General features: G+C 37.4%; 1 protein-coding gene and 2 long non-coding RNA genes across 6 annotated transcripts; all 3 read right to left on the reverse strand.

The window, feature by feature from the left end:
* Positions 1-18,845: 18,845 nt before the first annotated feature.
* LOC131630663 (secreted RxLR effector protein 161-like) lies at positions 18,846-19,301 on the reverse strand. The gene has a single exon (XM_058901423.1). It carries the CDS (start codon positions 19,299-19,301, stop codon positions 18,846-18,848), a length of 456 nt encoding a protein of 151 aa, XP_058757406.1.
* A 12,201-nt stretch (positions 19,302-31,502) lies between these two features.
* On the reverse strand, positions 31,503-35,298 carry LOC131630671 (uncharacterized). 4 transcript variants are annotated; one of them, XR_009292387.1, is made up of 5 exons: positions 34,735-35,298; positions 33,655-33,810; positions 33,015-33,089; positions 32,080-32,364; positions 31,503-31,979 (listed from the first exon to the last, which is right to left on the reverse strand). It is a non-coding gene; the product is annotated as an uncharacterized LOC131630671 (long non-coding RNA). The 4 variants fall into 4 exon arrangements; XR_009292388.1 differs by having other exon boundaries at positions 31,504-31,979; positions 32,080-32,319; XR_009292386.1 differs by lacking the exon at positions 32,080-32,364 and having other exon boundaries at positions 31,548-31,979; positions 34,735-35,290.
* Positions 35,299-38,631: 3,333 nt separating this feature from the next.
* Positions 38,632-39,225, reverse strand: LOC131630685 (uncharacterized). Its single transcript, XR_009292404.1, has 2 exons — positions 39,073-39,225; positions 38,632-38,972 (listed from the first exon to the last, which is right to left on the reverse strand). It is a non-coding gene; the product is annotated as an uncharacterized LOC131630685 (long non-coding RNA).
* Between the last annotated feature and the right edge of the window lie 32,864 nt (positions 39,226-72,089).

Genomic DNA, 72,089 nt, shown 5'->3' on the forward strand with positions numbered 1-72,089 from the left:
AGTTACTCCCCCTATCTGAGATAGTCTGAGCTTCCCTAATGGAATAAGCTTAAAATGATGAATGGAAAATATAAGACTCATCTTCATATCTTCAACAGCCGCAACCTCTATTCAACAATCCTGCTAAACACACTCACTATAGCAAATTTGTTCCTTACACTAAATACTTACACCGGAAGTAGAATGTCATAACATTGTGTCTGACATTTGTACTACTAGTATTCTCTACAAGTTTCATCTCTCTTTTTCTCAACAGACCCTTGCCTAAGAACTTATCTCCTTCAAAAACGATCAACATATGACCTCTTGATACTAGAAGCACACACAGAGAGATTGCCATAATCTCAACAAACAAAACTGCCACTCCTTGAATTTTGTTGAGCATAACCCTACCATGTTTGAATCAGATCATGGTCTGCTTAAGACACTTCGAAATCCTTGATAAGGTGTTTTTCAATCTCACACATTGATTAACATACTCCTTGAACAGAAGAGATTCTTCTTTATCCTTAGCTGTGTTGATCTGATCATAGAACTTTTGTCTTCATAGTCATCTTCACTAAGTGAAGTCTTTATCATGAAAGTAATTATGTATTTCCAGAACACATTACTAACATCCAGATCAGAACCTGCCCATTCTAATCCACATTGTCATACCTCAAAATTTGCCCTCACATAATTATGAATATCATTTTATTTCAATTAAGTGACATGACACATCTGGTAGGAATTTAAGGGCAAAAGGTAAAAGAGCAAGGTCTCGGGTTCGAATCCCTCGTCTGACATTTTTCTTTATTTGTTAGTAACTTTATTTCTGTTTTAAATTATTTTCAAAAAAATCATAAAATTGCATTTTTCCTCTATTTTAAATTAATTTTCGTATTTTATTAATTATGCGTTTTAAAATATTATTTTTTTACTTTTTCTATTTTTATTCATAGAAATTATCAAAAAAATCATAAAATAAAATAAAAAAGATTTGAAAATTTTCTTTCCCTTTTTTCTTTTTAGGTAGAAACACTTATTTTTAGAAAAGAATCATTGTAATCAGTCAAAATAATTTTGAATCTTAAATGAAATAATATTTGATTTTTAGGCCTTAATTATTTTTGATTGATTAAATGATTTCATTCTATTTTTAGTTAACCTAGTTTTATGTGTATAAATACTAACATTTTCTACACTATTAGGGACCAACAATTAACCCTTATTTTTTTCCTAACTCTCCCTCCGGTACAGTAACTAACTAGCTAACGATACACAACCCTTCAAACCTTGATTTTCTTGCCCCGAACAGTGATCACACAAACAATTCCTCCACCGTCAATTTTATGCTAACACTAATAAATCAATCCCAAAAACCAACAACCCAGCTAGCAGGTTTCATGGAGGAAGCTTCTATGGCCATGAGTCTTCGGTTCGTAAGAAGAAGGAGGACAATGGCGCTGAGTTTTTGTTTTTTAATTTTTTTTACTCGTGTTATTTTTATATATTGAATAATGGAAAGGCGTTATTATCACCATACACATGTAGCACAGATGGTAAAAGGGGCGCGTCTATGTTGGGAGCTAGGACGCACCGGTTCGATCCCTGGCTCCAATATATATTTTTCATAATTCTCTTGTTTCAGATCACATGCGCTACAGATGGGAAGGACTACCATGCACACTCACCTTCCAGTCCTTGGATCAATCAAGCAAGAGATCCAACGCGCCCCAGTGTGAATCCCTACCATGGACATCCAGAGAGCAACCACACCAGATTACAAGCTAAGATCTCTAATTTCCTTTATTATTATTTATTTTCCTTTGTTTCTTTTTATTTACTTAATAATTTTCCTTTCAACTAAAATTCTCCTAATCTTTTTTATTTATTTATAAAGAAAAAACATTTACAACTTTTATTTCATAAGTCATTAATTACTATTTTAATAGTAATTTTATTTGGTTTAAATAAATTAAGAGATTAAATTAATTTATTCATTTAATCATTTAATAAAATATAAAACGTTTTTCAATTGATATTAGGGTTAGACTTTTAATCGAAACTTTATTAATTAGGTAGAATACCAATAATTAATTAAATTGATTTTATTCTATTAACCATGGCTAACTTGTGCCCTAATCAGGGTTTACGAGAATTTGCCCTACGCTAAAAATATTCTCTTTGTGCATTTCTTTTCAGGATTTTTATCAAATACCTTCCGACTATGCGCCACTCAAGCCATAAGATGGTCAGAGTCAATGCTCGAGGCAAACCTTTGCCCGTTTACCTTCATCAACAATCAAAGGGTTAACCCTGAGATCTCTCCCGACTACTAACCCTATCAGATCAAAAGCAAAGCTAAGTGCTTTTTATTTATCTATTTAAATTCTTTATCCTTTTGTTTTTTAGGGTTAACTGTGTTTGCCTTCGAACCGATAACGCACTCACTCCTCTGTTTCTTCTTTCTTGTCCAATTTTTAGGGTTTGTTAAATTGCCAAAGCTACGAACATTGGTAACCCTAAACCCTGTCTTCAATTATTACTTGTGTTAAACCTTTTTGCTTTTAATTATATCCCGCTGGTTTCAATTCCCCTCTCCTCCGCTGGTTGCAATTTCCCTTCCCCATTATTACTGTTAATATTTATTGCGTGGTTAGTAATCCTAGGGAGTGCAAGTCTTAATTAATTAGAATCACCTAATTACAAGATAATTTTCTGAATTTAATCACGTGATTGTTGCACCCACGCACACTTTTGGGTAACCTCTCTGTTGCCTTGTTGCTTGTTGCCTTGTATTTTGTGCAGAATAGCCAGTCCCTCGAATACGAGGATACCTCAGCCATGTTGCCTCGATTAAAGGTCATGGTCCCTAATGATGCTGCCTTCGATACACTAAAATGATCTCGACCCTCGGAAGTTGCCTACGAAAAGGCTGAGGTATCTTCTGGTTGCCTACGAATAAGGCTTATTCTGATCCTTACCTTAGACTACCTGCCCTTCTATGGCATGGGACAGTCTTATGGCAAGGATAGACCCTTTCCCCTGAAAGGCTAAAAGAGACCTATCATCTGAGTTTAAGGTAATTGCCCCTAATTGCCTTGCCATGCTCTATTTTCTATATTCTTTCTCAAAATTCTTCAAAAACTGGCTACGCTCATTTTACGAGCTAAAGTCCATTTTTTTCCTCTTTCATCTACATTTTCTGAAAACGAGCAAGCAAAGCAATTAAGAGCCCATGGAAAACCATGGATGCAAAGGGTGCTTTTTAAACCTTCCCTTTGCATAAATTACCCCCCGAACTCAAAGTCTTTTTAAAAGGTATTTTCCTGTTCTTTTAGCCTTTCCGATATTTGGATAAAATAAAAGTCGGTGGCGACTCTTGCTTAACCGCGACATTTCGATCGATAAAAAGTCAGTTCACCGTATTACAGAACTGGCGACTCTGCTGGGGATTTTTCGATAAAAGAGGGGTTACCTTAAAAGTTTAGGATCACTTAATTGTATTCTATTGTTTGCTTTGCTTGCTTTATTTTTCAGGGTTGTTTTGGGAAAATTGAAGGACGAATCCTATTCCCGGATTCAAGAACACTTAAGATTAGGAGTGACATAGTCATGGCGACCTCTTTCACATATGTGGGAGATGAGTCAATATGAAGTTCACGCTTGAGTTAGGACTCCATAGCATATGCACACCTTTCTCAAATGAGGGGGGTCTATGTATGTGTCTGTGGGTGCGCCGGAGCTCAAGGACCTTTAGTTACCCTTAACCCATCCTGGCCTTTAGGAACGTAGTGGGGGGACTACTCTTGACAAATGTTAAGAACTAGTCGCTACCCGATGCTACAATTCAGATAGGTTCTTTCTCAAAGTATCATTGCATGGTGCGAATGCATCATGTCCGAGGGTGCTTTAGAAGGGCTGACAATTCTGGATAACTTGTAGAACCCATTGCTGAAATCTCCTTATCCATAGAAACACCCTTGGGAAGGACACCTGATCAGACTCCATGCAAGCCTTAAGCCAAAAATTGTGTGACTTGTGTGACTTGCGTGACTTGTGTGACTTATTGTGTTCACTACTAACCTTCATTTCCTTGCAGGTTTTTGTTAAAAGGACTTGTTCGCCCTTACTCTCTCACACTATGCCTAATGAACTACATTCGCATAACATCATGACATCATGACATCATAACCATAACATGATTTAACTAACCCTTTCAAGGATCTTAGGAATTTAGGGCGCACAATTTCAGGTGCTCTTATCAAGGACTGAATTCCTATCTAGGGGCAAGAGGATTTACTTTCCTCTGGTCACGTACCTTCCAATTCAAAGACACCGCACATATCAAGGGGCAAAAGGATTTATTTTCCTTTGGCCTTATACACACCAATTCAAAGGCTCAGTACCTATCAAGGGGCAAGAGGATTTATTTTCCTCTAGCCATGTACCTTCAAATTCAGAGATATCCTGAATCAGAGGCGATGACCCACTGGATATGGTGAGCTTGATTCTCAAAGAAAGACATTCAAAGACAAAAGTCAGAATTATTCAAACAAAGACGCGACCAAACCATTTTCTAATGTTGCTAACTAAATTCCTAAAGACCCTTGAAAAGATCGCATTTGCATTCATAACATCACATAAAACTAATTTTTCCTTTCAGGTCGACCAACTGGTCAGACAAATACCATCAACAAGTCAATCCTAATCAGATGAACATTTTGGAAGCTTGACCCCCAGACTTCTGAAACATTCCAATCAGATATACATTCCAGAAGCTCGAACCCCGGATATTCTGAAAATTCCAAACAGATGCACATTCTGGAAGCTTGACCCCCAGACTTCTGAAACATTCCAATCAGAAGAACATTCTGGAAGCTTGACCCCCAGACTTCTGAAACATTCCAATCAGATATACATTCTGGAAGCTCGAACCCCGGATATTCTGAAAGTTCCAATCAGATGAACATTCTGGAAGCTTGACCCCTAGACTTCTGAAACATTCCAATCAGATGTACATTCCGGTAACTCGAACCCCGGACATTCTGAAACATCCTTATCAGATACACATCCCGGAAGATCGAACCACGGATACTCTGAATCTCTACACCAGTTCCACAACAACGACGCAAGCCAGATGCACCTAAGTGTCAATTCACCAAAATTAACATGACACTGACTCCAGCATTACAACATCTGTTGAAAATCGAATTGATTACTCTGAGGGACCCTCCTAAGAATCCCAACACCTCTTCTCCCTGTTATAAACTCAATGCGAGGTGCGCGTACCATTCCAACAGTACACAAACAATTGCTGGACATTGAAGAGTATGATTCAAGACATGATCGCTGCCGGAGAAATTGAATTCAACCATCCGAGAACTCCTGTGGTGATCACCGCTCCTATTCCTAATCACGACAAGACTGATTAATGTCTAAGTGGATGAACTTTTAATCATTAGATTTACCTCCATGCGCAAATTTTATTCTGTTTGTTTAAACATTCGAATCATGATAGACATTATCTGTTTTAATAATTATCATCAGTGCATTGCATATGTTTGTCTTGAATATATTATTTCATTATCACTCATTTTAAATTGCGTATTTACTTTGCATATGTTTCGTGTTTATTCAACTCCTGCTAAGCTGTAAGCCTTTTGAGGGAGGATGACGAAAACGATACCGCCACCTCACACAATATGCTTTTGAATGGACTATGCTGACGATGTCCAGGCATTGTTTCAATTCCTAAATAGTGGAGATATAAGGATGTTAATCCCTCGCCAACCCCTTTGAGCCTAAGAAGTAGAAGTTTCTTTCTTGTACTAATTAAAACCCTTGATCATAACCTGGGGCAGGGTAGTTCTCAGTTAATCTGGCTGTGCATTCTATTTTAAGAGAATCATTCAGTACACCTTCCAACAAAGGTTTCAAATCATCAACGTTCATCCGCACACATCAAAGAAGTGCTGGAGATGTCAATCAAAAGCCAATGATGGTTCATCAATCCTTAAGCGAGGCAGTCAATATCTTTCACAAAAAAAAAATGAAAAATGAATGAAAAAAACATATATACAAAGAAAAGCCTGCTAAGTCAAAAAATCAAAAGATGACTTAGGCAAAAATCAAGGCATCCCGCTGACTGTAAGCTCAAAATAGACAGTTCAGGCAAAAGTTAGGGATATCAAAAAGATGGAAAAAAAGGAAGTCAATAAATTCTTGAACAACTCGAAAGTTGTGACTACCAAAAGGAAGAAGTGACTGCCATCTCAAAAAGTTCTCTCTGCTTGTGAACCATCATCATTATCAAAGGTGCAAATCCAAAAGTCTCTTAGAGCCTGAATGCACAAAGTTGAATCAATTGAGCTTAGGATTGAAGATCATCACGAAGAGGGGTGGGTACAGTCAAATTTTGAGCCGTTATCCTTTGTTTCTTAAACCGTGAACCAAGCCACGTTACAACCCTTGAAAGTCCTAACTGAAGCATGGTTAGTTCGAAAGCATACTGTCACCAAAAAGGTATCCTGACTCCTTAAGGTTTACCACAAATTCCGAGTTGATATCACGTTTTTACAAACATCACACTGTTACAAATATCATGTTTTTACAAATATCATGCTTTTTACATCTTTTGTTTAAATGCTTTCAAAAATCGAGACAAACATATGCATTGCATCTCATGAATACATTATTAAACATATTCTGCTACATAATTTCAAATGTTAGCATCAGAAAGAACTTGCACAGGGTACAACTAATGACTGAAAGTTATCCCGACAGACAAGATTACTCCAAGAAGCAATGTCTCCTATGCATACAAGGGGCATGGCACGCTTTGCCCAATCAATCTGGGGCAATCAAGTCAAGATTCCGAGAATCTCTCATGGATGCTCGAACAATCAGGGGCAAGCATCCAAGAATATCTAAAGCTACTCCCCAATCAACGTGAGACATTGTCATGAGTCTATGATTACTAGGGGCATGTCGCCCAAAGTGCACATCTCATAAAGTCCTCGCGAGGAGAATCTTTCCAAAGTTCCCACTAACTGGGGCAAATCTATGCAAGTCCAAGTTCAACATCTTGATCAATACTCAGTGGCGTGTCCTGAATCAAGTAGTAAGTTACTATGATACTGGGGGCAACTTTCAAGACACCCACATCTCCCCACAGAGCCAGGTTCATAAGATCATATCCCCACAAAGTAATCCTCAAAAAAGACATCTTCAAACATACTCGTCCAACAAAAGATATAGCTCCTCAACAGAGTCCACCTCTTCAACATTGTCGGTTCCCCAACATGTTGCTCTTCTCCAACATGGTTTATCTCCTCAACCAGGGTACATCAAGTCACTGATCATCCCCAAGCAAAAATCATAAATCCCCAGCTAAGCCTCTCTAAGAAGAGATCAAAACATCAAGCTCTCAATGACATCAAACAATTCTAGTCACACAAGTCATAAACATACATCATAAACATACATCATAAACATACATCATAAGTCATAAACACATTCATACATCACATACACATTCCTCATTTATTTTGAAGTATATAACTCATGCATCATGGCATTGCATGAAAAAACTAACAATGTTTAACAGGTACATTACAAGGATTCGAATCTTATTCAAAGCAACGCCTGACGCATGGCATTCCAGACATCTAAGGATGCAATTGAGAATAGTCTGACGCACGATTTATTCTCCGACCTAACGCACGGTTTTCCAGACATCTGAGGATGCAATCAAGATTAGTCTAACGCACGACTCATCTTCAGCCTAACGCACGGTTTTCCAGACATCTGAGGATGCAATCAAGATTAGTCTAATGCACGACTCATCTTCAGCCTAACGCACGGTTTTCCAGACATCTGAGGATGCAATCAAGATTAGTCTAACGCACGACTCATCTTCAGCCTAACGCACGGTTTTCCAGACATCTGAGGATGCAATCAAGATTAGTCTAACGCACGATTTATCTTCAGCCTAACGCACGGTTTTCCAGACAACTGCGGATGCAAACTAGAAACAGTCTAACGAATGACAGTCTCAACATCTGGATGGCATCTTTAAGCCCATCTCCGACAAAAGTCCCTACTTCAGCTAGGGCAAATTTTCTTGGTACTCTAGTGTTCAATCACCTTCCACCTTAAGATACCGACTGGCATACAAACCACTCTACATCTTCAGGTTTAAGATAATTAAACAGGGGCAGCTGTCATACCTCAAAATTTGCCCTCACATAATTATGAATATCATTTTATTTCAATTAAGTGACATGACACATCTGGTAGGAATTTAAGGGCAAAAGGTAAAAGAGCAAGGTCTCGGGTTCGAATCCCTCGTCTGACATTTTTCTTTATTTGTTACTAACTTTATTTCTGTTTTAAATTATTTTCAAAAAAATCATAAAATTGCATTTTTCCTCTATTTTAAATTAATTTTCGTATTTTATTAATTATGCGTTTTAAAATATTATTTTTTTACTTTTTCTATTTTTATTCATAGAAATTATCAAAAAAAATCATAAAATAAAATAAAAAAGATTTGAAAATTTTCTTTCCCTTTTTTCTTTTTAGGTAGAAACACTTATTTTTAGAAAAGAATCATTGTAATCAGTCAAAATAATTTTGAATCTTAAATGAAATAATATTTGATTTTTAGGCCTTAATTATTTTTGATTGATTAAATGATTTCATTCTATTTTTAGTTAACCTAGTTTTATGTGTATAAATACTAACATTTTCTACACTATTAGGAACCAACAATTAACCCTTATTTTTTTCCTAACTCTCCCTCCGGTACAGTAACTAACTAGCTAACGATACACAACCCTTCAAACCTTGATTTTCTTGCCCCGAACAGTGATCACACAAACAATTCCTCCACCGTCAATTTTATGCTAACACTAATAAATCAATCCCAAAAACCAACAACCCAGCTAGCAGGTTTCATGGAGGAAGCTTCTATGGCCATGAGTCTTCGGTTCGTACGAAGAAGGAGGACAATGGCGCTGAGTTTTTGTTTTTTAATTTTTTTTACTCGTGTTATTTTTATATATTTAATAATGGAAAGGCGTTATTATCACCATACACATGTAGCACAGATGGTAAAAGGGGCGCGTCTATGTTGGGAGCTAGGACGCACCGGTTCGATCCCTGGCTCCAATATATATTTTTCATAATTCTCTTGTTTCAGATCACATGCGCTACAGATGGGAAGCACTACCATGCACATTCACCTTCCAGTCCTTGGATCAATCAAGCAAGAGATCCAACGCGCCCCAGTGTGAATCCCTGCCATGGACATCCAGAGAGCAACCGCACCAGATTATAAGCTAAGATCTCTAATTTCCTTTATTATTATTTATTTTCCTTTGTTTCTTTTTATTTACTTAATAATTTTCCTTTCAACTAAAATTCTCCTAATCTTTTTTATTTATTTATAAAGAAAAAACATTTACAACTTTTATTTCATGAGTCATTAATTAGTATTTTAATAGTAATTTTATTTGGTTTAAATAAATTAAGATATTAAATTAATTTATTCATTTAATCATTTAATAAAATATAAAACGTTTTTCAATTGATATTAGGGTTAGACTTTTAATCGAAACTTTATTAATTAGGTAGAATACCAATAATTAATTAAATTGATTTTATTCTATTAACCATGGCTAACTTGTGACCTATTCAGGGTTTACGAGAATTTGCCCTACGCTAAAAATATTCTCTTTGTGCATTTCTTTTCAGGATTGTTATCAAATACCTTCCGACTACGCGCCACTCAAGCCATAAGATGGTCAGAGTCAATGCTCGAGGCAAACCTTTGCCCGTTTACCTTCATCAACAATCAAAGGGTTAACCCTGAGATCTCTCCCGACTACTAACCCTATCAGATCAAAAGCAAAGCTAAGTGCTTTTTATTTATCTATTTAAATTCTTTATCCTTTTGTTTTTTAGGATTAACTGTGTTTGCCTTCGAACCGATAACGCACTCACTCCTCTGTTTCTTCTTTCTTGTCCAATTTTCAGGGTTTGTTAAATTGCCAAAGCTACGAACATTGGTAACCCTAAACCCTGTCTTCAATTATTACTTGTGTTAAACCTTTTTGCTTTTAATTATATCCCGCTGGTTTCAATTCCCCTCTCCTCCGCTGGTTGCAATTTCCCTTCCCCATTATTACTGTTAATATTTATTGCGTGGTTAGTAATCCTAGGGAGTGCAAGTCTTAATTAATTAGAATCACCTAATTGCAAGATAATTTTCTGAATTTAATCACGTGATTGTTGCACCCACGCACACTTTTGGGTAACCTCTCTGTTGCCTTGTTGCTTGTTGCCTTGTATTTTGTGCAGAATAGCCAGTCCCTCGAATACGAGGATACCTCAGCCATGTTGCCTCGATTAAAGGTCATGGTCCCTAATGATGCTGCCTTCGATACACTAAAATGATCTCGACCCTTGGAAGTTGCCTACGAAAAGGCTGAGGTATCTTCTGGTTGCCTACGAATAAGGCTTATTCTGATCCTTACCTTAGACTACCTGCCCTTCTATGGCATGGGACAGTCTTATGGCAAAGGATGCTTCGACGACCCTTCAACCTCCAAATGAAAGGCTTCCTGCCCTCTTATGGCAAGGATAGACCCTTTCCCCTGAAAGGCTAAAAGAGACCTATCATCTGAGTTTAAGGTAATTGCCCCTAATTGCCTTGCCATGCTCTATTTTCTATATTCTTTCTCAAAATTCTTCAAAAACTGGCTACGCTCATTTTACGAGCTAAAGTCCATTTTTTTCCTCTTTCATCTACATTTTCTGAAAACGAGCAAGCAAAGCAATTAAGAGCCCATGGAAAACCATGGATGCAAAGGGTGCTTTTTAAACCTTCCCTTTGCATAAATTACCCCCGAACTCAAAGTCTTTTTAAAAGGTATTTTCCTGTTCTTTTAGCCTTTCCGATATTTGGATAAAATAAAAGTCGGTGGCGACTCTTGCTTAACCGCGACATTTCGATCGATAAAAAGTCAGTTCACCGTATTACACACATTATGCCTGAACTGTCACTTTAGACAATAATGTTGCTTTTTCAAACTTCTAATGTATATTCCCAGTCCTTCTTCCAGGAAATACGTACCTTGTTATGTTAGTACCACTTAAGACATAAGTTCATCTAACCTCAAACAAACTCTGACTATCCATAGAGATAACTCAGTCTCTATAGAGGACTTGGAACACAAGAAACAATTTGTGTTCACGACTCGAAACAAGACTCTTTATTCTTTACCAAACAGTTGTAAAGAATGACCTCATACTTAATAATGCCTGAACACTACCCTTAAACCCTATGATTGACTTAAATAGACAATCATAACCTAGACTCTAGACACTTCTCATATCCGAAAGAAGAACATGAGGGACTCAAACAAGACTCAACCAAAATAAAAAGACTCGATAAACCTGAGCAATTTGAACAACATACCTGGACTTTAACCAAAGTTTTCATCAAGAAATGTTATTTGAGAATGAACTGCACCAGGCGGACTTGTGCATAGGTTGGAACATGCACTTAGATAAGAACAAGTGATACACACCATCAATTCATGTCATCAGATGATAATGCAAAGAATATTCTTTGCTAGTATTTGAGAATAAACATGATTTGAGTTATGTTCTGAGGTTTTTTTGTGACTTTGTTCTTCTTTCTTCAAGATTAGTCTTTGAAAAGACTTTGCAAATGGATAGAAATGAAAAACATTATCTTTGCTGATCTTCATATTCTTTTATTTACCCAGAGATATACAACTTTTAGGACATCTTTGATGTTCGTCCTTGAAGTTCCCTTCATTTGGAATTGCCACAGTTTCCAAGTTTAGAAACTCAGTTTGCTTGCTACACAAGATCCAGATTGCCACACTCTGTAACGTGAAATAGAAGAAACTATGATTGTATAACCATAAATTGATCTTTAATATACACGTCTGAGTTGTTTTATACAGACCTTGTAAATATCCAGCTCCCATCAAGATATTTAACAGAATCAGTATGGCACATCAGAGACTCTTGCCCTCTTCTTTGATGTGTGAAGATAATTGAGAACTCATGGTTAGAAGAACTTCTTCTCAGCATCCAAGTTCTAAACCTAATAAGTACTAAGTCTCCCGTCAAAGTACTTACCAGCTTTTCAGTTAGAATTTGCTACTCACACTAGGTCATTCTGAGTGATTACCTCTTCACATTTATAATTTCTATTCTTGGCAAATAAATAAAATAACTGAAGATCTTGAGATGTTGTAACATCAGATATGACATCACCCGTCATGGTTCTTGGTTAACATCTTTAATGTCAAATTGACAATACTCAGGTTAGTAACAGAATAATCCAATAATCAGCAATATCTAGACACATCAAGGGATAAAGTAGCCAGCATCTCAATAACCTTTTCTTCAGACTTTCATTCTGATTTTGAGATGAAGGATGCCATGGTCTGTACCTATAGAGGAGATTCCCTCAGCTAGGTTTCTGGAACAGACTTAGTCATAGCATGACACTGAATTGGTCAGATCCATCTGACTTCTTTGATTTCAAACAACACTACCCTTTCTGGATAGCAACTAGGTCAGTACACATTCTTAACCATATTTCACTGTGATTGAGACACAGTATTCATCTCCAACAACTGCTCTATGGTTATGAATACTTATCTGGTTTCGTTGATCAGAGGAAACTCACAGATATAGGCTCTTCATAAGTACAACACAAAGGATTAGAAAGGAATACCTTCATGAGTTTTCTTAGTGGAACTAAGCGCATGTTAATCGTGTCCTGATTAACTTAGCCAGATGTCTCCTCTTCCAAACCAGGAGTAGGTTCTAAACCAATGTTCTCACACTACATTAGTTTAGCACCAGAACATCTGTTCTTCAGCTGGTAGCTGCATACCAGTTCTCAATGTCCTAACATCTAGTAGAACATTTGTTCCTCCTTCTAGGAACACTCAGCCTTTTCAAGGCACACATTTGCAGATAATTATGAGTATCATTGATCAGTTGACATTCATCAGCTCTAATAAACCATGTCATTGTGAGTGGACTTGAGAGATTACTCTAGTATCTTTGACACTTTAATTATAGCTGTCAATTTCTGCCATACATTCTGTTGAACCTTCATAACCCTAGGGTTTCTCAGAGACTATGCAGTAGAAAATAGTCATACCTCAACAGGATTCACACAATGCTTACTTTAAGTGTTAGTAGTAAGCATGAAAACTACAGATTGATTGTTGCTCAACCTTGAACGATGCTTGCTTCTGCACCAAGCAACTGACTAGACCTAACCAAAATCCTGACCTGACAAACTCCCAAAAATACAGAGATTACCTTATCAATATCTTCACTCCCGCATGAAGGTTTTGAAACAGTTATCCTTTGTACATAGATACCGGCCGAATTAGTTCTGAAATTTGAGTTCTTCACTCCCGCATGAAGCCTTTGGATTTAGCACTCCTTGTTCGAGCAACACAGCTCTTAGGTCACGTAGGTCTAATCATATAGGTCCATCCTCCACTTCAAGGGACCATACAATATGAACATTCTCTGTTCAAACACTCTTCTACTTTTACCACAACCAAAATTGAACCTTTATGGATCTCATCCAGAAACAGACATGATGCCTGCTCTGATACCAATTGAAAATTCTGGTATGACAGACTCGGATGTCAATCCCGATGTCAAGACATCTGATCTGTTATTAATGTAGCACAAGCAGAATAGAAGGATCCCCCATTATTTAGTTACTCCTAGATAAGAGTCAATAAGACTTGGGATCACACACGTTCAGTAAACATAACCAGATTATAATTTTTACATGGTTCTATTTAGGAACAACTAACACTTTTGAACCTGATGTTATAAACAAAGTCATAACATTCATAATTGAACAAACAATGCAGAAGATAAATAACACAATTAATTGTTAACCCAGTTCGGTCTAACTACCTACTCTGGGGGCTACCAAGCCAGGAAGAAGATTCCACTATCAGTAGTACTATTTTATGTAAACAACCTCTGATTTACAGATAAACAACCTCTGGTTTACCTAGTCACTACCCAATGTAACCTTTATCTCATAACTCCATCTAAGACAAGAGAACCTCTGCTCACTCCCTAGTTATACATAACTGTTATAACCCTGCAACAGCTATTTACACAATTAATAATGTACACATACTTGATCTTGCTTCACAGCTTCAATCAAGTTTACAATACTCAACTCTTACCTACAGGTTTCGAGTGAGGAAAATTACTTCTCTAACCTATAGGTTTAGAGAAGGACATGGCAGCCATCCCACAATCTGGGTGGTCTACCTATAGAAACCCTAATGACTACATCGTTAAAAACAAGGTTTTCTATCTCAAACTAGGTTACAAAGTTTTCTATTTATAACCTGATCCCAATTGGATTTGGGCTTACAAATCGTAGCACTCCTTGCTGTTACAAATCAGTAGATTTCTTCTGCTACAAGTAAGGTCTTCAATCATAAGTTTCCTGATTTATCTCCTAAATTAGAAATCGTTGAATCTTCAATCTTCAGATTTGTTTCTTCAATAATCTGACTTGATTCGTTGACCTTTAAATATGCCCCACATAGGATTACATAATATTCACATAGAATATTCTGTATCTGTTTTAAATTAAACTGAATCTTCCTTCCAGTTCTGCAGATGCGATGTCATGAGTTGATGTCATGACATTCCATCTAACATCTTGATTATACCTGTTTTGTTCGTTTTAAACTTGCAAGATTCACATTTTGACCATTTGCTGCTATTATATGTTTTAGCCAAACATTAAACAATAATACAGAACAGACAGAGCATCAAAACCACAGATGATTAAACATAGTTTAAGGCAGATTAATGCACATGTTATTCATCAAAATATAGATGAAGACTTGATCTCCAAATGTTAGGACATTTTGGTTTTCTCTCCTGGGGAGGAAATATGAGACGACAAGTTTGAACCAGGTTTTTGGGATAGGCAAGAGACTTTCGGGATCAATCGGGTTATAGCCTAGAGAAACATCATGAAGAGATTTCAACTTCTCAGGATCAATGAATTGAGTTTCAAAAGAGTTAACAAGGATTCCTATGTTCTCACATCCAATCGCAAGAACAAATGAGAAACAGTTGATGGTGATTGGAATATTGAATATGAAAGATTTGATGTAGTTCTCTTCAGGGTTGAGAGATGCATGTTTCAAAAGTTTTTAACAAGATTCTCATAGATAGGTTTGTTCAGAATAGCGAGATATCTTGACCAATCTTGATAGAAGGTTACACCCATGAGACTACATGCAAAGGTATCATCAACAGCTGAGACTTCAACTTGTTTTTCTGAGATAACTTCAAGAAGGTTTTGGTTTCCTAGATAGGTTAATGGATGCATAATGAGGGAGAAGAGTTTTGAGTTTTGGAATAATTAGAACCTATTTGTGTAAGAGCTAATATAGAAGAAAAGGAACTAGGTTATTAAATGTAAGACGGATGAGTTAGTGAAGCGGTTAAACTATGTTATCGAGGAAAGGTGGGAGAATATGAGCATGCGAGAACAGACATGAGATACTGACATACACTTAAAGTACAGAGATAGACTTTTAGCTAACAAATGCGAAATGACAGTAGTAGTTAATGTTAAAAACATAGATTCTGAACAAGCATGGATAATTATGACAGATTAGTGGGTTAGGTGATAGATATTATTAGACATGAAAGAGAAATTTATGAATATAATAGGTAACCTAATTTTAAAGATGGCAGAAGGGTAAAAGAGAGGGTTTTAGAAATATCTGACCGTTCTTCAAGTCTTTTACAAGAGAGAGAGCATCTTCAGAAGTTCTGTCTGTTTCTACTTTAGCTTTGATCTTATGTGTCTCCATACTTTGAACTAGTTCTGATGAGTCTTCTTATCCGACTTAGATTTGATGTGTTGGGTTACCTTAGCTTGTCTTTAGACTGATACTATTTTTGGATTGTGAATTTCACATTTCCTTTCTTCTTTTCTTCTGAGGAAGAGAGTATCTTTTGGTGCAATGCTTCAACTGTCTTGTTCTAACAACGTCTTCTTCATTAGATTGAATTCTAATGAGTTTGAGTTGTCATTCTTGGCATTGATTAGCTAGGTTTGCTAATCCTATATCTTGAATGTCTTCAAATATTTCTATTCAGTACACATTATTCTTTCTGATGTCTAGATCTGTTTGAGAGGATTGATGTTGATCCTTAAAGCTCCTTTAACATCTCACCCCTAATAAAAAGAATAAAAAACATCTTTAATTTATATAAGTATTTTTAAACAAAGTTTATGCATAAATGGATGACAAGCATGGAACAAACTGTGTTGCTACCCTTTTAAGATTTACGAATCAATCCTACTTAAAGCAATGTCCATTGTCCTTGAGGACACAACATAGTTATCCACGAGCCTTTAGACTTTTTGTAAAACACCTACAATATTTGGTGCTAAGAAGTTAAAAGTGACAAATACAAATGGTATAAACGCATGTTGATTGTTAGTATCGTCGTGAAATGGAAACCTTCAATCCTAGGTCTCACGAGTGGAGAAACCTGAGTTAAGTCCACACATATTTATTTTTCTCCTACCCACTTGTGCACCACAACATTTTTCGGCCCTAAAATATATATGCACCTTTTTTATTATCTATTGAATCATAATAATTTAATTAAAAATAATAATAATATTGTTGACTTTTTAATATATTGTTATAAAATAAATTTTAACAATATAATATATATATATATATATATATATATATATATATATATATATATATATATATATATATATATATATATATATATATATATATATTTATAATCAAAAGAAAAATAAATGGAAACACATCTTCGATAACTACTTTCCGTGTAACACACTCTATCTTAATATATATTGAAGATTTGATTTAATTTAAATTGATTTGTCATTTGTTTTCTTAAATTCTACTTCACTATTTTGTTTCAGTGCATTCAATAATTGAGTTAGAGAGTATTACATAAAAAATATTTGTCTAAAATCCACTTTCACAAATGATAATGAACTATATTTCATCATAAAATATTGGTAATAAATAAATTGTTGAAATAATGAACTTTAAAATATTTAATTATGATCTATAAATATTATCTAAAATTTATTCAAAAATTAAAATAAAATTTAAAGGTTAAAACCATCCGGAACAAAGATTGATTTGAAAGTCAATTAAGAATTTCTAGATTATATAATTAAAAAATTATTTTATGATTGAAATTTTGGTTCTATAATGGAAATTGGAAGAATTGGAAACACTATTAAAAAATTCGTTTTTATTGATCGAAAAATTTTAGTCACTGTAGTGACCAAATTAGCCAATCAAATTTAATATTTATGAGTCAATTTTAATAGGTCACAAAATCGATCACTAAAATAAATCAGCAACCGATTTAGAGATCAAAATTTTGTGACCACCTAAAATTATTTCTATATATAATTTAATTTATATATAAAAATTAGAGACCAAAATTTTAGTCACTAAAATTTTTTGTTTTCCTTTTCTACTTTTAACCCTCTTTATTATGTTACTATTTCCTTTTATTTTTTAAATTTTTTTATATTCTTTCATTTTTCTAATTTTTACAAAAAAGTTTCATCTTTTTAATTGTTTTAACACTGAATCTTTTTAATTGTTTTAACATTGAATTTTTTAAAAGTTTCAACTTTATAATTATAGCCATATTTCCTCCATTTTATAATTTATAAAGCTCAGCTACTAATTAAGTGAATTTAAAAGTTTTAGCACTTGGTTGAGATAAAACCTTCCTAACAATATATTCATTTATAAATGTTCCTTAAATATATCAATGTGTTTTACTTGTCCCTTTAGCATATTTAATAAGAAAGGCACATAAAAAAATTGTCTAATCATAAAAAATGAATGACTAAATTTTCATCATTCAATTCTATAACCTTTCATGATAAGAAAGATAAAATCACCAAATATTAATAATATATTTTCTATCCTTCTATATGCATTAATTAAGGGTTTAGGGTGTGATTAAGTATGAAAGTAACTTAAATAATCTTTCAATCCCAATTGGTCTCATCGCATAACAAGTTGGCAAAGATTCTTGATCAAAATAACATTGTTCTGTTCTGCCATTGAAATTATAGATCACCTATGTTAGTGCGTGAGACACTTTTAGTGAGGAGAGAATAAAGGAAATAAGGATTATATTATTAAATTGAATTGTACAAATAATGATACAGACTATGACTATTTATATACAATCCTGATTGGACTTGGGCTTACACAACTTGGATTATATTTTATATTATTAAATTTGATTTGTTTGATATCATATTAATAATTTTAATCCCAATAATATCTCAACATACCCCTTATAATCCAAGTTGTCGAACAACTCTAAAAGTAATCAATTTGAACTATTCTTAATTTCTTTCTTAAATTTAGGAATCTGTCGATCTTCAATCCTTTGGTGAAAATGTCGGCCAATGGTGCTTCATTCAAGCAATGTCTAACTTCAAGTTCACCTCGACTTACCATTTCCCTTAGGAAGTGAAATCTAGCTTTGATATGCTTACTCTTTCCATGCAAAACTGGATTCCTCACCAGATTTATGGCTGACTTGTTGTCAATTTGCAACACAAGAGGTTTCTTTACTTTGACCTCCATTACTTCAAGTACCGATCTGATCCAAATTGCTTGACATGCAGCATAAGATCCTGCTATATATTCAGCTTCACATGATGATAATGCCACCACAGGCTTTTTCTTCGAACACCATCAAATTGAAGCACCAAATACTTGAAAGAAATATTCATCAGTTGTGCATCTTCGATCTTCCTTATCTCCACACCAATCAGCATCTGAAAAACAAGTTATTATTGCTTCTTTGTCTTCATAATTTCGTCGAAATAGAATTCCATACTCTATCGATCCTTTTAAGTATCTTAGAATTCTTCTTGCAGCCTTCATGTGTGACACTCTTGGTTCACTCATGTATCTGCTCACTACTCCGACAGCAAAACCTATATCAGGTCGACTTTTGCACATATACCTCAGATATCCCACAATTTTCTTGAACAAAGTTACATCAACTTTGTCTTCCTCTCCATGCTTCTCCAACTTTAAGTTTTTTTTTACAAGTGAGGATGTAAGATTCGAATTATCCATTCTAAATCTCTTTAGTATCTCTTTGACATACTTCCTTTGATATAGCACCATACCTTGCTTCGACATTTTAAATTCCATGCCTAGGAAATAAAACAACTTTCCCAGATCTGACATTTCAAATTCCTTCATCATCAGCTCTTTAAACTTTGACAAGTTCTCCAAGATATTTCCAATTACCAGCAAGTCATCGATATATAAGTAGATGATTATTATATTTTGTACCACAACCTAAGCATATACACCATACTCAGATTTGCATTTGACAAATCCTAATTCGATTAAGTATGAGTCGATCTTCTTCTTCCATGCCATAGGTACCTGTTTGAGACCTTAGAGTGCTTTGTGCAACTTATATACTTTACTCGCCTTCTGAATCAAAAACCTTGGAGGTTGTGTAACATAGACCTCTTTATCTAAAAGACCATTAAGAAACGCTGATTTCACATCTAAATGAAATATCGACCAGCCTCGACTGCATGCCAATGCTACCACTAGTCAAACTGTAACATCCCAATTTTATTAGCTATTTTATTAGTTAGCTTATTTGGTATTTTTAATAATTATTTGAATACTTAATTATATGTGTATATGTGCTATTTGGGTTAATAGAAATATTATGAGATATTATGTTATTGGGCCTAAGTGGTAGAAATAAGACTTTAAGTGGGATTGTGGGTTAAGCAAAAATTAGAGAAAAGAGATAGTAGGAAAGAGTTAGGTCATTCTTTAATTTTTCATAACTTTGGTAAGAAGAATAGAAGGAAGAGGAGAAGAGAGCATAGAGGAGAAAGAAGAGAGGGTTGTAGATTCTTGAAGAGGGTGGATTAAAATCAAAAGGTAAGGGTTAGAATCCAAATTAATATAGTTTACATGATCGGGTAAGGTTGTATGTGTGTTTTGTGTATAATCTCTATTCTTTCAATTTCTTGGAGTTGTGTTGTTATGTAGATAACCCATGGTAAAACTATGATTTAGCAATCCTTACATGTATGATTATAAGGTTTGGATCTTCACTATTTTGTTTTATGAGATTTTGGGTGGTTAGAGTTGTGACCTAAAACTAAGATTCAATGATAAATTGGAGTGAAATTAGAGGATGGAAATATTTTGTTTTGATAGTTAAAACATGTGTATAACTTGTTCCATGAATGGTGTTGATTTGTTGTGGAAGCTTTGGAACGTTGGGTTGAGAATCAAAAGGATTCGTAGCAGAAAAATACAACATTTTTTGGTTCAGCAACAGCAGGAACCGGTTCCCAGTTGAAGGAACCGAGTTCCCGGATGTTCTGTTGCGCAAAAATTGCATTTTTGGGGATGGGAACCGGTTCCCAGATTTCAGGAACCGGGATCCACTATACCAAATTGTTTCAAAACTTCAAAAAGCCATAACTTTTGACTCGGGTGTCCGTTTGACGCGCCGTTTGGATCGTTGGAAAGTTAAAATAAATTCCTATCTTGTAAAAATGGATTAAGAACCATTAGACAATTATTTAATATAAATTATACTTTTTGTATGTGTTTGATCAGTATGAATTGATAATGATGTTGTATGCTACATGAAATTAGTTGTACGTATTCGAACTGTATGAACCATGCCTTGTGATGAATTGACAATAATATGATTTTATTAAGAAGTTTAATTAACCGTGTCATGTCATATCTTTTGATCTGTAACTCCTTTTATGCGCCATTTGAAGCGTTAGGAAGCCAATGTTATTATCTATGTGTTAGGATAGAATTGGTTGACACTTATTGAATTAATTATGATGTTGTTGTGTGAGTAACATGTAATTATGTATATGTGACTTGTGAATCGATAAATTATGAATAACATTTGTTGATATGTTATGTGGTATGATATTCATGAGGTGTGTGACTGAATGTATGCTATTTAAATGCAGTTGTGGAGAATAATTACTTGATGACTAAATCATTATGTGATAGTGTAAATAACATGTAATGGTGTATGTCATGGATTAATGTTAATTGTGGATAACATGTATTGGTATTTCGTACCATGTGTTAATTGTGATATTTGGAAACGATGAATGCTAGTTGTTATACATTATTGTAATTGTCATATGATAAATGTGTTTTGTACGGTGGTGGAATAATTCAATTAGTTGAATTTTGGTAATATGGTTGAATGTTAAGATTATATGGATAATTCTTAATTGCATATGTTTTGGTAATTGTATGTATACATGATGCTTAGATTTAGCAAATGTATATGTTGTTTTGGGGAATTGTTGAGAATGACATCGATTTGCTTGTATGCTATATGTTATTGTGATTGATAAATGCTCTGTGTATGCTTTATTTGATGATGTATGCATGTTGTGAAACGTTTGGTGGATAATTCGAATTGTGTGAATTATTGTGGTATGCGGTATGTTAAGATTGTGTGATAATCTTACTTGCATATATTGTGAGTCTTGTTGCACATGCATACATAGTGGCTTTGAAATTGAAGAGATGGAACTTTGGGTTCACATGATTGACCTTGATCCTCGATCGGAAATAGAGGCGGTGAAACTTTGGGTTCACATGTTGGCTTGGATTCTAGAGGTAGAATTGGAAGCGGTGAAACTTGGGTTCACAATGGGGGCTTTGGTCTTGTCCGGATCGGAAGCGTGGCTTAGATTCTAGATATTGAATCGGAAAGCGGTGAAACTTTGGTTTCACATGGTATCACATGAATTGAGTCACATTTATTACATTCGAGTCACATTGTGTGCTATGTGATTGATTTTGTATCGACGTGATTGCTTTGTATGATAATTGATATATGGTGTATGAACTTATGTTTTGAGAAGAGTGATGAATTGTGAAATATATTCTTGTCGTGTTTTGCATTTCCCATTATTATGTTTATCTATAATAATTTGAATTCTCACCCTTCTGTTTGAATGATGTTCATCGTGACATCGTGCAAATTCCGACGAGTAGTAGCTTGTCTGAGGATTTACCCGAGGAGCTCCTGAGTTTGTTGTTTGATTAGGTAGCGAGTCATATGCTCTGATCATGTAACACTTTAGGGGTTTTATTTGACTTATGCTTATGTTTGGATATTGCTATCTTGAATGTATTTTGAATCGATACTTTGGATATGTTGTTGACGACTATGTTGCCTAGATTTGATTTGGTTTAGCATAATTGGATATGTTAATTTATTTCGGTAGATGAATATAGTATGGGATATATTCATTGAAATGTTTTGAGTTATAATTCTTCCGCGTGCGATATGCATATTTTATGAAAGCATGACAATTTCAAAATGTGTTACGATATGATTAGTGCAAGTTCGTATGTTTGTTCTAGGTTTTCATTATGATGAAAATAAAATGTGATGCCTCTTTGATTGTATGCATACTTTACTCTATGAATAATATGTTATATTTGGGGTTAGAAAAGGGGTGTTACACAAACAATCTCCAATCTTGCTACTGGAGAAAATACTTCAGAGTAGTCGAGTCTTGCTCTTTGAAGAAATCCTTGAGCTACTAATCTTTCTTTATTTCTTACTATCACCCCATCAGTATTGTGTTTCAGTTTGAACACCCACTTTACGTCAATAGCTTTTTTATGTGTTGGCAATTCAACTAACTCCCATGTGTTGTTTCTTTCGATTGCCTGTAACTCTTCGATTGTAGCTAACTTCCACTGTTGAATCTTTAAGGCCTCGCTATAGTTGATTGGTTCATCACCTACAAGTAAAGCAAACTGAACTAATTCTCCATCTGGTGTGACTTCATCATCACCAGCCACTTCATAGTCTTGAAGTCTTGCTGGAAGAGTTTGAGTTCTTGGAGGTCTTTCGCTTGTATCAGTCACACCCTCTTCGACTTCGACTGTGTCAGGAATATTGTCAACTGCTTCGAATTCGACTGGAGTTTCGACAATTGCATCAACTTCGAATTCAACAATTGATTCTTCGAAGTCAGAGCTCATCAATGTCTTGTTGATTCGATTACTCCAATTTCAATCCCAGACAGAATTTTAATCAACCACAATATCTCGATTCAACACAATCTTTGCATCAACTGGATTGAATAGCCTGTATGCATCAGTCTTATGATATCCTACCAAAATCATAGGTTCACTCTTGTCATCAAGCTTCCTTCTTCTTGCATCAGAAACATGCTTGTAACACATAGAGCCAAACACGTTCAGATGACTCACTGATGTTCGTTTTCCACTCCATACTTCTTCAGGAACCTTATTCTTCAACTTCTTGACAGGGCACCTGTTTAGGATATAAACTACAGTGGAAACAGCTTCACCCCATAAGGACTTTGGCATATTCCTCTACTTTAGCATGCATCTCGCCATATCCTATATGGTTCTGTTTCTTCTTTCGGCAATACCATTATATTGAGGTGTATAAGGATTAGTTACCTAATGACGAACACCATGTTAGACACATAATTCTTTGAACATCTTGGATGTGTAATCGCCACCTCCATCTTTTCTCAAAACTTTGATCTTCTTCTCACTCTATTTTTCGACAAGTATCTTGAATCTATTAAAGATGTCAAATACTTCGTCCTTTCTCTTGATCACATAGAGCCACAACTTTCGACTAAACTCATCGACAAACAAAACAAAATATCTGTTTCCACCAAAGGTATATTCTTCGAATAAACCACAAACATTTGAGTGTACCGCTTCAAGTATGCAGGATGATCCCATTGGCATAGTCGAAGCAAAAAAATTTCTGGATTGCTTTTCGACTAAACAACCTTCACTGAATTTATTAGGCATCTAAAGACTTGGAATACCAATAACCATATCTTGAGTAATCAGTTGATTGAGTGATCGAAAGTTCAAATGTCCAAACCTCAAATGCCACAACCAACTTTCCTTGTGGTCGACAATAGTTTTTAGACATTGTACTTCAGTCGAACTGATCATGGTCCTAAACCTCCTAATCTTCGATAGAGGAGATTTCAAAACCAAATTGTTCTGAGTGTCAAACAATTTTAAAACACTATCTTTTATGACAACTAAGAAACCTCTCTCGACTAATTGTCCAACACTTAGCAGGTTGCACTTAATACCATATACATAGAGCACATCTTTGATCATAGCTTTCCCTTCATTACTCATGTGAATAACTATGTTTCCAGTACCCTTTTCTTGCAACAAACTATTATCATCAAGTTTTACCTTTCTCTTCTTTGATTCGTTGAAATCTGCCAACCAAAATTTTTGACCAGTCATGTGACTCGAGTATCTTGAATCGAGGAACCAAATCTTGGATTCGACATGGTTATCTGCAATTGCATCCATAACCACCATACCTTCAGAATCATTTGAATATTGGTGTGCAAGTTTCGCTCCTTCATCCTTGCCTTTTGTCGATCCATTGTCTTTCCTGTACCAACAATGTATAGACAATGTATAGATAGAATCATTGCCTTTCTTATCTTCTTTGTCCTTTCGCTAGTTTCCTCCTCCTTTCGAGGATTCAGAAGTTTTATCTTCGACCTGCCACTTGTGAGAGTTCGACCAAGGCTTCATGCCCTGAGTCTTGTCGACTTTTCCCTTAAATTTGTTGGAACCGACATTCTTTTTCCATGACTGAGCCTGCAAAGCTTGTATCGAATCTTGAACTCTTTTCCTTTCGAAAATCCTAATCTCATGCGCTTCCAACGAACCAACCAAATCTTCCACTTTTAGGGTTCCAAGTTGATTGGATTCTTGAATAGCTATGATAACGTGATCAAAGTGAGAGGTTAACGTACGCATTACCTTCTCAACTATCATCTTATCAGTTAGGGTTTCACCACAACCATTCATGAGATGGACGAGTTTCTGCATATTCGATACATACTCTGCAACCTTTTCGTCTTCTCTCATCGATAATATTTCATATTGTTGATGCAAGGTCTAAAGTTTGACATTCTTAAATTTCTCACCTCCTTCATTATATTTGACAAGTATATCCCATGTCTCATTCGCCGTGGGCTGTTTTTTGCGCGTCTTATGCATTTGCAGTCAGCGCAAGAACGCCGTCGGTAACCATTTCTAGGGTTTTATGAAAGCCAAACAAGGATTGCATCTATTTTCTCCATCAGATTCAATTTTTTTCGTCAAGCATTGGAAGCGAATTCGGAATGCCATTAGTACTATTCATCTTTGCAACGATTGATTCACTCTCCCTGAAAACACGATCTCTAACGTGAAGTTCTCAAGAACAATAACCGGAAGCTCTAATACCAATTTGTTAGTGCGTGACGCAATTTTAGTGAGGAGAGAATAGAGAGAATAAAGGAAATAAGAATTATACTATTGAATTGAATTGTACAAATAATGATGCAGACTATGACTATTTATATACAACCCTTATTGAGCTTGGGCTTACACAACTTGGATTATATTTGATATTATTAGATTAAATTTGATTTGATATTATATTAATAATGTCAATCTCAATAATATCTAAACAAATCCCAATAATATCTCAACAACCTATTGGTTCAGTGTGAAGAAATAAACAAGATCTGAAAATTTGTCCTCCACAGGTTGTAGATTATTCATGATCATGGTATGTGGCAACAAGAACTTTCGTGGGTGATTGAGACTAGTAAAGGAAGACATTGGAAGGCTAGAATGTTGAAGGCGGTTTTTGCTGAAGTTGTGTATACGTGCTAGAAATATAGAAATGATACGGTATATGAGAATATTGTAAATGGCATAAACATAGGACAAGAGATTATTGATACATTAGTGTACAAATTATGGACGAGAGCTAAACTCATGCAGCATGTTGCTAGCCTCTTATTGATATAGGTGAGGAAGAGTCGAAGGTTTTGGTCTAGATAGCTGAATTTGCTATGTAATCAATATATATATATATATATATATATATATATATATATATATATATATATATATATATATATATATATATATATATATATATATATATATATATATTTTATCCCTTATTTCTATAAAAAAAAATGTTGTCATTTCTTGATATGACCTCTACAGGCTACAGAGAGAGACTGTATATAATATATTTCAAGGTCATATATAATTATTCAATAGATAAAATAAAAAGCCCATCATTGTTATGATGAATATTTGGATAAATGGAAATGTTTATATTTTAATTATGACCATTTTCTAATACTAGTACTTCTTAGACAAAATACTATGAAAATAAATTTTATAATTTACATAAAAGACTAGAGTAGCGTGTTTGCATTAAAACTTTACTATATGGTATTAAGAAATTAAAAATTAAAAACGCCATTTTTGCGATTTTTTTAAGCATTATAACAAACCAAGCCAAATCAATTCTTTTTATTAATTTTATGAATTAGGACCTCTTCTCCTTTCACACATTTTTTTAATATGCAATGAATGTTTGAAAGTTGATTGTAAAATTAAATGGTGTTATCCGTGAACAAATCACTTTTTATAGTATTTAAAGCACTCTTAAATTATCATAGAGTTTGTATGCAGGAATACTCAAGATAATTTAGCCTATACTCGAGTTTGCACAAGACCAATGAAAACTCAAATGTAAATATGATGAAATCCGTATTTTTTTCTGAAGAGGATAGACATTTCTAATGTATTTTTCTGACTCTTAAATGCTCAATTTATAGGCTAAATTGGTGTTGTTTCACAAAGTTGCGACCTTGATGAAACATGCACTTTCAGCAACACTTTTTACCAAAAGTTGCACTATTTCGCCTACAACAACACATTTACCAAATGTTGCACTGCTTTGTCTACTGTAACACTTTTATCAAATGATACGCTTTTTCATTTTTCGTGAATTTTTCATGAAACATAAACTCTAACTCTCATTTTGAGATAACACCATCTAGAAATTCACATAGGTGAAGTTCATATTTTATCTATTTGTCTTGAGATACATATTCTCGACATTGAACATCACTAAGAGCTTAAAAAAATCAATATTCAATATTTAATAGTTAACATTGTCACATAATGCTGCAGAAAATCCAAATCAACGACTTGTTATTACCCATTCAATCTTATGTTAAGATTTTCTTAGATTCAGATTGGGTTGATAGTTTTGTTAGAACTCTTATTAAAGGATTTTCAATCTCATACCTCTTGAGGTAGTCTTTACTAAACCTCTGACTAGTGGTTTAGTAAATGATTGCATCCATTTATCAATTTTCTCATTAAAGAATGTTTAAGTTCTATTTGCCTAGACTTTTCATTTTACACATCACTTATGATATTCATAAATACAATTTAAAAAGTGTTTTTTTTTAAATTATACTATTTTTTAATTTTGTTTAAAATAGGAAATATATTTGCATTATTAATAATCATGGATGAAATTAGGAAGAAAATTAATAATATTAATACGTTTGATTTAGTGACGGAAACAAATATTGTCACTAAATAGTTTCTATCTAACATTTGTGACTGCCAAAACCCTTACAAATAAATAGTGACGGAAATATAAGTTTTAAATTATGTCAATTATTTAGTGATTGAAATATAAATTTGAAGGAAGAATAAATTTAGTGACAGATTTATTTCGTGTCCATTAAATTATGTCATTAAATTTTGGTTAAATTACCTCCAGAGTCCTTTAAGTTATTTAATTGTAACAAATTAGTCCTTTATGTTTTTTTTTACGTGTGAGTCCTTTAGATTAACTAACGCCTGCATAGTTGATCTTTTTCCGAAATCCTTTCCAAAAATGCTAAAGTGATATTAATGGTACTGATATTGTCACTTAACATAGGTCAGAGACCATCATAGGATCATATAATTAAATTTTTCAGAATTTTTTAGTTCAGAAAAGTATTTTAAACTAATTAAAATGCACGCAAAAGAAGAAATTAAAGAAAAATAGTAAAACAAAAAAAATAAAATTCTCATAAAATTACACAAAGTATAAAATGAGAAAAAATATTTTTAGAAATTGTTTCATAATTTTTGGAGCAAAAACGAATTTAATATAAATTTTAGAAGTTAAAATAAAATTAATAAAATAGAAAAAAAATCATTGGTGCAGACATTAGTGGGCTTAGGTTGTCTTTGATGAGTCGCTTGGATAATTTCAAGGGGTGGACGGTTGGTAAGGATACGGTGGTGTGGAATAGCAATTCCGAGGGGATATTTTCGGTATCGTCTTGCTATGAGATATATGAAAAGTCTTGTATTCCTTTTGGTCCTCATCCTAAGCACATGGTTGCCTTTGATTTAGTGTGGGGTATGGATGTTCCTTGCAAAATAAAGGCGTTTGGTTGGCGTCTTTTTCACAGTAGGCTTCCCATGAAGGATCTTTTGGAATTGAGAGGGATGTCTTTGTCCGTGGATGATTTAAAGTGTGTTTATTGTGGTGTATGTAAGGAGAATAGGGATCATTTATTTTTTGGTTGTTTGGTGGTGAAAAATATTTGGAAAGAGATAGCTTTTTGGGTGGGTAAAGGGGCTTTTTCGGTTGAAGAGTGCTTCTCAAATTTTATGGATTGGCACTTATTTTTTCATAGTAAATTGGTGTTGGATAGGAAGTTGGACATTATTTGGTTTGCCACAATTTGGTGCATTTGGTTGGTTAGAAATGCCGCTTGTTTTCGCAAAGAGGCGTGGAGTGTAAACAACATTGTTTGGAACATCAAGTTGTTGGCTTGGAGATGGTCTTTTTGTGGAGAAATTACTCAATCCAATTATTCTCTATACGAGTTTTGTATGAATCCGTTGTACTATCTCTCGTAATGTAATTGGTTAGTAATTTTTTCTTTTTGGCGGGGCTTCCCGTTTTCATCTCTTGTAAGCGGGTTGGAGAACCCTTAGTTCTCCCTTTTAATGATATCTTGTCTTTTAAAAAAAAAAGTTAACATAAATGACTCAAATGTAGTGAAAAAAATATAAAGAACTAACTTGTTACAATTAAAATAACTTAAATGACACAGGAGGTAATTTAACCTTAAACTTTACTAACCTAAAATTCGATACAAATTTAGACGTGTCATTAAATCTATCACTAAATCAATTTGTGAGGAAATTTTGGTGATAAGTGACGCAAAACTACCATCTCTAAATTTAATTTTCTTAGTAGTATTATTTAAACAAGAGAATCTATCATGGAGAAGTTTCTAGTCGAACACAATCAAACGAGTGGAATAGACTAATTCCTAATGGGTGGAGGTTGACTAGGAAAAAAAATAGAAGTCAAAAGAGATAATAAGAAGAGGAGGCTGAGAAAGTTGTTATTGGTAAAACACACATACTTAAAGATTTTATAACATGAAATACTTAAAGGTAGTTCCTAAAGAAACACTAAGATATATTTTATGAAAAATTCTAAACTAATATACCAACAATACGTGCAATCCAAAAATATAATTCATATTTTGTATTTTTTTTCCTATCTTAAAAAGCCATAAATTTAAAAGAAATTTACTTTTTAACTTGACATATTTACTAAGTGTGCTAAAGAGGCATACACAATAAATTAATATGTCAAAGGGGCATTTAATATTAATTATTATTTTAGGAAGTAGTTTTTGCAATTCCATTAGAGTTAAAAATTATTTTATGATGCAAGTAGAGGTTGGACATTATACTAACTTAGTGATAAAACCATTTGTTACATGCAAAGGGAACAATTACAAAAGGGCAATTATGGCTACAAGTGTGAAGTTTATTTATGTTATGATTATTCTTCTTTTTCAATTTCTTTCTACAACAAATGTTGAATGTAAGTCAATTTTATTTTTTCTTAAATTTTTTTATACACAAAAATTTAAAAATATAATTTAAATCATTTTATTGTGTTTTTGCCTTATAGCATGGCATGGTAGACATTGTTCTAGAGATTCGGACTGTCATAAAAATATGTGTCGGAAACCTAAAATACCAAAGTGTATTGGCAACCAGTGTAGATGTAAAGTGCCGGGGTATATTGCACCTGAATAATTCTTTATCCAAATTATATTAAAAAATCTTAAACAAATGTCATTTTAGTTATTGTGTTGACACTTAAAATTAAATTGCCCTATCCTCTTTTAATTCTAGATATATTGCAATGGTCTTCAATTCAATAAATTTTCAATTTTTTTTCTACATTCATTACTATTTATAATAATGTCTTTAATATTTAAATTAAAATTTAATTTTGTATGTTGCTTCAAAAAATATATCGGTCACTGAACCTTAAATGTCGATTACTATTCATTTGACGATTGATAAAAAGATAAGTTATTTTTTGTTACAAAATCGCTAAATTGTATCGGTTGGCCACTAATTCAACAAATGACATGTAATGATAAACAATGAAATAAGTGGCCGAAAATAGAGAATACATCTGAGATGAATCTTGAATGTTTTAAGTGATTTTTACCTCTTGAGGATTAAAATCTTAAATGCAATGAAATTTTTTATGTTAAACATATCAATATATTAAGAAAAGGAATAAAAAATTCTAAATAATTATTGTAAATAGACAAGAGGCTGAAATTTATCTTTTAAAGCTGAATAATAAGTTGTTATTCTATAAAACTTAGAATGCATTCAGTTAACCCACTACAAAGGTTTGTCTTTATTGAGGATCGAAAACCACCGTAATTAAAAATAATCGTGGGTAACAGTATATTATCTAGGATTTACCGACGTTTGTTAGTCTCTCGATAAATACCTCTTTTGATAATGAATAGGGACAAATATAAATTTCCACAATATTATTATCAACAAAATCATAAATAAAATAAATAGTATTACTTATCCACGACTAAGTCGTCGGTTCATGGTGAATCCTTCAATGATAGTTTTTTTTTGTTTTTTTCTATTCGCACCGGTTTCGACTCACCACGGGTGGATCACTATTTCAGCTCGTGCATAGAGACATGCGCATTGGCTAAGCATGATTGTTCCGCCTAAAAATCGAACTCGGTATTCCTCGAGTACGTCCTTGGACGGACACAACAAGAAAATCTGCAATTAGCTACGACAAATATAGCAGCTAGTTCGAAGCTAATCTCTATCAAATAGAGTTAGTTGGAGATTTACTATGGATTAACTACAATATAGGCCGTAACATGGATTGAGCGGCTAATTATCTTGGACAAATGTTCGTAGCAAAATTCCAACTAATATTTATATAACTCTAGCAAAAGCACAACTAAGTTGTAGTAAAACGAAAGCGTATAATTTAAGATTCCCAACTAAACAGCTAGAAAACTACCTTAAAAATATCGTAGCGAATCTCAAGCTAAATTATAGAGTGATTTAATAAAAATCATTTATTTGGAGTTTTATAATTATTTCTAATCAAAACTAATTAAGCTAAATTGTAAACAAAATTATTTCATATTTGTATATCTTCATGACTAATCCACTAATCATTGAAGTTACCAAAACTCAATTTTATATTATCATTGACAAAACCAAAATACATCAAAATCACATTCTATTTCAACTTAACTTATCATAACTTTTATTTCATCACAAATCAGTTTACAATAGACTGAAACTACTCACATTTGATTAACTCACTCTACATTTGCAAATATGCATTTAAGCATTTGACACTACAGTAGTTTAACAAAACAACTAACATAAAAGTGTTGATAACTCGTGAACATCTTATGGTTGGTGAATCAGAGGGTGTGGGAAAGAATCTAAAGTAGTAGTGATGTTCATCTTCTTCATGTCTCTACTTTGGATTCAATTCAACTTCATGACAAATTAATCCTTTGAACTTACCAATGACATATAAGAGTTGTTGTGTCTTTAAATCTATCCAATAATATAAGAGAAAATTGTTAGATAAAGCTCCAATACATAATCACATATTACAAGGCTATATATTGACACACCAATAAACAAATCAACTAACCTGATCAACCATCCTTGGAAGGTTTCAGGCCCCATAAATACTCTTATGTCAGACAGGAGTGTGGTCGATGGCGGAGAGCCAGAATCCCGCCATATCGGCCTCTTTGAGGCGCCGTTATAGCGGGTTATGGCGAAAAAACACGCAATATCGGCTGATATTTACAATTGCGGCAAGCCCAAAAACTGACATATATATCGGCCATAGCGGCCATGCCGCCGCAATTTGATAACACTCACAGACCTTTTGCCAGCATCAAATTTTGACTCAATAACACATTAAATCGGACTACACAGATAAAATTAAATGAATAACACCAAATATCGAAGAGAGTAAAAGGAGAAATTAGGATTAATATCATATTGGATTTTAATTATAGTACACATTACAAATTGATTTACAATTACAGGCAAAGGCCATAGAGTTGATGCAACAATATATCCATCTTTATAAATGTTTTTTCACATTTCAAATTATACTTATGATCTGAAACAATAACTTCTATGTGAAAATACAATGCCAATTGTAGCTAGCTTATGAGAACTAATGTAGGCTTGACAAAAAGCTCCAAAAACAATATCATTAACATTTAAATATTATGAGACAATGTTGAGCTACTTAGACCTTAATCTTAATATCTTCTTCACAGCTTAAACTTATATACGAGTGTTCTTTAACAGTTTATTTATAAGTCCACTAATGTTATTAGAATTGATTAATTGAAAGATTAATTTGGTAATTATTATTTTTAAGAATCTACCATTAGGTTTGTACCATCCTAAGCCAATGTGTTACTTAGCTCCATCTCTAAGTTTTTCAATTCCCAGGTCTGACTCCTTTCACAAGCATCAAACACAACATATAACTAAAAATAGGATTCAATCAAATTTTGATTTAAATGAATGTAAATATAAATATGTAGTTACATACACACATACCTTTATGAAGTTACCGATGTAATCACAAAACACCGTCGAAAAGTCATCTTCCTAGCCCAATTGACCATGACCACTCTACACGGAAGCCAAATTTTCAATAAATTTAGAGTGTTCGAAACAAAATTTTGTACCATAGAAACATAGTTATACACATTGTTAAAAAATTAAGGGTGAGATTGATGAAGTAGTTTTCAAGTTGCCCAAATACTAACCGAAACAAGACAATATCATCATATATTACAAATTAATAAGCTTTGTTCTTAATTGAAGCATGTACTTAGCTAACTTTAACACATCACTGTCACATAATTATATGCATGCATTGATGATCAAGATGGATCATACAATAAAACCACTTGCAGTAACCGAATATTTTGGTTACATGCATTTTAAATGATTTACAAACTCATCTACAATGTAAAAGTTCCTACTATATTAAACAAGACTGTAAGTTTGTATGATAAAAAGCTTTGTTGGAATCATAAATTGAAGAAAAAAATTTAAGCATAAGATTAGGAATTTCATAAGCTTTGTTGAAATCATAAATTAGTCACAGGGGCCTTGCGAGTTTCCCTTTTGGTCTCCAACATTAAAGTGATTACTTTGAGTCATGAATTATAGATAAGAACTGAACAATTACCTCAAGTAAAAAATGTGTTTTATGTTCCTGGTAGTTTGTATTGGAATTGGACTCATATATCTTCATTTTTCATATCAAAAATCACTTTGCTTCTCTCATAATGAATGGAACAAAATTTCCACATACAAAGCTTGATACTGTCTCATATTGGTGGCCCTGCAATAATAGAAGAAAAATATGATTATTAAGACAAACAGTTCTGAAACATCTTATCAATTTCTTATCAGTAGGCACACATTATTCTAATATGAAATTATTGTATCCATCCAATTACTCATAAATTCCTGTTCTTGTTATTGTATAAGCTGGAAATGATGTGGCCACAGAGCTCATGACCAGCTTCTACTGCATTCCACAACTCATTTCATCCTCATAAGTTCCTACTACCTCATATGACAAAAAGAACAGGACAAGTGGAATCAAAATGTTTCCAAGAAAATAACAAAGCATTCCACAACATAAAACATACATTAATATCATCAAGATTTTCACGAGCTACAACTGATGAGTCCTGCAATGCATTTCATAGAGAAATACATCCAAGACAAAATGAGAATTAGGACAATCACACTTTCTGAGTGGGGCTATAAGGTTAAAACCGCTTACACATATAATGGCTTCTTAAACAAGTTAGGAATTCAAATGTTTTATAATTAAAAGATAAAAAATAGTCAACGTAAAAACACCATAAACATTCAAATCTATCAAATTATTCGAACATAGTTAGCCAAAGACAGGGACTTGAATTACATTATACACATCTGCAGACTCTGCATAATGTTTAAACATACAACTCTTTCAATTTATATCTTATGGAGCACCAACACTTCAAATTGAAAGTGTGTATGCTGTCAAGACACAAGACAGCATCGACACCAACACAAGTAATTCTATTCAATTAATTTCATTTCCTAAAATTATCATTAGAGATATCGTGTCGACATTGAATGGATGCTCAATAGTATCATCAATATCATACACATTATTAGCGGCTCTAATCATTTATTTTTCCTATCATCAATATAACAGAAACATACAACATAATCAATTTACATTATTAGATTTCAAATTCCATGTCACCTTTTTTGAAGCTCACACTCTGAGTTTGGAACTTGTTAACGATTTGTTCAAGCAGCTTCACAACTTCTCTTAGAGCATTTCGTGACTCTTTGAAGCTTCAAATATTTTTTCTTCAACTGGATACAAAAAATCAAAACAGAACATGCGGATTTCAAATTCAATCGGAAACCGGAAGAACCTGAAATTGACAAAATACCAATTATAGATGTTAAACAGCTAGATTAGGGTTTCATATGAAAAAATGAGCAAGGATGAGATAATGTGAAAATCGATTGGAATTGGAGAGAGGATAATAGATCAATATGATTGGGACAAGATCTAATCGAGAATGAGACGAATTCGATCGCAGACAGAGACATCGATCGGAGATGCAGACAAGGTCGAACGAAGATGCAGATGATCTTGATTGATGCAGACAAGGACGATCGGAGATGCAGGCGAAGTGGATCGGAGATGCAGGCGAAGTGGATTGAAGATGCACACGAGATCGATCGGAGAGGAAGAGACGAAGCTAGATCGCAAAGGAAACGCATAGTTGAATTTTTCTTTATGGATAATTCTTTTTTTTAATGAAAATAATATATATTAAAATTCTATACATACTATTTTTCTGCGAACTTGTTTTAAAAAATTGTAAAATTGAATCAACAAATTATTTAATTGTTCTTAAAAATGATTTTTATGTTTATGTAAAATTGAAAATGTTTAATATAATCTCTTTTTTGTTTAAAAAATTGTAAATTACATGCAAATTTGTTATGTTTTTTTCTTACATTGTTTTTAACTTCAAACTTAAAAATAAATAAAAAATAGAAAATACAGTAAATTAAGAACTGGTTTAGAAAAAAAACAAGTATTAGCTAGAAATTTTTATTGGTAGTTAAAGCATATCCAATCAGTCTCAAATTAACTTAAATATATAACTGTAGCAATATTTTGGTAGCTAATATGATATTTTCTTGTAGTGGGAGCTCCTTGCCAATGGAGCTCAACCGCTTGGTTAATCCTTCAATTATAGTTGTTACTAAGGAAATTAAAATCATGACAAATATATATAGAATTTAATAAAAACCAATTAAAAATAAGACCAATAATAAATATTAGTTTTGATAAAATGAAAAACTACATACTATAAATGTGTAGAATCTACACCATTCTTATATCCAAAACAAAAATACTCTATGAATGTGACATATACATCATTTTTTTAATGAGATTGTATTTCATCCTTCAGTACCACATATCAATTCCACCAAATCATGAAGATTTCATACCTTCTTATGGCCTTAAGCTGCTTATTTAACAAATTACAGTGCTGCTCACCACTTGTCTTTTCTTCAATTGCTTTTGCAATTTATTCCTGCCATAATCAACACAGATTTTAATCTCTTTGATTAAATAATTTACCATGTTTCACATTCATAGTGTATTTTTGTTTTGGATATGTGGATAGTATATAGTTTTTCATTTTTTTTTCAACTATAATATTTATTGCCCTAATTTCTACAATGCTGCTCACCACAAGAATGTTTATTATTACCTTGAAAATTGTTGATTTCCATTTATTTCTTAAGCAACTTGTGTGTAAGTTCCAATCCTTTATGCACTTGTTCCACAAAACAACAAATGTATCACTAAGTATTATATAAATTTAATCCTTCATTGTTCAATTTTTTTTATTTTGTTTTATATTTTGTTCTGTATTATATTTTGTTTTATATTTTGTTCTGTATTATATTTTGTTCTAAAATATAAGTTGCTTTATATTTTGTTCTGTATTATATTTTGTTCTGTATTATAATACAAATATAATACAGAACAAAATTTAGAACACAAATATCAAGTTTTTAAAATTATCTTTAACATTCAATTTTAACCACTTATATATAGTTGAAGATACAAAATTTGTTCCAGATTAAATTTTCTTGGCCTGCGAAATATACTGAGATATATTCAAAAGAAATATCACATAATCAAATTAAATCTGTCAAGATTTAAAAATAACTTGTGTTAATGTTCTGGTAATGTGTCACAACATCGGTCAAGACATATTTTCTGTGGGTGTTAACTGTTAACCCCTTTTCAAGTGTTACCCCTTCTTTGTGCGACAACACTTCTTTCGGTGCTATCCCTTCTTTGAGCAATTGCATGATTTCGGGATTCAAACCAATCAAGTATGAGAAAACTATGGGTTTGTCTTTGTTCATGATAAATCTCTCAGTATTTTTTTACTTATAAAATTTTGTAAATAATATAATAATTAATAACAACATAAAAAATACAGTTCTAATGATGAATAGGCAACAATTTTACAAATGTGACCTAAAAAAATTTGGACTAAAGGTGTTGTCTAATGAATAGACTACGATTTGAAAGGTGTAGCTTAATCAAAATAGTTGCCTAAAATTAGTTTAAAAACTACAGCCTATTCACATATTATAGGCGGCATTTTTTCGTATATATGGGCGAAAGTACAAAAATCGTAGTTTATATGAATACGCTACGACTGCATATTCCATGTCTAGATAATCATTATTTAAACTCATTTTTATTGTAGTGTAGTAAAAATGACAAAATATTTTAAGTTGTAAGTTAAGTTTTGGATGTGATTGATTCATAAAAATCTATGACTAGAGTTACGTTTCTAGAACTAAAACAGAAACATGATTACTCAATCATGAATCAATTCATGACTTTACTTAAATTGAGTAACATATCTTAAAGCAAATTTGAATTGTAAAAGCTTCATTTGAATCGATCTTAATTAAGCATGACTCGAGCCATGTTTTTTGAAATCAATATTTTCTGAAATAATGCATCATGACACGATTCACATGCATGCTTAACTCGATTCATAAGCACATAAACGCCTGAGTCGATACACCAATATAATGACTCGTTTCATTTTTAGTTGACATTAGTCAAACTCTCATTTTACGCATGAAAATCATTTTAACCTAGTATGAGTATAGGGTTTTATGAGGAATTCAAAAATACAATAAATTTTAAAAACGTTACAATATCAAAACACATTTAATTGACAATTAAAAAAATTAATAGATAAATAAATAAATAAGCAATTTCAATTAGACATGGCAACAAAATTCGTATTCACGGATACTCGTCCGAACCCGCCTCGAAGTTAACGGGGAAAATTCGCATCTATTGGGTTTGGGTTTTGCCCAATTATAAAATATGGAAACGAGTCAGATAATGGGGACACTAGTATCCACCCCGAACCCGTCCCATTTATTTTATTATTATTTATTTTTGATAATTTAGAATATTAAATAAGTAGTCAATGTTTTGATATATATTTATTATTTTAAAATATTTTAAATTTATTTATGAAATTGTTTTATTTTATTAGTTATAATGTAACTTTATTTTAGAAAAAATAAGTATTTTATTAAAAAAAATTGACTTCACTAAATGGATGATGGCGGGGATACCCGAATCCGTTTGAATCAGGTTTAAATTTTAATTTTCCACTTCCGTATGAATTTGGAGCGGAGAACGAAAATTATTTGGAGACTCGAATTTAGGTTTGGGTTTGGGTTTGGGTTTGGGGGAGATAGTAACCATCTCCGCCCCACCCCTTGTCATTCCTAAATTTCAATTACGCGTATATAAATTAATTGGGAGACTGCTATAATAAACTAAAGATTGCTTTCACAAGGGATAAGATAAATATAAATATAATGAAATTCACAATTTTGGTCTACTCATTTGTATTTTTTTGGGGGGTTTTCCCTATATTATTAATATATTATTTGCATTTAAATATACTTAAATATTAAAGATATTATGATAAACAGGAATGAATGTATGAAAAATTGAAATTCTTGAATTCAAGCCATTGCCATATATCTAAAATTAATAAAGAAAAAATTAATCTAAATAAATATTAATTGATACCATATTATATTTCATTTCCATCATCCTAGATTACAAAGTCATAAAAATACAATTCTTAAAATTAGATAAAAAATAAATAAAAATCAATGGTACCAACATAAACACAAAAACTAAATGACAGAAAAACCGTTGTCTTGAAATTGACTACTCTCTTGGATATGATACTTAATACAGAATTATGAAGAACTAAAAAGGTATAAAAGTCTCAGGATCTATACATTTACACCAACCACGGAGACACTTCTCTAACATATGATTTGGACACATTTTTTTATGACAATCTGTTTCCTTAGTACATCGTCTGCTAGGATACCACCCCGCTGTAAGGAGAAAAGAAAATATGATAATATAATGCAAATTAGGTTAGTTAAAATATTGTGTACAAAGAAAGAAAACTTGGAAAAAATAAGATTGGCTTACATTCAACGATTGCTGCAACAAGAAATAGAGAAAAAATAACAATCATGACATGAAAAAACTTTATGATTTTAGCCATATTTCTTCCCTTTCCAATGTAATAAATGGTTTTATCATTTTATAAATACAAATTTCATCCTCTGCTCAAACCAATAAAACGACTTTTTACCTCTTATGGAATTGTAAAAAATACTTCATGAAATTATAATTATTACAAAATGTCTCTTATGTATATTAATGTATTGTATTTGCCTCTTCAATGAAGTTAAATTTTTAGGTGAAATTCAATAACATATACAATTGTCGTTTATTTAATGTTTATCTTTTACAAATGCATGTTAAATATTAGCATGTTAAATATTAAGACGCAAACTAAATATTTGAGTTCGAGTGATAAATGATTTTCTGTTCAGAAACGGAGTGGATTACTACGCCCTATTCCCATAGAAAGCAGAGAAAAATATATATTGACACATTTGAAATGTATTTCAATAATAATGTAAAATTTGAGATGGATTTTGTACAAAATACTTACTTGTTATATATTTTACTAATTTTAAAAATTTCATCCTAAATCTGTGTAAAATTTAAAGACAAGAAAAATAAATATTTCAACGTACTTTATAAAAGATCAAAGGTTGAAACTTAATATATTATAAGATTGTTTTTTCAAAATACAAAACTTTAACAATATTAGTAATGACAACGTGAAAAGTCTTAATTACGTGATAATGGTGTCTCTCAATATGGGGATAAAAGCGTTTTTAGGGGAAGTATAATAGATGAACTTATATTTGAGAGGGAGATTGTTGAAAAATAAGTATATGAGGATGAAAGAACTTCCGCTTAAAGGGAAGTATAGTGAATGGACTCACTCCGGAAGGGAAAATTATAGTGTACAAGTGTGAATTAGAAGTCAAACATTAATTAAAACACTTTATAAATGAGATGACTCATACACCTATCACTATGAGAGTTTATATCTGCCTAATAGAAAATTGCAAACTAAATTGAACCAAGAAAAACACATAAAGAATTTGGTTGAATGTGTTTAGGTTATTTTCTAAAAGAACATCACAGTTTGGTTTGTGGTCCGTAATTTTCAAACCACATCAAACCAATCTAAACCAAATTATGTTAAAAATCTTAATAACCATTATATATTTTTGTAATTAGAGAAACCAACAAGTACTATGTCTATATTTTATCGTATTTTTTATATGATTTTATTTTAATTTACATAACGACAAAAAAATATTATACATTTATAAATACTGATCGTACCTGATCAGAAGAATCGTCAAGGCAGCAAAATCTGGCTTGGAGAGCAAGATGGGGGGGGTACCTGCAAGGTTCTCCGATGCTTAAGTTAGTAGCTATCAGAGAATGAGGGTTGAGAGTGAAGAATAGAATACCTGCCCTCTAGTGAAAGAGGGTATTTATAGCCCCCAGCGCTGGGCCAAGGTTCCCTAATTGGGCCAAATCCAACTGGAGGCCCACGTGCTAGGGAACTGCTAGAACGTCCCATGCTAGGGCTGAGTCAGCAGAAGACTCACGTTCCGGATGATCATAGCGTAGGGTTCGGAGGTGGTTGACCGAATCCCCCGCTGCGTGACGCGTGGTCTTCGCGCGTGGATAACTCCTTGACGGTTATCCAGTAAATGGGCCCAATGAAATGGGCCTGCTCGGCTAGTGAGAGGAGCTGGGCCTGCTCGGCTAGTGAGAGGAGCTGGGCCTGCTCGGCCCAGTCCAGAACAGGAGCCCCCAAGTCATTAGTCTTATGAGAGTGATGACTTTAGCCAAGAGGCTGGCCGAGCAAGAGCACGAATGTTGGTCGTCAATTGGGATCTCGTCGTACGACTACGTCTGCGAGGGAAAAGGTTGCTGCTGGGGATAAGAGCCATGGGTGGTCGGATGGTGTCCTCGAAGACCCGTTGAGGAGATGGCTGTCCCTTGGTTTCCTCTTGGCATGCTTGGTTGCTGCTTGTCAGAGTGTGGTTGACAGGTGGCAGTTTTGGAGAGTGTCATCATTGCAGCGCCGTTTTTGGGTATAAATGCAGACTGCGCCGTTTGGGTTTCCAAAGTTGTTTCGTGACGTGGCACCCTTTCGTGGATGGAGCTGCCTTGGGGGTGTAATCAATGATGGCGTCTCCTAGGCTGCCTAGGCTATCATGACACCCTTTGGCCTCCTTTCCCTATATAAAGAGCGAGAAGACCATTCATTCGTCAGTTAACATTTTGCAAACCTACAAGACTCGCTCACAGCTCTCCTCTTCGTCTCGCACTTCTCTCTTCTGCTACTTCAAGTAAGTTCCTCGTCTCCTCCTTGCTTTTATTTAAGTTTTATGTTTTAGCTTCGAGTGCGGCGGGCAGGATTGATGAGTGCGTCGAGCAAGCTTCATGAGTTTGCCGAGTAGTCGTAGGAGATCGTTATTTCTTTCATGTGTTTGCCGAGTAAGATTTGAGTGAGCGGGACAGGAATAGTTGAATTAGACGTCCATGCTTTAGATTTAGTAGTGAACAATTTGCGTGAGACGAGCGAAGGAGACGGCATGCCTCAGTTAGGGTGTGAGTTTGCCGGGGAGCTAGATGCACCTGCCGTCCATCGCCGTACGTGGCGGCTTTGCTTCGTGGGTGCCTCTAATTTGGCTCGTCGTTGTCCGAGGGGGGTGGAATTCTCTCCTCGTCTATTTTCCTCGCCCTTTCACTTGACTTGCGGTGGAAGGGTGGATTTGACCAGTCGAATTCACTGTTTCCTCTGCTTTTCAGGTAAATGGCCGACGAGAACAAAGACGATGTCGTCTTCGACATATCAGACGGGGATGAAGCTGTTGGTTGCTCGCAGGACGAGGGTGTTCCCGTCGTCGAGATTTCCCCGAGGAAACTTGAGGAATGGGTGGCCGTTGCTCCGAGGACGATTGCATCGCGCTTCACGAGTCGTCCCAAGGAAGCCTTTAACGTCATCGAGGACCTTGACCAAGACGAGGAGCCTTCTTGGGGCGCCTTTGTGCCCAAATCTCACTAGAGGATCTGCTCGCAATTCCCCGGTCCCCGTTTCGCTATGTATGAGTTCGTCTTTAAGGAGGCTGGTCTCCGTCTCCCCTTCACTCATTTGCAACGGAGTGTCTTCAGTTGGTTGCGCCTGTGCCCGTCTCAGCTTCATCCCAACGCTTTAGCGTTCTTAAGGGCCTTTGAGGTCGTATGCGGGTACTTGGAGGTCGAAGCGACTCTGCCTCTTTTCTTCAGAGTGTTTCATTTGCAGAGGTTGCGCGATCCGGACGGCAAGTGGAGTTGGGTGTCCTTTAAGCAGCCGAAGAAGCTGTTCGCCATTTACCAGGACTCTATCAAGCATTTCAAGAGTCGGTATTTTATAATTAAGCCGCTCACTCCTGATGCCGAGAATCATTTGTTCGAGGAGCGCGAGTATATTGAGGATGGGGTAAGGAGAGTGGGCCCAGCTGCTCGGTTCCCGTTAGAGTGGCAACCCGACCATTTCGAGCATGGGACTGACTATTACATCTTCCGGGACGAGGATCTCAATGAGCGCGATACGGGGGGTATCAGCGGCTCGCTTCTTTCGTGGACGGGTTTAGACCGGCAGTATGTACCTATCCCAACGGGGATCCCTTAGTCGAGGAAGATGGAGGTCCGATGCTGGAGCCTCGGCATATCAACACAAAAGCCATCCTCGAGTGTGGGAGTTACGGGGATGCGATAATTTTGTTAGGTGAGATAACTATTTCCTGTTCGAATAATATCCTTTCGGTTCTAACTCTTTATTTTGCAGGAAAAATGGCCGACCTGCATGACAAGATTGTGAAGATGAGGGCAAAGAACAAGGGGCCCATCAAGCTGACCGTGAAGCGATCTCGGGTAGAGGAGGTCAAGGCGGCTGCTGCGGGTGCGCCTGACGGTGGCTCCCCTTCGTCGGTTGGGACGACTTCGGGGAGTTCTCCGGCCGGGAAAAAACAAAAGAACGAGGGGACTCCCGAACTCCGCCCCCTTATCAATGACAACCCGTCCGAGGAGGACATTGTGCTGCCCTCATGTACTCTGCACAGGGGGATCTTCTCCAAGAGGAATGTGTTGCTGGAGCGCGAGGAGGTGAGGCATATAGTCAGGCGTGATTGGGCGGCCCGGGATAAGGATTTGTCCGAGGATCTTGAAGGAATGATGAGGGTGGCCGCCCTGGCCTTGGCCCTCAATGCCCAAAGGGTCTGCCCCCAGAAGGACTATGATGCTCTGCAGACCAAGTATGATGAGCTGGAGCACGAGTTCGAACAGTACAAGGATAAGTACGAGGTTCAGAGCGGCATCGTCGAAGACCTCTGCAAAGAGCGGAACAAAGTCAGGGATTTGGAGGCCGAGGGGGAAAGGCTCCGTGAGCGAATTGCCGAGCTAGAGAGGTCTCATCTCCCTGCTGCCGAGGAGGATGAGGACGAGAAAGCTTTGGTGACCCGCTCCCAGCTTCTGGGAAAGGTGAGGGAGCTGGAGGTTGACTGTGTCGCTACTCTGGGGGTTGGATTTAAAGCCACAGTGGATCAGCTGAAAGTCCTCAATCCGCGCTTGGTGACGAAGGGCATCGGTCCGTACAACAAGGTTGTGGACGGTCGGATTGAGTCAAATCCGGAGTTCGAGGACTGGGAAGATGAGCAGGAGTCCCAGGGTGAGGACGACGGTGCCGAGGAGGAGGATTGTGATGTCTAGACAATTTCTTGATAGTGGCCTGCGTGCCCGCCGTTTTGTGGCCTGCGTGCCAATGTTTTGTGGCCTGCGTGCCAATGTAGTTAGTTGGGCGATGCCCGGATAGTTTTTGTAATATTTGGATATCCCCGGCCAGTTTGGTCGGTTTTTAATATTGTTCTGCGTTTTATGTTCCAATATTTATGCTTATCTGTTAATCGAATATTTATGTTTGTGCTCGGCCGAGGATTATGGCCCGGGTTTGTGGGGAACGGTCCGGGTGCGCAGAGCAGGTGTGCGCTATAAGCGAGCTCGAGGCCGCGGTCGGGGCCAGGCGCTCGCGGCGTGAACGATCCCATCGCAAGCTGGGGTTCTGCCGTGCAGGTACTTCCGCGGAGGGTCTGTGTGTAAGGCCCGCCGCGTAGTCGGCTTTGCCTCCTGGTAGGGTTATCCGACTGAAGCTGTCGTGGAGCATACGCGCTTGTACCATGGCGCGAGTCCTTGCCTTGCTTTCCTCGTGTTCGTTACGAGCGGCCGGGTAGCGTTAGGTTGTTTCTAACTGTAGTAGCATCTGAGTTTTTCAGCGTTCCATGGTCGAGCAAGTTTTTCGCCGAGAAGGTTTTCGAGGTAATATGCCCCGTTTTCGGTTTTATCATATACTCGATACGGACCTTCCCAGTTCGGGGCTAGTTTGCCCTCGCGCGAATCTTTCATGTTTCTGCGGAGGACCAAGTCTCCAATTTCGAACCCGCGTTTGATAACTTTAGTGCTATGGCGTAAGGCTATTTGTTGTTTCAGTTTCGCTTCTCGGAGGGAGGATCATGTCCGGATTTCCTCGACCATGTCGAGCTCTTCTCTCATAGCTTCGTCATTGAGTTCCTCTTCGAGAGGTGACTCAGTTCGACGAGATGGTTCTCGGATCTCCACGGGGATCACGGCTTCGGTGCCGTAGGTTAACCTGAACGGTGTTTCGCCTGTGGTCGAGTGTGGGGTCGTCCTGTACGCCCAGAGGACGCTGTGTAACTCTTCGACCCAAGCCTTTTTTGCCTCGCCCAACCTTCTCTTCAGTCCACGGAGAATGACCCGGTTGGCGGCTTCAGCTTGTCCGTTCGTTTGAGGGTGTTCGACCGAAGTGAAGTGCTGTTTTGTCCCGAGTTTGGTTACGAACTCCTGGAATTTTTTGTCCGTGAACTGGGTGCCGTTATCGGTAATGATCGCCTGTGGCACCCCAAACCGAGCGAGTATGTTCCGCTTATAAAAGCGGAGCACGTTTTGGGACGTGATTTTGGCGAGCGCTTCGGCTTCTATCCATTTCGTGAAGTAATCCACAGCGACCACTAGGTATTTATTTTGGTAAGACCCGACCGGGAAAGGTCCGAGGAGGTCCATTCCCCATGTGGAGAAAGGCCAAGGCGAGGAGAGAGATTTGAGCTCGTTCGGGGGCGCCAGGTGCATGTCGGCGTGTCGCTGACATTTATCGCATTTCTCGACGTATTCTTTGGCATCTTGCTGCATGGTCGGCCAATAGTAGCCGGCTCTGAGGGCTTTCCTCGCCAGTGATCGTCCGCCGAGGTGTTGGCCATTGATTCCTTCGTGAAGCTCTTGGAGTACCTCAAGTGCTTGTGAAGCGTCGACGCATTTGAGGAGAGGGATGGAGAAGCCTCGTCGGTACAGTTTGTGTTCGAGGATAGTATACGAACAGGCTCGTCTTTTAATCGCTGAGGCTTCCTTTGCCTCAGCGGGGAGTTCGTCTTTCGTGAGGAAGTTATATATTGGGGTCATCCAGCAGTGGTCGTCCCCGATAGCGAATATTTGTGGAGCCCGCGCGTTTTCGCCTATGCTTGGCCTGGGTAGGATTTCTTGGATGACCGACTTGTTTCCTCCTTTCTTTCTCGTGCTCGCAAGTTTGGATAACACATCGGCGCGCGAGTTGTGTTCTCGGGGGATATGCTCGACTTCTGCTTTGAATTTTTTCATCTTATCCTTGACGAGCATGAGGTACTCGGCGAGTACGTCGTTTTTGGCTTGGTAATCGCCGCTGATGTGGGATGCAACGAGTTGGGAGTCTGTGTAGATCTTGACCTCGCGTGCGCCCACATCCTCGGCAAGTCTCAGACCTGCAAGGAGGGCTTCGTATTCGGCCTGGTTGTTCGACGTGTTGAAAGATAGGACTAAAGATACTTCGATGATGAGTCCTTCGTCGTTTTCTAGGATAATTCCTGCCCCGCTTCCTGAATTGCTTGAGGCGCCATCTACGTAAATGGTCCATTTGTTCTTGGTCGGATCCGGGGAGTCGGCCATCGAGGTCATCTCTGCCACGAAGTCTGCCAAAGCCTGAGCTTTTAATGCCTTCCTGTTTTCGTACTGTATGTCGAACTCCGATAGCTCGAGGGACCACCTCAGCATCCTGCCGGCCATATCTGGTCGGCTGAGGAGCTGCTTGATGGGTTGATCTGTTCGGACGAAGATGGTGTGGGCGAGGAAATAGTACCGCAGCCTTCTGGCCGCTATTACTAGGGTCATGGCGACTTTCTCGATCTGTTGGTATCGCACCTCGGGGCCTTGCAGGGCTTTGCTGGTGAAATATACGGGCTTTTGCCCGCTTTCGTTTTCTCGGATCAGAGCCGCGCTGACTGCCTCGTTTGAAACGGCTAAGTACAGGTATAGAGGCTCGTTGTTATCGGGTCGAGAAAGGACGAGCGGTTTGGAGAGCACTTGTTTGAGGTGTGAAAGTGCTCGCTCGCATTCCTCGGACCATTCAAAGGTCGCTTCTTTTCGTAGTAGTTTAAAGAAAGGGAGTGCGTGTTGGGCGGATTTCGCGACGAAACACGATAGTGCGGTGAGCATCCCGTTCAAGACTTGGATGGATTTTTTATTGTTAGGAATGGGTAGTTCGGAGAATGCTCGGCATTTGTCCGGGTTGGCTTCTATTCCTCGTACGGTCAAGTAGAAACCGAGGAATTTGCCTGCGCGGACGCCGAAAGTACACTTCTCCGGGTTGAAGCGCATCTTGCAGGATCTGGCCCGCTCGAACACCCGCTCGAGATGTGAGGTGTGGTCTGCGTCCTCTCGAGATTTGACGATCATGTCGTCCATATATACCTCGAGGGTGTCGCCGATCTCTCCTCGGAAAACTTTGTTCATCATCCGTTGATACGTGGACCCAGCGTTTTTGAGGCCGAAGGGCATTACGTTGTAGTAATAGTTGCCCGACTCCGTCATAAACGCAGTGCACTGCTTGTCGCTCCTCGCCATGGGGATTTGGTTGTAACCTGAATAAGCATCCATAAAAGACAATAGTTTATAGCCGGCCGAGTTGTCGACCAGTCTATCCATGTTAGGTAAAGGATAGGCGTCCTTTGGACATGCCCGGTTAAGATCGGTATAATCAACACACATTCTCCATTTTCCATTAGATTTCTTAACAAGTACAACGTTTGAGAGCCAAGTAGAATATTTGGCCTCGGAAATAAAATTTGCCTCTAGGAGGTCTTTTACAGCTTTCTCGGCAGCCTCCGCTTTCTCGGGAGACTGCCGACGCCTACGTTGAACTACGGCCTTCGCGGCTGGATTGATGGAGAGGTGGTGGCAGGCGACCTCGGGGTCGAGTCCGGGCATTTCTGCGGCGCTCCAGGCGAACAAGTCTGCATTGGCTCGAAGGCAGGCCATGAGCTGCTTCCTTGGTAGATCTGGGATGCCCTTGCCGATCTTTACTGCTTTATCGGGGTTGTCGCCCAGGGGGACTAGCTCGAAATCTCCGTCGGGGATAGGTCGGACGGGATGAGTTGCCTTTGATTGCGTTTCTTCCCCGATCTTCAGTTCTTCCTCTGTAAACCGTGCATCAAGGTCGACTGAGCTGACGTTGGTTGTCTGATGCTGGTCTTCTCGAGGATGTTTGTCTTCGGCTCTTGGCTTTTTGTTGGAGTTGGTCGGAGGGGCGATCAGTTCTAGTCCTTTGACGGAGGCGTCAAAGATTCTCCTGGCAGCTTCGATATCGGCGTTGATGGTGGCTACTCGTCCTGTCCTCGTGTAAAACTTCATCTTTAGGTGAACAGTGGAGGGCACGCCGGTTAGCTCGGCTAGAGTGGGGCGCCCGATAATGCAATTGTACAGGGTTTTGCAGTCGATCACCAAGAATCTGGTTTTGACTTGCCTGGAGGCTTCCCCTTCTCCGAAGGTGACAATCAGCTCGACGTAACCCCATGGTTTGGTGGTAGCTCCGTTGAAACCTTGGAGGTCCGAACCCACATAGGGAGTGAGATGTGAGTCGTCCAGTTGGAGTGTCTGGAAGAGGTGGGAGTACATGATGTCGACCGAGCTGCCTTCGTCGACCAAGACCCGTCGGACGTCGAAGTTCGCCATTCTAGCTCGGACGAGCAGGGGGATTGTGGCGTTTGGAGCTCCGCCGGGCAGTTCCTCCAGGTAGAAAGTGATTGGTTCTGACTTTCCCCGGAACTTCCGCAGTGTGGGGCCGAGGTCCGCGTTGGCGCTGAGCAACTCATCGAACTTTCTCTTGACTGAACTGATGGTGAGGGAGCCTGGATCCCCGCCGTTGGAGACGACCATGGTGAGTGGGAAATTTTCCCATTTGCTGAGTGCGGTGAGGATCCCGGCTGATGGCACGAAATCCTCTGGGCGAGTGACGGACAGTGCTACTTGTAGGGGCCTGTTATCCGGGGAATTCCCTTCGTCAGAGTTTCTGTGGTCGTCCCTTCGGGAAGGTTCCCCTTTCTGTGTGTATTTTGAAAGGCGGCCCTCCTTGATCAGTGTTTCAATTGCATCTTTGAGATGGATGCATTCTTCGGTCAGATGGCCGTGACTTCTATGGTATTTGCAATACTTTGATTTGTCAGTTCCTGGCCTTGCAGGGTTCGACTTTGGGGGCCTGATGTTTGATTTCTTGAAGTCGGTGTTCTGGCATTCGGCCAGGATCCTCTCCCGCGAGGTGTTCAGAGGGGTGTAGTCATTGAAGCGACCAGATGGTCCTCGGCGCTCTTTGATGTCGAGAGATCTGTCGTCTTTCCTTTTTTCATGCCCTCTCTTCTAACCTGGGTGCTCGTAGTTTGAACTGCGAGCGGCGTCACTGCCTCGCGAGGCTTTGATGGCAGCAGCCTCTCCTTCCTCGAACGCAATGAACGCTTGAGCTTTGCAAATGAGGGCGTTCATGGAGTGGACCTTTTCAATCTTAATGGCCTTCTTAAAGTCACTGCCGGGGAGAAGTCCCCGTTCTAAGAGGTATCTCTTCATGTAGTCTTCTGTTTGTACTTGGACGGCCTCCTTATTGAACCTGTCGAGGTAATCCCGAAGAGGTTCGTTGGGCCCTTGTATCACGGCCTCGAGATTGGCCTCGGATTTTGGTTGTCGTCGGGAGGCTGTGAAATGGCTCAGGAAGAGTTCCTTGAGGTCGGTCCAGGAATGGATGGAGTTGGGGCGGAGGTTTCTGTACCAAGTCATTGCTCCCTTCCTGAGGGTGGTCGGGAAGATGCGGCACTTGATAGAGCCCTTGACGACGTGGTAGTCCATGACCGCTTCGATGCTCCGAATATGGTCGTCGGGGTCAGTGGTTCCATCATACTGGTCCAACGCCGGGGGTTTTTCCATCCCTCGAGGAAGGCGGGCTCTTCGGATGTCCTCGGACAAAGGGCTGCGGATGTCCTCTTCGTCGCTCGGTCTTGGTGAAGTTGAATGTCTGCCTCGCCGGGGTCTTTCCTAGTCATTGTTGGGACCGGCGCGATTATCCCGAGGAGAGGGACGCTCGCGGGGTTTCAGCACAGCCATGGAGGGGCCCTGATGACCCTGCTCGGGGGAGAGGCTTCTTGCTTCAGTGGCCTCTGGTCTCTGGTTCTTCCTGCTCTTTCTCGGTGGAGAGCGGGAATATGATCTCCGACGGCGGTGTCTTCTAGGTGGCGAGCGTGAAGAAGATGGGGAACGCCGGCGGTGCCTCCTCGGAGGTGAGCGCGAGGAGGAATAGGAGCGCGACCGGTAATGTTTCCGCGGAGGGGAGCGGTACCGTCGCTTCCTTTCCAGCTCGTGGATACGGTCGTCCTGAAGTCGGAGGAGGTTGTTCGTCTTTTGCAGTTCTTTGAGCAGGAGGATAGTGACGGGGTCAGCATCCTCGGGGATGTTGAGCGGTTCCTCCTCTTCTACATGACGGGTCCTCTGCCTGTCGGAGGTGTGGGTGAATGAGGAAGCAGCGTGCCCATCTCTGGCGTCGGTCTCATTCTCATTCTGGGGGCGCTCAGGCCTATTGTGGGTTCGGGCCTGCTGGTCTTCCCCGTTCTGAACGTGTCCCTCGGGAGGGTTTTGTTCGACATTCTGAACCTGTTGGAGGCCCTGCAGCTGCTGGACGTTCTGGACCCGCTGCCTCCTAGGTTGCGAAGTCTCATGTCTCGACCTTCCTTGTCCGGCAAGGGCATGTTGAGGTTCTTCTTGCCGGCGGCGATTCGTCACCTCGCGGGTGGAATCTTCGATCAGATGTTCCAGGAGGAAGGGGTCGGAGCTTGGGATGTTGTTGTTAGCCATGACGATCGTGAAAGGTTATGCTTTGATCTTTGTTAAAGAAGGGGGAGCAAGGTTCCCACAGACGGCGCCACTGATCGTACCTGATCAGAAGAATCGTCAAGGCAGCAGAATCTGGCTTGGAGAGCAAGATGGGGGGTACCTGCAAGGTTCTCCGATGCTTAAGTTAGTAGCTATCAGAGAATGAGGGTTGAGAGTGAAGAATAGAATACCTGCCCTCTAGTGAAAGAGGGTATTTATAGCCCCCAGCGCTGGGCCAAGGTTCCCTAATTGGGCCAAATCCAACTGGAGGCCCACGTGCTAGGGAACTGCCAGAACGTCCCATGCTAGGGCTGAGTCAGCAGAAGACTCACGTTCCGGATGATCATAGCGTAGGGTTCGGAGGTGGTTGACCGAATCCCCCGCTGCGTGACGCGTGGTCTTCGCGCGTGGATAACTCCTTGACGGTTATCCAGTAAATGGGCCCAATGAATTGGGCCTGCTCGGCTAGTGAGAGGAGTTGGGCCTGCTCGGCCCAGGCCAGAACAAATACTATTTTGACAAAACATATTTATCATATTTTTATATTATATTTATTTAAAAATACAATTTCATGAATATTTTTCTTTAAGACATGAGATAGAATTGTAAGACGGAATTTTATGTGTCAAATTATAAACTTCTTTGTACAATTATAAATTTAATTTATGGTATTGTATGAATGATTAATCTCACAATTATGTTTTCTTCTTTATGTTTATGTATGGTTTAATAAATTTTTGGAAAAAACCAAATCAACTCGAACCGCATTAGTTTGGTTTGATTTTATTCAATTTTATTTTTAAAAGTTAACCAAACCAAACCAAACCAAACCAAACCACACATTATTTTCTCTTGCGGTTCATATATATGACTTTTAATGTTAAAATCGCTCAAATCATACCGCGAACACTCTTATCGATCATCTTAAAATTTTGAGTGAATATATGATATCTCTATTACTTGTGTGTCACTTTTGATCCAATATAAATGTATCTCATTGATGACCAAACTGATTTCACGCGGTCATTAGTAATATTATTAAAGTTTGTATTTTCTAAAAATAATTGCATGAAAAGAAAATTTTGCATAATAATCGATTTTAAAAAGAATGAAATGATCTAAACATAGAGGATTTAACATAGTCATCATTAATATTTTATTTATTATTCAAATTTAAAATGATTAAACTAGAAGAAGATTGAGCATAATTATAACATTCAAATTTTGGATAATGAATGAATCAAAGAGAAATTAATACGTTATTCCATACACCTATATACCCATAAATTGTAAGCGCAGAGGACTGAGGTGAGTGGAGTAGCTCATGTGGCACTTGTTAGCTGAGTTAAGGAAGCTGTTAGTCCAGGGTTAAAATCCTGCCGGTAGCGTTTATTTGTAAACAAGTTGTTGATACTTATAAATCAACAAACTATTTGGAAAAAAAGCTGCAGAGGACTCCCACGTTCATGTTTAGTTTATGAGATCGTCAACATATATACTATAACTCGATGAGATTGATCATGTTTAGCTTCCAAGTTATCCACCATCCTTTTTGTTCAATAATAATATTGTATTACCCCATGGGGAAACCTTTGGTCAAATTTTTTTCTAACGAGTCTCTCAATTAAGGCTTCAATTCCTTCAATTTAATTGGGGATATTCTATATGATGCCATAGAAACTTGTCCTGTTCTAGGAACCAAATGTATAGAAAACTCATCTTCTCTTTAAGGAGGTGGAGAATTAACATCCTCTCAAAATATATCCGAAAATTCTCTTACTATTGGGATGGAAGAGATGTTCTCTTCTGGATTGGCCTCCATGGTAAATATCAAGATAATGGCTTTATTGTGGTTAAAAAGATAGTAAATCATACGAACAGTACCTTCAAAGACGATCAAAATCACTTTTTCCTTGGGTTTCGCATCCATTGGAATATAAACAACTTTCTTATTGCAGTCAGTGTATACTAAATTGACATCCCTAAAACTACATATTTATGGTTGTAGTGACCACTGTCGTGCCGAAAAAAATACAGACTCGCCTCAGAATGTTACCTAGTCCAAAGTAAAGGGATAATAATAAGAAAACCCCTAAGTTTCTCTTCAACAAGAAGCGGTTTAGGAACATACTCCTGGTTCCCTATCAACTGTGGACCAGCCATCTAGGTTACAGGTGATATAGGATCTTCGGGTTGCTTGCCAGCTTTGGTGTTCTTGATCTTCGAAAGCGCCATTGTTAAAAATGTTAAGTTTGGAAAGAAAAGCTTGTTAGATTCTAATTTTCTGAGAAAGAATCACAAAGGAAATGGAGGTTTTTGAGCTCAGAGCTTAAAAAAAGTATCAAATGTTGAAGGTGAGGCTATTTAAAGAAAATGAAGAGTCATTCACGTTGCCTTTTGAAAGCTGAAGAGAGATGTTAGTGGGGCATGTGTATGCTATTTAGAGGTTAAGTACAGGGTTTCCTGTTCGGTTGCCATAATCAATCCTAGGAGATAGCAGTAATTATGATGGTTGTAGTGTAGCACATCTCGATGAAACATGTTGGAAAAGTGGTCAAAATGCCATGACGTCACAGTAGTAAACGTATTGTCGCGTCGAAGGTTATCAAAAAATGTTCATTTCTCCATTTGATAAACAAAGATATTTTTTAGGGCAATTTGTTAGCTGTAATTTCGACGCTCAGTAAAAAATAAGATGTCAAGGGAAACTTAGGGAAATATTTTATGAAAGAAGCTAACTTCGAAGAAGAACTTGGATGGTTTCGACAGAGACTTGGCAAAGGGTTGGTCATACTGGCGAAATTATGTTACATTGCGACATAGAAAGTTTTTTAACCAATTCAGACTAGGAGTTCGACAAGGATAAATTTGAATTTAGCCAATAATTATATTTTGGTCTTATATGTTCCTCATGAAAGATATGTGGAGTGATCGAGAAAATAACAAGTGTACTATTTTTTCAAGGCAATGATAAAGAGGAAAGTCCCCGAATGTCAATCTTAAGGACTGTGTATAAATATTGAGTCTGAATTATTGTTCAATTAAAACAAAAACTAATATTTGGGTTTGTTTAGGTAAATTTTAATAATACTGATACATAAAAGTAAATGGAAAATAGGATTGGATTTGATAAATAGGAGTAGCACGCTAGAGAAATTTTAATCATTCATCCTAAGCCCTAAGGCCAAAGAAACTTATCGGTGAAATTAAGAAATATTAAATCAATATTAATTTGGTCCTTATAGCATATCCCTATTCCTAGGTGGTATCTACTATAGGATGTCTCAAGAAAGCATTACCAACGGCGGACCAACCAAATTGATAATCATATATCAATCTCAATTTGTCCAAAAGAGAAAGCATTAAGAATATCAAGAGAACAAATTGATAATGAAAAACACATTCTTATTGCAAATATAAAATTAAATATGTTTACAGAGTCAAATCAGGGACACCCCCTAGCATTGGGGGTTTAGGTACTCATAGTATTAAAAAAATAAAAGATACAAATTAGATATTACAAGGATTGGGATAATCTTGGATTGTCAGTTGCTTCCACTCATGAAAATATTCCGCTCTCCAAAAACCTTGTTTTCTCCAATCTTCAATCGTGTAATTCTTCGCTAGCAAAAAAGTCTCTTGATTCATTGTAAAAACTCTCCTAAATAGTGAAAACCGTTGGTATTGGTTGTCAATTTCAAAAATACCCATGCAACTCAATACTTGACCCATTAACAAGGAAAGATGAGAATCAGCGCATTGACTAACAAGGCATGTGTCAGGCCACATGGGTGGCCGTGTTGTATCTCTAAAATCTCAAATTTTGGTTTAATGTCCCAGACCTTACAACACGGCCCGTGTCAGGTAACATGGTCGGCCGTGTTGCTCCATAGTCCTCTTGGATTCCTTGCAAACTTGTCTCACTCCCTTCCTGCTACGACTCGTTTTAGGCAACACAGGTGGCCGTAGCTGGCCTCCTGAAGCATGGCAAATTTGTCTCTAAACTTCGGATTTTCTTCTCTTTCTCGCACCAAGTATTTTGGATATTTTAGTTGGACCTTGTAACACCCTTCTAATACCCCGCATAAATAATAAATAATAATCAGAGTAAACATGAAAAAGGGCATTACAACTTCCAAATAATCAAACAACAATACTCATGTCATGCCATAAAAGAGAACGTCAACCAAATTTATTCAGATCATCATGTTTAACACAGCGGAATTATCTTTAACATCTGAATAACAAACAGCCAAGTCACAGACTTAAGGCGTTAACATAAAATCCATCCAAAACAAAAGTTTAACAAGTAACTCTAAACGACGCCCCCAGTGTTACACGACCAGAGCATGACACGGACCCAACTGACTCTAACGAACTACTTGACGAGCTAATCCTCACCAAGTACGAGAGCTACTCCTCAATCTGAAAAATAACAACAGTAAGGGTGAGTCTCATTCACATTTAACTAATGTTATAAGATATAAATAATAAAATATCATTTCACATGCCATTCACCCAATCACAGTTATGATCAGATTCAAACCATACAATCAGCAAGCAAACAACCAAATTAACACATATTATAACATTGGACAATCTTCCATTCATGTTATAATAGCAAAACAGCCTAATGCAATGCAACTACATGCATGTGGTACCAAAATCTGGGATAACCCAACTCACCGACCCACCATCGTCAAGGATACGGTAACACCCACTCACTAATTCCACACAATGGGAATTAGCTACCACTGATCCACCATCGTCAAGGACCAGCCACCAAATGATTATGAATGCATGCATCAACCATAACATGCTCATCACCCACATACATCGATCAATGTCATAATCATCAATAAAACACATATTTCATACCAACAATACATGTATAATAAACACCAGTTATAACCACGACATCATACAGGTAAGACATTCATTAGTGAACCTATAAGCATATCCCACCACAACAAATAAGATCGAGTGTTTTAAAAATAATTCAAGCCACAACTCAAAACACCATTTGAGTATATAAATTATCTGATTAGCCTCACTGTACTCGAAACGGCACCAAAATCCGGTTTACGGTTTAGAAGTTACACCTCTTTAAAACTTTTCAAAATGGACAGTCGCAACAACTAACAGCACGCGGCGCCACACACGGTTCGCGACGCGGAACGAATAGGAACTACGCCTTCGCGGCGCAAACAGAGGTTCGCGGCGCGGAACGAATAAAAACTACGCCATCGCGGCGCGGTCATATGTTCACGGCGCGTACTGAGCGCAACAAAGTTTCCTGGCCTTCTGCCAAGCTGTTCGCGGCGCCAACTCCTGGACGCGGCGCGAACTGGCGAATCCCAGCGCTCCGATTAGCAGAAAACAGCCTGCGATTTTACCCTTCCTTCACCAAATCATTACCAATTCAACCCATTCCAATCAGATTTCGCATACAGTACAACAAACACATATTATAGCACATTATAATACATTCAAACCATCCAAATAACACCATTACACGAATCAGCATATTTATTACGTGTAAATCCTCCCAAAACCTAACATTTCTACAACCTAAGCACAACCCAATTGGTACGGATAACACGATCAATTCTATCATATTATCTATAATCCCATAATAGAAGATAAACGGAAGAGTCCCCCCTTACCTGAAGGTTGATTCTTCGTTCTTCCTCGGTCGCACTTCTCCGTTCCTCTTCTCTTTTCACGTTCAGACTTCTTTTCCCAATACTGTAACCTTCTCTATTCTACCACTCCTTCTATTTTATTAAGAATAAAATAAAATTATTTTAATTAGTAATAGGGCCTACCAATGCACCCCCTCCCTTACTAACCACAACTCAAGCCCAATTGCTTAATTCCTCATAATTCAATTAATTTAATTAAATTAAATTATGAAAATAAATGGAGTGTTACAACTCTCCCCCACTAAATAGTTTTCGTCCTCGAAAACATACCTTAGGAAAATAACTCTGGATAGGAATCCTTCACCTGACTCTCCAATTCCCAAGTCACATTCCCACCTGCTGGTCCTCCCCAAGCTACTTTGACCAGTGCTATCTCCTTGCCACGCAATTGTTTCAGCCTTCGGTCTCCAATCCTCATAGGCAAAGTTTCAACTGTCAGATTGTCCTTTACCTGTACATCATCGACTTGGATCACATGAGATGGATCAGCAATGTATTTCCTCAACTGTGATACGTGGAATACATCATGCAGATTCGCAAGCGTCGGTGGCAACGCAATACGATACGCCACTTCTCCCACCCTCTCCGTAATCTGGAACGGACCAATGAATCGCGGAGTCAACTTCCTTGATTTCAGTGCTCTACCAACACCAGTTGTGGGGGTCACCCTCAAGAACACATGATCTCCTGCTTGAAATTCAAGTGTCCTCCTTCTTTTATCATGATAACTCTTCTGACGACTCTGAGAAGTCTTCATCTTCTCCTGAATCATCTTGATCCTTTCTGTTGTCTCCTGAACAATTTCCGGTCCAATCATGGCACTTTCGCCAGATTCATACCAACATAAAGGCGTTCTACACCTCCGACCATACAAAGCTTCAAACGGAGCCATACCAATACTCGAGTGAAAACTATTATTGTAAGTAAATTCGATCAAGGGTAGATAACTATCCCAAGCACCGCCTCTTTCCAACACACAAGCACGCAACAAATCTTCTAGTGATTGAATAGTTCTTTCCGTCTGTCCATCCGTCTGCGGATGATAAGCAGAACTCAATCTCAGCTTAGTACCCAAAGCCCTCTGCAAACCTTCCCAGAATCTGGATGTAAACCTTGGATCTCTATCCGACACGATACTCGAAGGAATACCATGTAAACTCACTATCCTGTCAATATACAATTGAGCCAGCTTCTCCATTGGGTAATCCATTCTCATTGGTATAAAGTGAGCAGACTTTGTCAACCTGTCTACAATAACCCAAATAGCTTCACAATTCTTCACCGTCCTCGGCAAACCTGAAACAAAATCCATAGATATACTATCCCACTTCCATTCTGGAATAAATAACGGTTGCATAGCTCCATACGGTTTCTGATGCTCGATCTTCGACTTCTGGCAAGTCAAACAAGCATAGACAAATTCAGCTATTTCCTTTTTCATTCCAGGCCACCAAAACAGCTTCTTTAAGTCATGATACATCTTGGTAGCACCAGGATGAATACTCAATCCGCTACGATGTCCTTCTTCAAGAATACTCTTCCTCAATTCGGCAACATCAGGAACACAAACACGATTACCAAACCTCATTATACCATTCTCGTCGATTCTGAATTCACCTCCTTTATCTTGATTAATTAGAGCCAACTTATCAACCAACTCTACATCAGTCTTCTGACCTTCTCGGATTTCCTCAAGAATACTACTAGTCAGCTTCAGCATACCCAATTTAACACTGGTAGGAGTGTCTTCACATACTAAACTCAAATCTCGGAATTGCTCAATTAAATCCAATTCTCTCACCATAAGCATAGACATATGCAAGGACTTCCTACTCAATGCATCGGCAACAACATTTGCTTTACCCGGATGATAATTCAGTTCAAAATCATAATCCTTGAGAAATTCTAACCATCTTCTTTGTCTCATATTCAACTCTTTTTGGTCAAAGAGGTACTTCAAACTCTTGTGATCACTAAATACTTCAAACCTTGAACCATATAGGTAATGCCTCCACAACTTCAACATAAATACCACTGCTGCCAACTCTAAGTCATGAGTCGGATAGTTTCTCTCATGCACCTTGAGTTGTCTCGACGCATAAGCGACTACCTGTTGATGCTGCATCAGTACACCTCCTAATCCTGACAACGAAGCATCACAATAAACAACAAAAGATTCCGCCGGATTCGGCAAAATCAAGATCGACGCACTAGTCAACCTCTTCTTCAACTCTTGGAATCCTTCTTCGCATTTCGAATCCCAAACAAACGCTTGACCCTTCCTAGTCAACTTAGTTAACGGTAATGCTAACTTTGAAAAACCTTCAATGAACTTTCTATAGTAACCCGCCAGACCAAGGAAACTACGGATTTCGGAAACTGACCTCGGAGCTTCCCACTGAGACACTGCTTCTACTTTCGTTGGGTCAACGGCAATACGATCCTTAGAAATTACATGCCCAAGAAAGCTCACTTCGTTTAACCAGAACTCACACTTTGACAGTTTTGCATAAAGTTTCTTTTCCTTCAATAGTTCCAATACCACTCTAAGATGATCCGCATGCTCTTTTTCATTCTTAGAATATATTAAAATATCATCAATAAATACTACTACGAACTGATCCAGAAAAGGATGGAAGATCCTATTCATATACTCCATGAAAACCCCCGGCGCATTGGTTACTCCAAATGGCATCACTGTATATTCGTAATGACCATACCTCGTTCTAAATGCTGTTTTCTGAATATCGTCCGTCTTCACCCGAATCTGATGATATCCCGACCTTAAGTCAATTTTGCTGAACACACATGCTCCAACTAGTTGATCCATCAAGTCATCAATCCTCGGCAAGGGATACCGATTCTTGATAGTAACCTTGTTGAGTTGTCTGTAATCCACACACAACCTCATTGAACCTTCTTTCTTCTTCACTAGTAACACCGGTGCACCCCACGGTGAGACACTAGGACGAATAAATTTCTTCTCAAGTAAATCTTCCAATTGATTCTTCAACTCATTCAATTCCGATGCCGACATACGATAAGGTGCCATCGACACAGGATTAGTTCCAGGAATTAGTTCAATAGCAAATTCTACCTCCCTCTCTGGCGGCAATTCTCTTACATCTTCTGGAAAGACTTCTGGAAATTCACATACTACCGGTAGGTCACTACTCACCGCTTTCTTTTTCACTTCCATGGATGCAATCAACATGAACACGACAGCCCCGTCCTTCATTGCTTCATCCACTTGTCTAGCCGTCATCGCTAAATCCTCAACACTGACATCTTCAGGAAAAATAACCGTCTTCGTGAAACAATTGATATGAACCCGATTAAATTGCAACCAATTCATACCCAAGATAACATCAAGTTGTTCCAACGGAAGGCACACTAAGTCCATTCCGAATTCTCTACCAAAAATATCAATTGGACAGTTCAAACAAGCGAACGAAGTAGTCACTGAACCCGACGCAGGAGTGTCAATGACCATACTTCCATTAATCTCAGATATTTCCAAATTCAGTCGTTTAGCACAATCCAATGAAATAAACGAGTGAGTTACCCCAGTATCTATTATTGCAATTAAAGGAGTGCCATGGATAAAACACGTACCTTTAATCAACCGATCATCTGGAGTAGTCTCTGAACCAGATAAGGCGAACACCTTACCACCAGCTTGATTCTTCCTCGGCTTAGGACACTTAGGACTGATATGACCTTCTTCCCCGCAGTTGAAACAAGTTACAGTGTTCCCTTTGCACTCAATAGCAATGTGACCTGCCTTTCCACATCTATAGCACTTCTTTTCCTCACTTTTACATTCGTGAATGCGATGTCCAGGTTCTCCACACTTGAAGCACTTAATAGGGGCACTAGAGTCTCCCCCACTAGGCTTCTTCCAGCCTCCAGCTTTCTGGTTACCCTTACCATAAGGCTTACTACGATCCATATGCTTTTTCCCTTTCCTGTCGACTAACTCGCGAGAGTGCGACGACTTCAGTTTAATATTGTCCTCTTCAAAAATTCGGCTGCAGTCAACCAAATCGACAAACCTGCGAATCCTCTGGTATCTGATACCCTGTTTAATCTCATCGCGGAGACCATTCTCAAACTTAACACACTTCGAGAATTCACTAGCCTCATCATTATTGTAGTGGACATAATACTTTGCTAGCTCCACAAACTTGGACGCATACTCTGGCACAGTCATGTTACCTTGTGTCAGCTCCAAAAATTCAATCTCTTTCCTGCCTCTAACATCCTCAGGAAAGTACCTCCGCAAGAATTCTCTCTTGAACACAGCCCAAGTGATTGCAACACCTGCAGCTTGCAGTTCGTCCCTACTAGCCATCCACCAATCATCAGCTTCTTCAGACAGCATGTGAGTCCCATATCTCACCTTCAGATTTTCGTCACAATCAATCACCCGGAAGATCCTTTCAATCTCTTTCAGCCACTTCTGGGCGCCTTCGGGATCGTGAGTGCCTTTGAACAACAGAGGGTTGTTCCTCTGAAAACTATTCAGCTGCCTGTCAGCACCAATTCCAGCTCCATTGGCATTCCCTCCCAGCACACCAGCAATCATGCCCAGAGCCTCAGCGATAGCATCATCGTTTCTTCCTCCTCTTCCAGCCATTGTTCTGCTAAATATCAAACAATATCTATTAGAACAAGAAGTATCGACAGTGTCAACCTTACACTAATCGCATACGAGGGATTAACCGACACTAAGACTCTGACTCAAACGACCGACAATGCTCTGATACCACTATTGTAACACCCTTCTAATACCCCGCATAAATAATAAATAATAATCAGAGTAAACATGAAAAAGGGCATTACAACTTCCAAATAATCAAACAACAATACTCATGTCATGCCATAAAAGAGAACGTCAACCAAATTTATTCAGATCATCATGTTTAACACAGCGGAATTATCTTTAACATCTGAATAACAAACAGCCAAGTCACAGACTTAAGGCGTTAACATAAAATCCATCCAAAACAAAAGTTTAACAAGTAACTCTAAACGACGCCCCCAGTGTTACACGACCAGAGCATGACACGGACCCAACTGACTCTAACGAACTACTTGACGAGCTAATCCTCACCAAGTACGAGAGCTACTCCTCAATCTGAAAAATAACAACAGTAAGGGTGAGTCTCATTCACATTTAACTAATGTTATAAGATATAAATAATAAAATATCATTTCACATGCCATTCACCCAATCACAGTTATGATCAGATTCAAACCATACAATCAGCAAGCAAACAACCAAATTAACACATATTATAACATTGGACAATCTTCCATTCATGTTATAATAGCAAAACAGCCTAATGCAATGCAACTACATGCATGTGGTACCAAAATCTGGGATAACCCAACTCACCGACCCACCATCGTCAAGGATACGGTAACACCCACTCACTAATTCCACACAATGGGAATTAGCTACCACTGATCCACCATCGTCAAGGACCAGCCACCAAATGATTATGAATGCATGCATCAACCATAACATGCTCATCACCCACATACATCGATCAATGTCATAATCATCAATAAAACACATATTTCATACCAACAATACATGTATAATAAACACCAGTTATAACCACGACATCATACAGGTAAGACATTCATTAGTGAACCTATAAGCATATCCCACCACAACAAATAAGATCGAGTGTTTTAAAAATAATTCAAGCCACAACTCAAAACACCATTTGAGTATATAAATTATCTGATTAGCCTCACTGTACTCGAAACGGCACCAAAATCCGGTTTACGGTTTAGAAGTTACACCTCTTTAAAACTTTTCAAAATGGACAGTCGCAACAACTAACAGCACGCGGCGCCACACACGGTTCGCGGCGCGGAACGAATAGGAACTACGCCTTCGCGGCGCAAACAGAGGTTCGCGGCGCGGAACGAATAAAAACTACGCCATCGCGGCGCGGTCATATGTTCACGGCGCGTACTGAGCGCAACAAAGTTTCCTGGCCTTCTGCCAAGCTGTTCGCGGCGCCAACTCCTGGACGCGGCGCGAACTGGCGAATCCCAGCGCTCCGATTAGCAGAAAACAGCCTGCGATTTTACCCTTCCTTCACCAAATCATTACCAATTCAACCCATTCCAATCAGATTTCGCATACAGTACAACAAACACATATTATAGCACATTATAATACATTCAAACCATCCAAATAACACCATTACACGAATCAGCATATTTATTACGTGTAAATCCTCCCAAAACCTAACATTTCTACAACCTAAGCACAACCCAATTGGTACGGATAACACGATCAATTCTATCATATTATCTATAATCCCATAATAGAAGATAAACGGAAGAGTCCCCCCTTACCTGAAGGTTGATTCTTCGTTCTTCCTCGGTCGCACTTCTCCGTTCCTCTTCTCTTTTCACGTTCAGACTTCTTTTCCCAATACTGTAACCTTCTCTATTCTACCACTCCTTCTATTTTATTAAGAATAAAATAAAATTATTTTAATTAGTAATAGGGCCTACCAATGCACCCCCTCCCTTACTAACCACAACTCAAGCCCAATTGCTTAATTCCTCATAATTCAATTAATTTAATTAAATTAAATTATGAAAATAAATGGAGTGTTACAGACCTGAAGACAATCGAAAACAACAAACCAGAGCATAAAATGTAGAAAACTTGATATAAAACTTAAAACGATAAAACGAGTAACTAACTTACGGAAACTCAAATTGACTCAAACGGAAACAAAATAGTAGCAAAGTGCTACAGAGTACCTGAATTCAAGTTGAATAAGTGATGAAAATATAATACAAATGGTGGCTTATCATGGAGACTTGTGAAAGACGAAACGCATGCAGACGAGAATGTATCATCTTATGGAGAGAAGACATGTCTTTATCATTATTGTCAAAATAGTATAAATAGGGTTGTGTATTCAATATTGTATCATACTGAATTCACTCAAAGTATTTAAGTGTGTTGAGAAAATAGTTTATGAGAAATGTACGTATGAAACACCATTTTTATTTCTAAGTCAATTTACTTGCATTAAATATCCATTTTTATTCCATTTACATTTTGGTCGAAATTATCTTCCTTGCCTTATTACCTTTTACAAACAGTCTTTACATTATCCTTGCATTGTCTTTAAGTTTACCATTATCAAACAACTTAGTATCAAGAAAACCTAAAATCAAAAAAAACCATACACATATGTTTTAGGATCAATCTAGTTGATCCTGCAAGTAATCAAAGTATAAAATTTGAAAGACTAGAGGTTGTTTAGCAAACCAAGAGTAAACAATAACACAGAAAATTCAAAAAGATGAAATTTTATTGTTCCTGCTTTATGCATCCGATTGTTCTGCCATACTTCCACCGAGACATATTTATTGATTCTGTATTTTATGATTGGCAGATTTTTGTAAAACAAATAATATGAAAGAAAAGATAGGACATATTTGCTATTGAACAGGTAAAGAAGATGTCATACAAGATGTCATAACATGTTGAGTTAAATATCTTCAACATCTGGAACAACATGTCCTTTGAAGAAGCACAAGACATCATGACTGTTGAGTTGCAAGATTCAACCCGTTTTGAATAATGCAGAATATTCAGAGAATATTATGCAACCTTTGAAAGGCATAAATTTAAAGGTCAAAAGAATCGAGAAGAATATTGAAGAATAAAGACTTTCTATAATTCGATGCAATTTAGAAAGATTTGATTGAAGACCTATTTTTTTTGCAGTAGTTGTAACTGATTTGTAACAGATTAGAAGCCCAAATCCAGTTGGGTATAGGTTATAAATAGAAGCATTGTAACCTAGAAATTTAGGCCAGCCGAGAATAGAAACGATGTAATCATTAGGGCTAGGTCAGGTAAATCTCCCGGCTTGTAGGAAGGTTACCATTGTGATCCTCGAAGCCTGTAGGCAAGAGGAGTACTGTTCTCCAAGGAAGCTTTGAAGCAACTTCAAGATAGGAATCTAAAGAATGAAACCAATAGAAGGGGAGAAGGATATTTAGTCGTTGATACAGTTCCTAGGACTGGAAAGTGTACAACACTATTGAGATGGTTGGGAGTGAAGAGAGCTTCTCGTGTCTTAGATGGGGGATTCTAAGATAAAGATGTCATTGGTTAGGGACTAGGTACACCGGAGGTTGTTTACCTATAAACCGGAGGTTGTTTACATAAAATAGTACTATTGATAGTGAATCTTCTTCCTGGCTTGGTATGCCTCAGAGTAGGTGTGATTTCACTGAACTGGGTTAACAATTCTTGTGTTGTTTATTGTGTTTCTGACTACTTCGTCAATATGTTGGACCAGATGTCTTATCATCCTGTGTGACACCTGATGTCTAAATTACACCAGAATTTCAATTGGTATCAGAGCAGGCATCCTATTCTATCTCTAGATGAGATCCTGGGAAGATACTTTCTAGTTAGATCAAGGTATTGATACATAGTCCCTTGAAGAGGAGGATGGACTATGTTGTGTAAGGCAGGTGGTAGCCTTACTCTATTAATGTTTGATTTATTTTCAAACCTAACTTGGTATTACTTGAATGATATGCTTGTGCAAGGGATGAAGACTGTTGAGTAGATATTGAGATGTGTCGTTCTGCTTAATGGTATTTGATGTAAGCCTGGGTGTTCCGCAATGATGATGGTTGTTCAAGACTATTTCAACCAACTCAGTGAAGGTGCCAAAGATTCTTGAGGATCATCTCTCAAGTTTCCTCATGAAAGTATTTTCTGATGATACTGTTGTAGGAACTTCATATGAAGTTACTCATGTCCTAAATGATGTCTTGACATCATAATGGGTGGTTGATACTTGAAAATTCTGACCATTATGATGTTGATGTGGCAATTCATGACTACAGCTGTGCCAGAACAATTTCGAGATTGACATGCTATTTGGTGACAAAATCAGTCATCTACCACTTGGTTCACCTTATTTCTTATTCAAGCTGGAATGAATTCCTGAATACGAAGGTCAAGTTCATATCTCAAAGAACATTATGTCAGGTGGAAGCTGACCTGATCATAATGAGTGATTAGCTATGAGTGAACTCTTGTGTCCCTGGCAAGGAGTTGGGCACAAATTACTATGGAGGCTCCTCCAAAGCCATAGTATAGACCATTCACAAGTATTTGAGAGTGATGTCAAATCGGAGGTTCGAGCATCATTTTAAATATGTATCCTTGTTTTCAGCCAAGAAAGTATGAGTGTCTCTTATGGAAGCTTAAAACCAAAGGAGAGTCAACATTTATGAAGCAAGTTTGTCTATGATTATCTGATAAGGATAAGTATTCATACGAGAGACTGAGTACTTATCCATTTTTAGGATGCTGTGCACAAATTACATTGACGGGAGACTTTGAAATTGTCCATGGTGTTATAAAGATCATATGTCAGAGGTTGTTAAGGTTGTGCTTATTTCTGAGAGTTAATTTCTCTATGGAGATCAGATGTGTAACAATTTGACTGACCTACATAGGGTGTGAGACTCTAAAAGGAAATGGTTCAAATTTTGTTATAACATTTGGGATGGAGTTGTCTGGGAATAAAAAGGAGATCTTGGCATTTGGTAGTATCAGAAGTTGCAATTCTGATGGTATGAAGGTGTATGTGATCTTAGTTATAGTAATATGTTCTGGAAAAACATGATTGCTATCATAAAAAAGACAAGAGCATAATGGCTAATGAGTACGAGGTTCTTCTACTCTAAGTTCCAGGTAGTGGCAGTCTGGATCTTGTGTAGCAAGTTAGCTGGGAACATTTGTTCTGGAATTTGTGAGAAATTTCTAATTAAATGTATCTGGTGTGGAGGTTATTATGTATATATATTTATTTTTGGTTGTTTTCTTCTTGTTGAGTCTTTTTATTTTTTGGAAACCTAGACTTACTCTTAGTTTCCTAGGGTATCTTTTTTCGGAGAAAAATAGACTTACTCTTGGTTTCTTAGGGATTGCTTGTTCTTGCGTTAAGTTTTTTTTGTTTGTTTTTTTCTCTTATTACCTTTTCTCAAGATAAGACTAAAGAGGGGGAGAAAAGAATGTTGTTGAGTCTAGTTTTGTGTAAACATATAGTTGACATTAGGGTCTCGTATTTTGTTTGTATTTTGAGTCTGTTATCTTTGGTAACAATTTACAACACTTGTTGAGTCTGGCATTATGTAATTCCAGTACTTTGAGTCTGTCGTTGCAGTTGGTTTTCAAAAATGTTCCAACATTCTGATCATGCCAAACTTGTGTTATCCAAAGGATTGTGGAGGATTAGTGCAAGAATTTCCTATCGGCGTCTGAAGATGACCTCTAAAGGTTATGAAGCTGTTGCAAGAAAACTAAAGAAGAGTAAATATCTGACCAGATGTCAGGACATGTTTTGAAGACATGCCTTCCTGAGTCAAACAAGGTAACTGCACAGAGATATGGTCTAGCTCCATCAGATAGAAGTGTCAGTGACTGTGCGGGAACTTTATTGGAAATAAGTCTCTTCAAATATTCTCAAGTTCAAGCAGAGAATGGAAATCTTGGAAAAGAACATTCTTAAAGATAACATCAAAGCTTAGTTAGGAGGTCTTGTCCATGACTATGCATGCGCTATCTTAGGAAATTGGTTCTTCCAGAAGAATTGGTCCACAGCCAGAAAAGGTAGTCAAAAAGGGAATCTTGGAATTGGAATAATTTTCGAATTGACTACGCACGTGGATGTTTTATCTGTTCAAAGAAAACAGTCCAACGGTGTTAAAAATCATTCTAAGTTTTTTTTTGGATGGTACACATTGGGCAGTGGTGTTTATTCCTTCATCTATTAACACCTTCCTTGACCATTTTATTTGTCATTCCTTCAAGGATCATTACTTCCTAAGCCCACTATCAGCCTATTTATAGAGCCTTCGGCATTTATCTATTCATTACTAAAGTGCGAATCACTATAAGGTTCTTACGGGTCTGGGAAAACTATTCTTGGGTTAGGTTTTGTGATGGCCTTAGTTGTCAATTTTTGGCCAAAAAGGGGAAGTATGGGTGTGTTACTCAGATGCTTGTTCGGGTATTGGTACTCGATATGATATCCAAACATGTCGAAAAACAATGTTCTACCTTAAAACTGTATGGTATCGGGTTGTGACATGTGTTCTGAGTTATGAAGAATTGTTGTGACTTGTGATCTGAGTTACACCATTTGTGTACCCAGTATCACATATCATGCGGGTAGTTCTTCGATTAAGGGGGAGTTGTATATATTTTCCTCATGTACACCAAATGACTTCAGGAGTTTCTATCTAACAATCCTGAGGTTGTTGTTCCTTGGTGGTCAAGATCTAGACCAGATGGAGTTGAATCATAGTGCTTGTTCAAGATGTCGAACAAGATGTTTTTACGACACAGGAGTTGAAGATGCTTCTGGATCCAAACTGGACCTTTCTTTTCGTAATATGAAAGAAGAGGTTTTGAAAGTTGAAGTTGCTGCTGATGACATTCTTGAAAGTTGAAGCTGCTGCTAATGACTTTGTCGGGTGTTATTTATCGTAGCCAAAAATATGCCAAAAAGGGAGATTGTTGATTATGTATTTTAGGATTGGCAGATTTTTGTAAAACAAATAATATGAAAGAAAAGATAAGACATATTTGCTATTGAAGAGGTACAGAAGATGTCCTATTAGATGTCATAACATGTTGAGTTGAAGATCTTCAACATCTGGAATAACATGTCGTTTGAAGAAGCGCAAGACATCATGCCTGCTGAGTTGGAAGATTCATTCTGTTTTGAATAATGCAAAATATTCAGAGAATATTATGCAACCTTTGAAAGGCATAAATTTAAAGGTCAAAAGAATCAAGAAGAATATTGAAGAATAAAGACTTTCTATAATTGGATGCAATTTAGAAATATTTGATTGAAGACCTATTTTTTGGGCAGTAGTTGTTACTGATTTGTAACAACAATTATGCTGCAATTAGAAGCCAATCCAGTTGGGTATAGGTTATAAATAGAAGCATTTTAACCTAGAAATTTAGTCCAGCCGAGAATAAAAACGATGTAATCATTAGGGCTAGGTCAGGTAAACCTCCCGACCAGTGGGAAGGTTACCATTGTGATCCTCGAAGCGTGTAGGCAAGAGGAGTATTATTCTTGAAGGAAGCTTTGAAGAAACTTCAATATAGGAATCTGAAGAATGAAAACAATAGAAAGAGAGAAGGATATTAATTCATTGATACAATTCTTGGGACTAAAAACTGTACAACACCATATGAGATGGTTGGGAGTGAGCAGAGGTTCTCATGTCTTAGATGTCATTGGGTAAGGACTAGGTAGACCAGTGGTTGTTTACCTATAAACCGGAGGTTGTTTACATAAAATAGTACTACTGATAGTGAATCTTTTTCCTGGCTTGGTATGCCCCAAGAGTAGGTGTGATTTCACCGAACTAGGTTAACAATTCTTGTGTTGTTTATTGTTTTTTTATTACTAAGTTTATACCTTGCTGCCTGAATGTGTGATCAGATGTCTTAGCATCTTGTGTGACATCTGAAGTCTGACTTACACCAGAATTTCAATATTGCTTCACTTGTCAGCTTACTTCACACTTTCACGAAGCCTCTCAGGGTTGAAGTGTTTACACTCAACATTTCACACTATGCAATATCAATTCATAAGCTTGAATAGATTCTAATTTCATTTCTCATGCATACAACACAGAGAGTTCCTTCCTATGTCAGTCAGGCTTCAGAGAGTTTCTTCCACTCCTCTTTTTCAGCAGTATCAACTTTTTTTGGGGGGCGGGGCTTCACTGCAAGCAAGAACGCAAATGGGGTGAATCTTTCATCCTGTAGTACTAACCTTCATCACTTATCTAGACAATAACCAAGAACCTATAATGCTAAAAAAAAACTACCACAATAGATTAACAGAAACAAGTAGCGAATATTAAAAGTAAAAACTATAATTAACAAAAAGCAATAATACAAAGTAGTAACCCCCCCCCCCCACACACACACTTGATCTAAACATTGACCTCAATCTTTGAGAACAAGATAGGAAAGGGTGACTTATAGTGCTTAAAAGTGTGGGTTTTCTCCCACGTAGCTCTTCGTTTAACATCGCCTGGCTCGTGGCTCATTTCCCCTTGTTATGGGGAGTACTTCCGCTTCGACACCTTGTTTTTTCTTTCCCAAAACAAGGATCCTGACTGGTTCAGAGATAGAACTACTTTGCTCCCCAAGTCGCTTCCAACTTTCATATCCTTACCTTGGTGTTCCTTTTTCTTTATCCTCTTGACTTTTTGAATGAACTTTGGAGTTTTTGTAGTTGTTAGAGATGCCTGAGATGATGTCACCTGAGAGATTATGCATGAGACTTTTTCTAGAGGAAGTCTCCGAATTTTGCTTTCTCCCTCTATTTTGATCATGCCCACAGAAAATTGATTATGTTCACCTCCACCTTGCTTCTTGATCTCCAACACTTTCAAATTTATTTCCTCATCATATGATTTTAAAGTTAGAGTACATTTTTTATATCAAAATTGCATCGGCTAGTAAGCAAGAATGATCGGGGTCTTTTTATATTCCGGAATATCCACGATCTCAAAATCCACTAAAAAGATAAATTTGTCAACGGTAACCAGTATATCTTTAGCTACCCCGTAGGACTTCTTTATGGTGTGATCAGAAAATTTTAACTTTGTCCCTATACCACTCACCTTTCCCATACCAAGCTCTTGGAAGGTAGATAATGGCATTAAGCTCACACTAGCACCTTAATCAATTAGAACCTTTTTGAAAGTTTTGTCTTTTATAGTGCAAGGTATTGCAACCGATCCAGGATCCTTCTACTTGATTGGGATTCTCTTATCTGTCGATATTGCACAACATTTCTTATCACCAGGTACCGATCCATCTTCTAGTGGTCTCTTTTTTTATAGTACCTCCTTCATGAATTTCTGGTACATGGGCATTTTCTCGAGTGTGTCAAAAAAGGGCATATTTATCTCTAACTTTTTAAACAATGTGACAAACTTCTCAAAGTCTTTAATTTTTGGATCCTTCTTTGTCACTCTAGGCAGATATTGTACCTTAATCACTGGTTTAGTCTCATTTTTATTTTTCTCTTCAGTTGGCTTCACGGGTGGTATAACTTCATCATGCTTTTTCTTATTTTCTCTCACTTCCAGATCTACCTCAATGACAAAGTCAACTTTTGTTGCCTTATAATCTTAATATTTTGACACCTTCTGACTTCTTGTTATGACAGCATTAACATTCTCATGATTTTTTAGGTTTATCGTTGTGGAGCTTGGAAAGGTTCCTTGTGCTTGTAGAGATAATCGTTGTGCTATCTATCCCACTTGGACTTCCAAATTCTTGATCGAATTTGGGGTGTTCCTGTGATTGCTTCTTCTCTCTTCTTGGAATTAAGAACTTTGTGCAACCATTTTTTCTATAGCTACTTCCCAATCAGCCTTTTATGGAGCTTGTTATTGTTATTCTTTCCAGGAGAAGTTAGGATGATTCTTCCACCTTGGATTATATGTTTTTAAATATGGATTATTCTGCTTCAGAAACTTTATCTTTTCAATTTGTTGCGCAATCGCAATAAGTAACAGCCCAAGCCTTCTGCGCTCTTGGCACTTCTACCTCACGATCCTCTCTACCCGCTCACTAGTATAGTTGTTTTCCTTTCGTGGGAATAAAACCCTGTACCTTGGGGTTCAAGTACACGTTCAGTCCATTCCTACTACCAATTGAGGTAACTAGCTTAATTTGTAGTGGAAATGAATTGAACATGTACTTTAATCCAATGGTACATGCTTTGATTTCCATGAAAGACAAAAACTCTACAAGTGAGGGGGGTAGAGAAGATCGCAAGGTGGTAGTGGCAGGAGCACCTTGCGAGGGGCTCGGGCTGTTGCATAATGCAATGGGCAGTAAGAGGGGTCCATTACAAATCTCAGAACTCAAAGTCTGACCAGGTTTAACTTAAGCTACCTGTTGTGTACCTATATATTCATAGATTAAAACTCTTATCTAATTCTGCAGCAATTGTATCTTCCAACCTTATCTTGTTGGTCTCTAACTTCAGATCAATCACTCCTTCAGGTTTGCTTGCACACCAATTGTACAATTCTAGGTGCTCTTTTGCCGATATAGCTTCAATGATCTTCTTGAAACCAGTGGCTGTTGAGAAATTAAAGGAGCAACAGTCTTCTAAGACCATTCACTAACATTTGTGTCTGCTAACTTTGATCCATATTATGTTTAGGACAAGCTACTAGAAGCCTTTTGAATCATTTATAAGCATCTCCTAGAGAGTCACTGTCTTTCTGTTTAAAATTCAGTGTCTCATATCTATTCCTCAGAAACACGGATGTTGGAAAATATTCCTCCAAGAAAGTAGTCTATATCCCTTCCCAAGAAGTGATACTACTAGCTGGAAGAGAATGAAACCACTCTTCAACATCTTCTGCTAGCGTAAACAAAAACATTCTCAACTTCTTTGCTTCATCAGTATGCCTATCAATCTTGAGAGTAGTGCTCATAGTACAAAATCTTTGCAGATGTTTGTTGGCATCTTCATTAACCTTTCCGATGAAAGGTCTTCTCTCAAGTTGAGAGATGGTGCTCTGATGGAGCTGGAAATTTGGCACATTCATCGGTTGGTTTACAATTATAAACCTACCACCTGATGCATTTGCTTGACCATAATCTCCAAGAAGTCTCTCAAATGGTGGTGGATCTACAACCATAGTCACAATTTCTTTGTCTGACTCTGAATCAAAATTGTCAAAGGTATGCTCTGGTTCGGATTCCAGTCTTGCAAGTCTGGTTTGTCTGAGTCTTGCGCACAAAGCTCTTTCGATTTCTGCGTCAAAATGAAATTCAGCAGAGGAAGCTCCTCACATAAAAAGTTTAGACAACTATTAGCCACTAAAATAAAATAACAGAAATTAAATTTTAATTGCAACAACAAAATTTCAATTGAACTAAAATTAAAACTCTATATTTCGGCAGTCCCTGGCAACATCGCCATAAACCTGATCGGGAAAATAACAAAT

Source organism: Vicia villosa, unplaced genomic scaffold (genome assembly GCF_029867415.1).
Source record: "Vicia villosa cultivar HV-30 ecotype Madison, WI unplaced genomic scaffold, Vvil1.0 ctg.000715F_1_1, whole genome shotgun sequence".
In the NCBI taxonomy this organism is placed as follows: Eukaryota; Viridiplantae; Streptophyta; class Magnoliopsida; order Fabales; family Fabaceae; genus Vicia; species Vicia villosa.

What these genes read in the sequence shown, in the direction of transcription:
- LOC131630663 (XM_058901423.1), bottom strand. Translation starts at nt 19,301, where the DNA reads ATGTCGAAGCAAGGTATGGTGCTATATCAAAGGAAGTATGTCAAAGAG.